This window comes from Oncorhynchus gorbuscha, linkage group LG09 (genome assembly GCF_021184085.1).
Source record: "Oncorhynchus gorbuscha isolate QuinsamMale2020 ecotype Even-year linkage group LG09, OgorEven_v1.0, whole genome shotgun sequence".
Taxonomy (NCBI): Eukaryota; Metazoa; Chordata; class Actinopteri; order Salmoniformes; family Salmonidae; genus Oncorhynchus; species Oncorhynchus gorbuscha.
In genome coordinates, this window is record NC_060181.1 from 49,556,948 (window position 1) to 49,617,895 (window position 60,948).

The 60,948-nt window shown below is 43.0% G+C and overlaps 1 protein-coding gene across 2 annotated transcripts; it reads left to right on the top strand.

Annotated features, from left to right (window-relative positions):
- Window positions 1-31,606: 31,606 nt before the first annotated feature.
- On the top strand, window positions 31,607-53,028 carry tent5ba (terminal nucleotidyltransferase 5ba). Of its 2 annotated transcripts, none has more exons than XM_046360984.1 (2): window positions 31,607-31,654; window positions 50,906-53,028. In XM_046360984.1, the coding sequence occupies exons 1-2, from the start codon at window positions 31,637-31,639 to the stop codon at window positions 51,935-51,937; spliced, it is 1,050 nt and encodes a 349-aa protein (XP_046216940.1). In that variant the 5' UTR covers window positions 31,607-31,636; the 3' UTR covers window positions 51,938-53,028. The 2 variants fall into 2 exon arrangements, with proteins under 2 accessions (XP_046216940.1, XP_046216939.1); XM_046360983.1 differs by lacking the exon at window positions 31,607-31,654 and adding an exon at window positions 31,691-32,312.
- Window positions 53,029-60,948: the final 7,920 nt, after the last annotated feature.

Below are 60,948 nucleotides of genomic sequence, written 5' to 3' on the forward strand. Positions count from 1 at the left end.
TCCCTGAAGTGTTGTAACTATAAACAACATAATAAACAAGTAGCCTACAAACATTGATTGCAACTATAACATTGACATGTTGTACAAAGTTGTATATGACATTTAGGAGTACACCACATCAGTCACTGGCTTCATCAATAAGTCGTCCCCACAGTGACTGTATGTACATATCCCAACCAGAATCCATGGATTACAGGCAACATCCGCACTGAGCGAAAGGGTAGAGCTGCCACTTTCAAGGAGCGGGACTCTAACCTGGAAGCTTATAAGAAATCCCGCTATGCACTCCGACAAACCATCAAACAGTCAAAGCAGGACTAAGATCGAATCGTACTACACCGGCTCCAACGCTCGTCGGATGTGGCAGGGCTTGCAAACTATTACAGACTACAAAGGGAAGCACAGCCGAGAGCTGCACAATGACACCAGCCTACCAGATGAGCCAAATTACTTCTCTGCTTGTGTTGTGCATGGCAGATATCTTCGTGGGCTATACTTGGTCTTGTCTCAGGATGGTAAGTTGGTGGTTGAAGATATCCCTCTAGTGGTGTGGGGGCTATGCTTTGGCCAAGTGGGTGGGGTTATACCCTGCCTGTTTGGCCCTGTCCGGGGGTATCGTCAGATGGGGCTACAGTGTCTCCTGACCCCTCCTGTCTTAGCCTACAGGAGTTTATGTGTCGGGGGGCTGGGGTCAGTCTGTTATATCTGGAGTATTTCTCCGGTCTTATCCGGTGTCCTGTGTGAATTTAAGTATGCTCTCCCTGAATCTTTCTTTCTCTCTTTCTTTCTTTCTTTCTTTCTTTCTTTCTTTCTTTCTTTCTTTCTCTCTCTCTCTCTCTCTCTCTCTCTCTCTCTCTCTCTCTCTCTCTCTCTCTCTCTCTCTCTCTCTCTCTCTCTCTCTCAGCCCTAGGACCATGCCTCAGGACTACCTGGCCTGATGACTCCTTGCTGTCCACCTGGTCGTGCTGCTGCTCCAGTTTCAACTCTTCTGCCTGCAGCTATGGAACCCTGATGTTTTCAACTCTCTAGAGACAGCAGAAGCAGTAGAGATACTCTGAATGATCGGCTATGAAAAGCCAACTGACATTTACTCCTGAGGTGCTGACCTGTTGCACCTTCGACAACCACTGTGATTATTATTATTTGACCCTGCTGGTCATCTATGAACATTTGAACATCTTTGCCATGAGACCTGACCGTGTGGTGCAAGGACAGCAACCTCCCTCAACGTGATCAAGACAAAAGAGATGATTTTGTGGACTACAGGAAAAGAAGGACCGAGCACACCCCCATTCTCATCGACGGGGCTGTAGTGGAGTAGTTTGAGAGCTTCAAGTTCCTTGGCGTCTACATCACCAACAAACTAACATGGTCCAAGCACTTCAAGACAGTCGTGAAGAAGGCACAACCAAACCTATTCCCCCTCAAGATTTGGCATGGGTTCTCAGATCCTCAAAAGGTTCTACAGCTGCACCATTGAGAGCATCCTGAGGGGTTGCATCACTGCCTGGTATGGCAACTGCTCGGCCTCCGACTGCAAGGCACTACAGAGGGTAGTGCACACAGCCCAGGGGCCAAGCTTCCTGCCATCCAGGACCTCTATAACAGGTGGTGTCAGAGGAAGGCCCTAAAAAGCGGAATGTTGAGGACAGGTTATCTTTAAGAGCGGGTGAGGTGGTGATGATGGGACTGGCTTCCTCTCTCAAATCAAAACATACCTGCAGACGAGAGACAGATGGATAGAGAGAGAGCATGATTAAGCCTTGATTTTTTAAAATCCTAACACAGTCAGTCATCATAATCATCAGAAGGTGAAATGCAAAACTAACCTTGGATCATTAACTCTGGGACTACTACATCTCTGTCTGTATTTCAATGTAAAGCATCTCTTTAATAATACTTCCTGTTGACCCGACCAAGTGACCTCTCACCTATGATCATGCTGTGCCCTCTGTGTCAGCCAGATCAGGTGCGGCAGGGGTTCACCAAAACAGCTGATATAACCTAGAGTATTTAGGGAGAAGGGGGAGAGGGATGAAGTGAAGGAGAGAGACTGTTATTGTGTGTGTGTGGTCTCACCTGGTGTCCACACTAAGTGGCTACAGAGTACTTTATGCTGAAAAACAGACACATGAGGACAAACTATAGAAGATAATGTCAATAGAAGATAGTGTAGGTGACGGAGACACCTATCGGAGTGTACCTGAAACATTTTAATATAGAGGGCTATGTGTCTCTCCACTTGGTTGTTGCAAGGCTAACCCCCAGGGAAATCAGGACTTGGCAGCAACAGATAGTCCAGTGAAAATGGATGTGTTTATGTGGTGTAAATCTGGAAATTAGCAGCTGACATCTTAAGGTTTTTTAAATGAATGCATGTGAGACAGGTTCCATGTACAACAAGACAATTGGAAGAGAGAAAAATAACACAGAACAGTTTAATTACCTCTGGTTATGGACACTTTTGCAAGCAATACAGCTTCCACGGCCTATTCCTCAGACAGTGAACATCTGGCAATATATACATTTTCGACCTCTTGATCAGCTCGCTCTCTGAAAGTAAAGAAAATAGCTTATTTTTTGTAGATATGAAAACAATAACTGAAATATGACAGTTCAATCTAAAGCAACAGATATCAATTTCAGGATACATCAATACAGCACAGAAAGTTAAACACCAGACTGGTGTTGTTCATTAGGTGATGGGAAATAATGATACCTGCACCATCTACACGCTGCAAAGACAACCCTAACTCTTTGTAACAGACATATTGTGTTCTATCATCCTTCTGTAAAAAAAAGCTAACTGTTACACTGTCATGAAATATGATTATATATTGACTATGAAAGAAATATGACATGGCTTGCTTATGAGATGGCATGAAAGAAAGTTAGACTGGAAATAACAAGAACAGGCGTTCATAGCTAAATGCTTTTGGTTAGCTTAAGAAAAATCATTATTATTCATTATACGGTATGTATGTATGTAATATAGTAGAGTGTTATGAAATGACACTGAATTGTAGGTGTCATGTTTTGTCATTTATTATCTTGTCTTGTCCCTGTGCTTCCCATTCTATTCGTTTCCCTCTGCTGGTCTTATTAGGTTCTTTCCCTCTTTCTATCCCTCTCTCTCCCCCTCCCTCTCTCACTCTCTCGCTCTCTCTTCTCTCTATCGTTCCGTTCCTGCTCCCAGCTGTTCCTATTCCCCTAATCAATCATTTAGTCTTCCCACACCTGTTCCCGATCCTTTCCCCTGATTAGAGTCCCTATTTCTTCCTTTGTGTTCCGTTCCTGTCCTGTCGGTTCCTTGTCTAGAATTCACCGTGCTGTGTTTGTGTATCGCCCTGTCGTGTCGTGTTTTCCTCAGATGCTGCGTGGTGAGCAGGTGTCTGAGTCTGTCTGGTTCAAGTGCCTTCCCGAGGCAACCTGCTGTTCACCTGCTGTTCAAGATCGAGTCTCCAGTTTGTCCTCGTCATTTCGAGTGAAAGTTGTGTTTTTTGTTTGTATTTACTTTACTGGATTAAAGACTCTGTTTTCGCCAAGTCGCTTTTGGGTCCTCTTTCACCTGCATGACAGAAGGAACCGACCAAGGAATGGACCCAGCGACTTCAGACGCTCGTTACACTGCCGTCAAGATCCAAGGAGCCATGCTCGGCAGACACGAGCAGGAATTGTCTGCTGCTCGCCATGCCGTGGAGAACCTGGCCGCTCAGGTTTCCGACCTCTCTGGACAGTTCCAGAGTCTACGTCTCGTGCCACCTGTTACTTCCTGGCCTGCCGAGCCTCCAGAACCTAGGGTTAATAACCCACCTTGCTACTCCGGGCAGCCCACTGAGTGCCGCTCCTTTCTCACGCAGTGTGAGATTGTGTTCTCTCTCCAACCCAACACATACTCTAGAGAGAGAGCTCGGGTTGCTTACGTCATTTCACTCCTTACTGGCCGGGCTCGAGAATGGGGCACAGCTATCTGGGAGGCAAGGGCTGATTGCTCTAACAAATTCCAGAACTTTAAAGAGGAGATGATTCGGGTTTTTGACCGTTCAGTTTTTGGTAGGGAGGCTTCTAGGGCCCTGGCTTCCTTATGCCAAGGTGAACGGTCCATAACGGATTATTCTATTGAGTTTCGCACTCTTGCTGCCTCTAGTGAGTGGAACGAGCCGGCGCTGCTCGCTCGTTTTCTGGAGGGACTCCACGCAGTGGTTAAGGATGAGATTCTCTCCCGGGAGGTTCCTTCAGATGTGGACTCTTTGATTGCTCTCGCCATCCGCATAGAACGACGGGTAGATCTTCGTCACCGGGCTCGTGGAAGAGAGCTCGCATCAACGGTGTTTCCCTGCTCCGCATCGCAACCATCTCCCTCCTCTGGCTCAGAGTCTGAGCCCATGCAGCTGGGAGGGATTCGCATCTCGACTAAGGAGAGGGAACGGAGGATCACCAACCGCCTGTGCCTCTATTGCGGAGTTGCTGGACATTTTGTTAATTCATGTCCAGTAAAGCCAGAGCTCATCTGTAAGCGGAGGGCTACAGGTGAGCGCAACTACTCAAGTCTCTCCATCAAAATCCTGTACTACTTTGTCGGTCCATCTACGCTGGACCGGTTCGGTGCTACATGTAGTGCCTTGATAGACTCTGGGGCTGAGGGTTGTTTCATGGACGAAGCATGGGTTCGGAAACATGACATTCCTTTCAGAGAGTTAGAGAAGCCTACGCCCATGTTCGCCTTAGATGGTAGTCATCTTCCCAGTATCAGATTTGAGACACTACCTTTAACCCTCACAGTATCTGGTAACCACAGTGAGACTATTTCTTTTTTGATTTTTCGTTCACCGTTTACACCTGTTGTTTTGGGTCATCCCTGGCTAGTATGTCATAATCCTTCTATTAATTGGTCTAGTAATTCTATCCTATCCTGGAACGTTTCTTGTCATGTGAAGTGTTTAATGTCTGCCATCCCTCCCGTTTCTTCTGTCCCTACTTCTCAGGAGGAACCTGGCGATTTGACAGGAGTGCCGGAGGAATATCATGATCTGCGCACGGTCTTCAGTCGGTCCCGAGCCAACTCCCTTCCTCCTCACCGGTCGTATGATTGTAGTATTGATCTCCTTCCGGGGACCACTCCTCCTCGGGGTAGACTATACTCTCTGTCGGCTCCCGAACGTAAGGCTCTCGAGGATTATTTGTCTGTGTCTCTTGACGCCGGTACCATAGTGCCTTCTTCCTCTCCGGCCGGGGCGGGGTTCTTTTTTGTTAAGAAGAAGGACGGTACTCTGCGCCCCTGCGTGGATTATCGAGGGCTGAATGACATAACGGTTAAGAATCGTTATCCGCTTCCCCTTATGTCATCAGCCTTCGAGATTCTGCAGGGAGCCAGGTGCTTTACTAAGTTGGACCTTCGTAACGCTTACCATCTCGTGCGCATCAGAGAGGGGGACGAGTGGAAAACGGCGCGTTAACACTCCGTTAGGGCATTTTGAGTACCGGGTTCTGCCGTTTGGTCTCGCCAATGCGCCAGCTGTTTTTCAGGCATTAGTTAATGATGTTCTGAGAGACATGCTGAACATCTTTGTTTTTGTCTATCTTGACGATATCCTGATTTTTCTCCGTCACTCGAGATTCATGTTCAGCACGTTCGACGTGTTCTACAGCGCCTTTTAGAGAATTGTCTCTACGTAAAGTCTGAGAAGTGCTCTTTTCATGTCTCCTCCGTTACTTTTCTCGGTTCCGTTATTTCCGCTGAAGGCATTCAGATGGATTCCGCTAAGGTCCAAGCTGTCAGTGATTGGCCCGTTCCAAGGTCACGTGTCGAGTTGCAGCGCTTTTTAGGTTTCGCTAATTTCTATCGGCGTTTCATTCGTAATTTCGGTCAAGTTGCTGCCCCTCTCACAGCTCTTACTTCTGTCAAGACGTGTTTTAAGTGGTCCGGTTCCGCCCAGGGAGCTTTTGATCTTCTAAAAGAACGTTTTACGTCCGCTCCTATCCTCGTTACTCCTGACGTCACTAGACAATTCATTGTCGAGGTTGACGCTTCAGAGGTAGGCGTGGGAGCCATTCTATCCCAGCGCTTCCAGTCTGACGATAAGGTTCATCCTTGCGCTTATTTTTCTCATCGCCTGTCGCCATCTGAGCGCAACTATGATGTGGGTAACCGTGAACTGCTCGCCATCCGCTTAGCCCTAGGCGAATGGCGACAGTGGTTGGAGGGGGCGACCGTTCCTTTTGTCGTTTGGACAGACCATAAGAACCTTGAGTACATCCGTTCTGCCAAACGACTTAATGCCCGTCAAGCTCGTTGGGCGTTGTTTTTCGCTCGTTTCGAGTTTGTGATTTCTTACCGTCCGGGTAGCAAGAACACCAAGCCTGATGCCTTATCCCGTCTGTTTAGTTCTTCTGTGGCTTCTACTGATCCCGAGGGGATTCTTCCTTATGGGCGTGTTGTCGGGTTAACAGTCTGGGGAATTGAAAGACAGGTTAAGCAAGCACTCACGCACACTGCGTCGCCGCGCGCTTGTCCTAGTAACCTCCTTTTCGTTCCTGTTTCCACTCGTCTGGCTGTTCTTCAGTGGGCTCACTCTGCCAAGTTAGCTGGTCATCCCGGTGTTCGAGGCACTCTTGCGTCTATTCGCCAGCGCTTTTGGTGGCCGACTCAGGAGCGTGACACGCGCCGTTTCGTGGCTGCTTGTTCGGACTGCGCGCAGACTAAGTCGGGTAACTCTCCTCCTGCCGGTCGTCTCAGACCGCTCCCCATTCCTTCTCGACCATGGTCTCACATCGCCCTAGACTTCATTACCGGTCTGCCTTTGTCTGCGGGGAAGACTGTGATTCTTACGGTTGTCGATAGGTTCTCTAAGGCGGCACATTTCATTCCCCTCGCTAAACTTCCTTCCGCTAAGGAGACGGCACAAATCATTATCGAGAATGTATTCAGAATTCATGGCCTCCCATTAGACGCCGTTTCAGACAGAGGCCCGCAATTCACGTCACAGTTTTGGAGGGAGTTCTGTCGTTTGATTGGTGCGTCCGTCAGTCTCTCTTCCGGGTTTCATCCCCAGTCTAACGGTCAAGCAGAGAGGGCCAATCAGACGATTGGTCGCATACTACGCAGCCTTTCTTTCAGAGACCCTGCGTCTTGGGCAGAACAGCTCCCCTGGGCAGAATACGCTCACAATTCGCTTCCTTCGTCTGCTACCGGGTTATCTCCGTTTCAGAGTAGTCTGGGTTACCAGCCTCCTCTGTTCTCATCCCAGCTTGCCGAGTCCAGCGTTCCCTCCGCTCAAGCGTTTGTCCAACGTTGTGAGCGCACCTGGAGGAGGGTGAGGTCTGCACTTTGCCGTTACAGGGCACAGACTGTGAGAGCCGCCAATAAACGCAGGATAAAGAGTCCAAGGTATTGTTGCGGCCAGAGAGTGTGGCTTTCCACTCGCAACCTTCCTCTTACGACAGCTTCTCGTAAGTTGACTCCGCGGTTCATTGGTCCGTTCCGTGTCTCCCAGGTCGTCAATCCTGTCGCTGTGCGACTGCTTCTTCCGCGACATCTTCGTCGCGTCCATCCTGTCTTCCATGTCTCCTGTGTCAAGCCCTTTCTTCGCACCCCCGTTCGTCTTCCCTCCCCCTCCCGTCCTTGTCGAGAGCGCACCTATTTACAAGGTACATAAGATCATGGACATGCGTTCTCGGGACGGGGTCACCAATACTTAGTGGATTGGGAGGGTTACGGTCCTGAGGAGAGGAGTTGGGTTCCGTCTCGGGACGTGCTGGACCGTTCACTCATTGATGATTTCCTCCGTTGCCGCCAGGATTCCTCCTCGAGTGCGCCAGGAGGCGCTCGGTGAGTGGGGGGTACTGTCATGTTTTGTCATTTATTATCTTGTCTTGTCCCTGTGCTTCCCATTCTATTCGTTTCCCTCTGCTGGTCTTATTAGGTTCTTTCCCTCTTTCTATCCCTCTCTCTCCCCCTCCCTCTCTCACTCTCTCGCTCTCTCTTCTCTCTATCGTTCCGTTCCTGCTCCCAGCTGTTCCTATTCCCCTAATCAATCATTTAGTCTTCCCACACCTGTTCCCGATCCTTTCCCCTGATTAGAGTCCCTATTTCTTCCTTTGTGTTCCGTTCCTGTCCTGTCGGTTCCTTGTCTAGAATTCACCGTGCTGTGTTTGTGTATCGCCCTGTCGTGTCGTGTTTTCCTCAGATGCTGCGTGGTGAGCAGGTGTCTGAGTCTGTCTGGTTCAAGTGCCTTCCCGAGGCAACCTGCTGTTCACCTGCTGTTCAAGATCGAGTCTCCAGTTTGTCCTCGTCATTTCGAGTGAAAGTTGTGTTTTTTGTTTGTATTTACTTTACTGGATTAAAGACTCTGTTTTCGCCAAGTCGCTTTTGGGTCCTCTTTCACCTGCATGACAGTAGGAGCTAACTACTAACTATGTAAAAGTTGGACGGAAGAACGCACAGTGCTGTTTACTTGAGATGCCATCATCACAGTCCTTCTTCATAGATGTCCGCTATGACTTCCTTTTGTGTCTGAAAAAAAGTTGCTTTCATAACAATTATTTTTGATTGAAAATAAAAAAAAGTTTTTCTCTCAACAAACAGACACAAATGTTCTTCCATAGCATATAACAATTTGCCTGTGAATAGCCACACGTTCATACAAACGTGCTACTGTATGCAGAATTCTTGACGCACAACCCAAGATGCTGCCATATCCTGCCAGCACTCCCAGAAGTGAGCCACTCAGGTGCAGAATGATGACGGGTGGAAGAGGGAAAAGAACAACAACAATTTGTTGCAAGTTGGGGAGGGGGCTAATAGCTGAACAACCTTTACTAAAGAACATTCAACCTTTACTAAAGAATAGTTTAATAGGGGGTGGCAGGTACCCTAGTGGTTAGAGCATTGGACTAGTAACCGAAAGGTTGCAAGATCGAAAAATCTGGCATTCTGCCCCTGAACAGGGCAGTTAATCCACTATGCCTAGGCTGTCATTGAAAATAAGAATTTGTTCATTAACTGACTTGCCTAGTTAAATAAAGGTAAAATAATAGCAGAGCTAGGTGTGAAAACCCCCCTGATATCACAGGCCAGACTTGCCCTAACAACCAAGGGGTAGCTTGCTACTCAATATAGGAAAGTAATGACTTTTCAAATAAATTACCTTACATGTTATGTTGGTTGATAATTTGTTATTTACTCTGTCCTTACGAACCACATATCATATCATTACAGCAGTATGTACCAGTATGTTAGCTAGCTACCTAACATTAGTAGTTGTACATCAAACTTGCCAGTATATTAACTATAGGCTATCTAACTACCCAACATTTATTGACTTGATTATTCCCGTCATTCCCGTCAACTTTGGCTAAGCTGGAAACCTAGCGCAAACCCATAGCAAATGAATGGAATCAAACATTCGCAGAGCCTGTTTTTACTGGAGTGATGCTTAGAATTCCAGTTCGCCTAAATGGCACAAAAAATGTATCCCTTTTTATTTTACCATGACAATCTATTCGTTGGACGAAACTAGAAAAAAACGACTTGTGTAGAAAGTGAACATCCACACCTCGATGATGTCAACTGTGCTTATGTCTGCGTAATGAGAAAGTAGGGAAAAAACGTCGGACTATTTTTGGTTTAGCAATCGATGACAAACAAGCTCACTGCCCAGACATAATTACAAAGAGGAGATTCTCCTGATTAAAATGGTGCCCGACTTGAAAAAATCTAAATATACACAGTGAGATATTTGGCGAAATAGACAGACATGCCTATATTTCCCCCATAGGACACAATGGGAAGACCACAGAGTTCCAATATTATTTTGTTGTCGTTTACATTTTAACTATAAAACAACGTGAGCAGGTCTCATTGCCAACAATTAGCGAAAGAGGCATTTTGACGTTGAACAATAAACTGGGAATAGAAAGTTCGGAAGGCGAGTTGGAGCCACAATGCTTAATAGAACTAGAAGCTGGCAGGTTGAAAATGCACTCAAATAAGGCCTGTTTTTCGTCATTACTTCAAAACAAAATACGGAAATATGTTATGAAACTGGGTTCCACGGCGGAGGCAATGAACTAGTTTTTATCAGAAAATAACATTGTTGAACGTGTAATGTGTCCAGTCTACTATCTACATGGATTTCAGAGCACTCTCGTCTGAGTGTACCAGAGCGCAGAATAATTAATTTACTTCATTTATGAGCGCTCAACACCTGTTGAATATGGCCAGTGTCAGTAAACGTCGGCAAAAAAGTGTGATTAAATTGTTTCCAGCAGCACAGATAGAGTCCCCAACGCTCTGGTTAACACAAAAACTATCTTACGAGCTCTGCTAGGGTGAGTAAAATGGTCAGAGTGGTCTCATTTGTGTCTGGAAGTAGTTAGCAAGCTAGCCAACGTTAGCTTGGGTGCTTGACTGCCGTTGTACGGCCTAAACGCTCAAATCAACCCTACTCCTCAGCCCAAATGTCCAGTGTGCGCTCCGAGAGCGAAATGGTCTGAATTTACAAACTGACAACGTTCTGAATTTATGAGCATCTGCATCACGCTATATAAACACAGAGGGTTTTTCATTTTTCATGGAATAGAAACACCATAATATTAATCTAATTAATTAAGCACCAGTCAAAAGTTTGGACACACCTACTCATTCCAGAATGTTTCTTTATTTTTACTATTCTCTACATTGTAGAATAATAGTGAAGACATCACAACTATAAAATAACACCGGTCTCCCCTGAGCCCCGCATTCAGTAGTACAGACATGGCCTGCTCTCCCTTATGTAAGGATTTAAGCACTTTCCCATGTTTACTACAGTATTTATTGTTGACTGCACAGTAGTCTAATTAACAAAAAAACACATTTCGTTAATAAAATAATGATAAAAAATGATAATAATGATTTAAAAAATACTCTTTCAAAATGCTGATTTAGTTACTAAGAATTACTATGGGAATAAATATCACTGATGTACAGAAACATTGGAACAAAGTTGTCCAATGAAGGCAAACAATTTAGAATCCTCCAATCCTGTAGCCTACTCCCGACCATCACGTTGTAATGCGCTATATTTTCCATTCCATCTTAACGGAAAACCAGAGGGTTTCGTTTTTTTCATTTTTCACTGAATAGAAACGCCATAATATTCATAAATAAATTAAGCCAAATTTCTTAAAATCAATCCCTTATACTATGTTTTACAAAAAAAAGCTTTAAATTATCTGGTAATGCCAATATGGAAATATTATCAAATGCTTCTCAAAGATGCCTTCTGGTGGTCAAACTAGCAGTAACTTGCAGTAACAGAAAAATGGCTGACAATTTAATGACGTGCCACAGAATTCTGTGGCAGCACGCAAGGTGTGTCACAGGAGGAACCACTGTAGTTTCTAGGCCTTGTCGAGTGCAACGAGGTGCCCCACTTGACCATAGCTCGCTCGGTCTGACCACAGCGACCGTGCAAAAAAGTAGGCCCAAAATGAAGCCAGACCTAAATTTGAGGTGCTTTTGGGTAACAGTGGCAGAACCGTTAAGGCTGGAAGCACAATTCAACCACAGAAAAGTTCCTAAGGTCCTCCTGATCTGTGCAAACCGAACCGTGACCGTGTGGAATTAACCCGTAACAGTGAAAATTGATGTATTTCTTATAACACTTGATCTCGACCTCTTTCCCCAGGAATACATTGCCTGTTGCCCTAACTATGCCTATGGGTTATGATTGCCATATCAATCTATCTTTAATGACAATCCATCAGGCCACTATAAGGATTACCTGTGTTGATTTTAAGCTTCCTGGATCAACCGGAAGTGGTTAAATTGTTAGAGAAAAACACTACATTCAAACCCTCTGTAAATCAGTCAGTTCTTAGCGTAAAGAATTGAAAAGACTGGATTCTGTATAAGCGTGCCCCTAGGAATATATGTGTTTACTTTCAGCTTCCCGTGACAACTGGAATTGCCTTAAAATGGGGTCATAGGGGCTGTTTCGAAGGGTTAAAAAGGTCACATCTTTCCAAAATGTCATATGTGTGACTAGCTGTAGAACAGTCATTTCTCCCATCAGATGTCCAAGACAAAACTCTCACACACACAGCTAGGATGGAGTGACACAATGTGGGGCTTACAGACACACAGAGCCTGCAATCATAACCGGCATTCGCACCATCATAGAACCGTCAGACCTAGAGCTCTGAAACTTTATAAACCTGTTCTAGAGCTCAAGTCGGTAGTGCACCGTGAGTTATGTGGCTCTAGAAGGTTTTAAGGCAGCCTCGTCTATTTGCAATATATTAAATAATTTTTTTAACATTGTGAAAATGATGACATTTAGAAAAGTCCCAGAATCACAAGACTAGGTGCATTGAAACATCCGTGGCCCGTAGAGACTGACCGATAGCTCATTCAGAGACCCCGTAGCAACCGCCTAAATAGGTGAATTTACAGCATTAATTAAGATCTCTGCTCTGGCTCCAAATGACCTATCAAGCCGAAACTTGGGATTCGGGGTGGCCTCTGAGGCCTTCACATAATGTCAGAACTGGACCCGCAGCTCAAACGTAACTATGTTTTAGATTTTTCTTTAAATGGTTTTAACAGAAGGCGCTATGAATTGTGGGCCAGCTCTGAAATATGTGATAGTTGGCTTCTAAAAGAGTTGGACATAGTGAGTTTGGTGTCAGTAAGTTTGGTTTCAGTATAATATCTTATTGACTGACTTGATGGCAGTATAATGTATTGGCAATGTACATTTTATATTGCAACTGGACAGTGTACATGAGGAATTTACCATCACCAAATGGACAGGCTGAAATCAACACCAATGAGAGATTGGACAGTGTCCATTACAGTCAGTGTGAACATGCTCATCTGAAAGTTGACAGTGTCCATTGCCAATGTATATCCATAAGCACTTCAAATTACAAAATGGACATGCTGAATCAAAACCAATGAGAAATTCTGACTTCCTATGATCATATATGGCAAATGGTCATAACATACTGATTTAGTACGTTCAATACTAATATATGCCACACTGATCCTTAACACTGGGGCCACTCACAGGTGTGTACTTAGTCCCCTCCTGTACTCCTTGTTCACCCATGACTGCGTGGCCAAACACGACTCTAACACCATCATTAAGTTTGCTGACGACACCGACAACGATGAGATGGCCTATAGGGAGGAGGTCAGAGAACTGGCAGTGTGGTGTCAGGACAACAACCTCTCTCTCAATGTAAGCAAGACAAAGATGCTGATCGTGGACTAAAGGAAAAGGCGGGCCGGAACAGGCCCCCATTAATAATGATGGGGCTGTAGTGGAGTGGGTCGAGAGTTTCAAGTTCCTTGGTGTCCACATCACCAACGAACTATCATGGTCCAAACATACCAAGGCAGTTGTAAAGAGGGCACAACAAAACCATTTCCTCTCAGAAGACTGAAAATATTTGGCAATGGGTCCCCAGATCCTCAAAATGTTCTATAGCTGCAACATCTAGAGCATCCAGACCGGTTGCATCACCGCCTGGTATGGCAACTGTTCAGCATCTCACCGTAAAGGCACTACAGAGGGTAGTGCAAACGGCCCAGTTCATCACTGGTGCCAAGCTTCCTGCCATCCAGGACCTATATAATAGGCGGTGTCAGAGGAAAGCCCATAAAATTGTCAGAGACTCCAGTCACTCCAGTTATAGACTGTTTTCTCTGCTACCGCACGGCAAGCGGTGCCGGAGCGCCAACTCTAGGTCCAAACGGCTCCTCAACAGTTTCTACCCCAAGCCATAAGACTGCTGAACAATTAACAAAATCGCCACTGGACAATTTACATTGACCCCTCCCTTTTGTACACTGCTGCTACTCACTGTTTATTACCAATGCATAGTCACTTCACCCCTACCTAAATGTATAAATGATCTCAACTAACCTGTACCCCCGCTCACTGACTGGGTACCGTTGTCCCCTCTGTATATCCTCGTTATTGTTATTCTTATTGTGTTACTTTTTATTATTATTTTTTACTTTAGTCTACATGGTAAATATTTTCTTAACACTTATTGAACTGCACTGCTGGTTAAGGATTGTAAGTAAGCATTTCACAGTAAGGTCTAAACATAAAGTTTGTTTTGATATGCCATTTGGACATGGTTCACTGACTTTTGGGTTCGGAAGCCTACTTCCTATGATCATATATGGCAAATGGACATAACATAGGCCTTATTGACAAACTCAATAAAATAAGACAAATGTATGTCCATACGGTTACTGGCAATTGGACATAACATCCTAATTTAGAACTTTCAATACTTATATATGCCATTTAGACATTTCTTATGCCATTTGGACATGGTTCACTGACTTTTGGGCTGTGGCCAACCTTCTGTGATCATATGTGGCAAATGGACAAAACATAGGCCTTATTGACAAACTCAATAAAATAAGACAAATGTATGTCCATACGGTTACTACATATGTATTATTGACAAAGAAATTGACAAATTTCGAAAAACGGTCCAAAAAATGTCACCCTTGACTTTGTGACCATCTCCCATATGAAATCCTACGTTGGAGCGCGCTCGCCCCCTTTGGGATTTTTGGATTATGACACCCATAATTGCCATGTTCCGCTTGTGTTTTTGATGACCTGATGTCAATTTGAGTGGTATTTGCAATTATGTATATGGTTCGCCCAATGCCAATAAGTAGCCATTCATTTTTGTCCATTTCATGGGGGTCTTCCCTTACATACCTCCTACAGTGCATTCTGGAAGTATTCAGACCCCTTGACTTTTCCACTTTTTTTTTTACGTTACAGCCTTATTCTAAAATTGAATAAATCGTTTTTTCCCCTCATCAATCTACATATAATGACCCATAATGATGGAAAAAACAGGTTTTTATAAATGTAAGAATAATAAAAAGCTGAAATATCACATTTACAGAACTATTCCGACCCTTTACTCAGTATTTTGTTGAATCACCTTTGGCAGCTATTACAGCCTTGAGTCTTCTTGGGTATGATGCTACAAGCATGGCACGCCTGTATTTGGGGAGTGTCTCCCATTCTTCTCTGCAGATCCTCTCAAACTCTGTCAGCTTGGATGGGGTGGATTGCTGCACAGCTATTTTCTGGTCTCTCCAAAGATGTTCGATCGGGTTCAAGTCCAGGCTCTGGCAGGCCACTCAAGGACATTCAGAGACTTGTACCGAAGCCACTCCTGTGTTGTCTTGGCTGTGTGCTTAGGGTCGTTGTCCTGTTAGAAGGTGAACCTTCGCCCCCAGTCTGAGGTGCTGAGTACTCTGGGGCAGGTTTTCATCAAGGATCTCTCTGTACGTTCATCTTTCACTCGATGCTGACTAGTCTCCCAGTCTCTGCCGTTGATAAACATCCTCACAGCATGACGCTGCCACCACCATGCTTCATCGTAGGGATGGTGCCAGGTTTCCTCCAGATGTGACGCTTGGCATTCAGGCCAAAGAGTTCAATCTTGGTTTTTATCAGATCAGAGAATCTTGTTTCTCATGGTCTGAGAGTCTTTAGGTGCCCTTTGGCAAACTCCAAGTGTGTCCTGTGTCTTTTACTAAGTAGTGGCTTCAGTCTGGCCACTCTACCATAAAGACCTGATTGGTGGAGTGCTGCAGAGATGGTTGTCCTTCTGGAAGGTTCCACACATCTTCACAGAGGAACTCTAGAGCTCTGTCAGAGTGACCATTTGGGTTCTTGGTCACCTCCCTGACCAAGGCCCTTCTCCCCCGATTGTTTGGCCAGCTCTAGGAAGAGTCTTGTTCGTTCAAAACGTCTTCCATGTAAGAATGTTGGTGGCCCCTGTGTTCTTGGGGACCTTCAATGCTGCAGACATTTTTTGGTACACTTCCCCATATCTGTGCCTTGACACAATCCTGCCTCGAAGCTCTACGGACAATTCCATCAACCTCATGACTTGGTTTTTGCTCTGACATGCACTGTCAACTGTGGGACTTTACATTGATGAGTGTGTGCCTTTCCAAATCATGACCAGTCAATTTAATTTACCATAGATGGACTTCAATGAAGTTGTAATAACATCTCAAGAATGATCAATGGAAACAGGATGCACCTGAGCTCAATTTCGAGTCTTATAACAAAGGGTCTGAATACTTATGTAAATAAGGTATTTCTGTTTTTTATATTTAATACATTTGCAAAACATTCTAAAAACCTGTTTTCACTTTGTCATGGGGTGTGGATTGCGAAGGAATATTTGTTATTTAATCCATTTTAGAATAAGGCTGTAACATAACAAAATGTGGAAAAATTCTAAGGTTCTGAATACTTTCCAAAGGCACTGTAGGCAGGACACAGACAGGCAGTCTAAGGCCGTATCTAGCTACAACATACAACATTCCAAAATAATGGAAACAGTAAATGAAGGATACAAAGAATATTGAAAGCAGGTGCTTCCACACAGGTGTTGCTCATGAGTTAATTAAGCAATCAACATCCCATCATGCTTAGGGTCATGTATACAAATGCTGGGCAGTCCATTATTTTGGCTACCTTGACAATGCCCCCATCCACAGGGAACGAGTGGTCACTGAATGGTTTGATGAATATCAAAGACATAGTTTTCCACCTGTCACGACTTCCGCCGAAGTTGGTGCCTCTCCTTCGACATCACCGGCTTTCTAGCCTCCACCGATCTACATTTCTTTTTCCATTTGTTTTGTCTGTATTGTTGTGGCAATATTACTTTTGAATTATTTCCCTATTTAACCCTCTGGAGCCATCATGGTTTTGTACGTGTTTATTGTTGTCAGTTGTCTCGTTCATGAGATTCTGGATTTTCATTCTCCTTGTTGAAAGATTATTTTGTCCTGCGCCTGACTCCGCCTTACCCACATCACCTAGACTCTGATAAAAACACCTTAAATGGAGTCAGCAGGTGCACACAGCCCTCCTCTACCTATGGAGGAGCGTGTCCAGCAGCACGTGACTATGTTGCAAAGTCTCTGCACAGTTATGGATTGCGTGCTGCAAACCACCATGGAACGATGGGAGAGAGGGGTTTTTCCAGCAACCCCATCATCATCACCCCAGCTCCCACAACAACCCACACCGCTGTCCATCCCTCTTTCACCTGGATCTAGTGGGATTCGGCAAGCGCTCCCGAGGGTATACGATGGAACGGCTGCCGGGTGCCAGGGGTTCTTACTCCAGCTGGGGCTCTACCTGGCAACTGTTCACCCAGCTCCTTCTGGACGCGAGAGTGTAAACGCCCTCATCTCCTGTCTGACTGGTAGAGCAATAAGAGGGGCCAACGCAGTCTGGGGAAGGGAAGGACCGACGTTGGACAATTATGAGGATTTTACCTGCTTCCGGGCGATTTTCGATCATCCACCTGAAGGGAGAACGGCGGGGGAACGCTTGTATCATCTTTGACAGGGGATGAAGAGTGCACAAGACTTCGCTATGACCTTTCGAACTCTGGCCGCCGGCGCGGGATGGAATGAGCGGGCCCTGATCGACCACTACAGGTGTGGTCTACGCGAGGACGTTCGTAGGGAGCTAGCCTGCAGGGACACCACCCTTATCTTTGACCAGCTGGTGGACCTATCCATCAGGCTGGATAACCTGTTGGCCTCCCGCGGACGTCCGGATTGAAGTCCATCAGTTCCATCCCCCAGCACCTCAGATCCGACGCCGATGGAGCTAGGAGATGCTGCTATGAGGGGGACCGGAGGGGGGGCCATTCCCTGCACCACCTATGGCCGCAGAGGGCACACTGCTGGTCAGTGCTGGGAAGGTTCTCCAGGGAGTCGAGGCAGCAGGCAGGATAATGGTGGATAATCCCAGGTGAGTAGGCACCCGACTCACCCAGAGCTTCCTGTTTCGCTCGTGTGTATGTATTGAATTTCATGAGTTTTCCTCGCATTCCCAACATAAGGCGCTAGTAGATTCAGGTACAGCTGGGAACTTTATTGATCGTTCATTTGCAATTAGATTAGGGATCCCTATTGTTCCTGTTGATCTGCCCTTCCCTGTACATGCCTTAGATACTCGTCCATTAGGTTCGGGACTGATCATGGAGGTCACAGCTCCACTATGTATGATAACGCAGGGTGATCATAAGGAGAGAATTAGTTTCTTTCTGATCGATTCACCTGTGTTTCCTGTGGTGTTGGGGTGTCCCTGGTTGGCCGATCATGACCCCACTATTTTGTGGAAACAGGGGCTCTCAAGGTTTGGTCATGTCAGTGCTCAGGGATGTGTGTAGGTGTTTCCATAGGTGCAACTATGGTGGAGAGTCCAAAACAGGTCTCCACCATGCACATCCCCCATGAATATGTCGATTTGGCTCTCACCTTCTGTAAAAAGAAGGCGACTCAATTACCAACCCATCGACGGGGGGATTGTGAGATAAATCTCATGGTAGACGCAGCACTTCCCAGGAGTCACGTGTATCCTTTGTCACAGGAGGAGACGGCGGCAATGGAAACATATGTCTCCGAATCTCTGGGGACAGGGATACATTCGGCAAGGTGACCTGAAGGCTCTGTTTAACTCGGCTCCCGTGCTGGCTCATCCTGATCCCTCTTTGGAATTTATAGTAGAGGTGGACGCGTCCGAGGCTGGGATAGGAGCTGTGCTGTCTCAGCGCTTGGGTACGCCACCAAAGCTCCGCCCCTGTGCTTTTTTTTCAAAGAAGCTCAGCCTGGCGGAGCGAAACTATGATGTGGGTAATCGGGAGTTGTTGACTGTTGTCAAGGCTCTGAAGGCGTAGAGCCATTGGCTTGAAAGGGCTAAACACCCTTTCCTCATTAGGACTGACCACCGCAATCTGGAGTACATCCGGGCGGCAAGGAGACTGAACCCTCGTCAGGCAAGGTGAACAGACCAGGTTCCCAGAACGCTAAGGCAGACGCACTGTCCCGGATGTAAGACACATACTTCCGGCTTCTTGCCTGGTGGCACCGGTGGTATGGGAGGTGGTTGCGGACATCAAGCGGGCATTACGTACAGAGCCCACTCCCAACCAGTGTCCATTTGGGCGTCTGTACGTTCCCTCTGATGTCTGCGATCAATTGATCTGTCGGGCTCACACGTCACCCTCCTCTGGTCATCCTGGCATCGGTCGGAGAGTGCGCTGTCTTAGTGGGAAGTACTGGTGGCCCACTTTAGCAAAGGACGTGAGGGTTTATGTTTCCTCCTGCTCGGTGTGCCGCCCAGTGCAAGGCACCTAGACACCTGCCCAGAGGGAAATTACAACCCTTACCCGTTCCACAACGGCCGTGGTCACACCTGTCGGTGGATTTCGTGACGGATCTTCCTCCGTCACAGGGAAACACCACGATCCTGGTTGTTATGGATCGGTTTTCTAAGTCCTGCCGCCTCCTTCCTTTGCCCGGTCTCCCTACGGCTCTACAGACTGCGGAGGCCCTGTTCAACCATGTCTCCTGGCACTACGGGGTGCCTGAGGATATAGTTTCTGATCGGGGTCCCCAGTTCACGTCTAGGGTCTGGAGGGCGTTTATGGAACGCCTGGGGTTCTCGGTCAGCCTCACCTCAGGTTTTCACCCCGAGAGTGACGGGCAGGTGGAGAGAGTTAACCAGGATGTGGGTAGGTTTCTGCTGTCATATTGCCAGGACCTGCCGGGGGAGTGGGCGGCTTTCATCCCCTGGGCAGAGATGGCCCAAAACTCCCTCCGCAACTAACCTTATCTCCTTTTCAATGTGTACTAGGTTATCAGCCGATCCTGGCACCGTTCCATCAGAGCCAGATTGAAGCACCTGCGGTGGGCCTCCGCAGAATGTTCCTGTAATGTTTTCTCAGAACCATTTCTATTGCTCTCACATTTTGTTGTGGCAGTATGTTCTAAAAACATTACTGGTACATTGTGTTATTACATTACCTGGAAACATAATGAGAACATTTGGGGAATGTTCTGTGGTGGTTGTTACAGATGTTGTGCACCACGTTCCAAGGATATATCACTGAAAATAATTCAGGAAAAAAATAATAATAATTTGAATGTTTTGGGTATGTTATCATCCTCATAAGTAGAACTTAAAGGGAATCTTAGATAATGTTCTGGGAATATTTCCAATTTGCTGCGTACTTTCCTCCACTTGAAACAACAACTTGAAGTAATCTGAAATGGTTTAAGACTGATCAGAAAGTGCCTTTGAAGCAGAATTGCATTACCTTCAGATGTTAGAAACATGTGATGTAACTCTATATTAAAGGTTGACTTCAAAATGACAGAAAATACCTTTGCTCTACCTACAGGGCTGTACCTAACTTCTTCTGTCTGCAATTCAACACTATCTACTAATTACAGCTCTATGGCATATGCATGAAATGTCCACTCTTACATAATGATGCATTCTGAAAAGGTTTTATAGCCTTTTGAGGGTGATGGTTTTATCCTTCCCCCGCCTGCCAGTATGACTGTTTGTGTCCAGTTAGTCATTGTCAACCATATTGTCTGTGTCCCGAATGGAACCTTTTCCCTATAGTGCACTCATTTTGAGCAGGGACCATAGGGCTCTGATCAAATGATTTAGCGCACTAGGCCTATATAGGGAATATGGTGCCATTTGGGACCCAAACATTGTTTGGTAACATCTATTTACAGCTCTGCCTTACAACATGCTGACGTCTTGCGTCATTCAGTCGTTTGAGTGACATTTATTTAACTGGATTCTCTGTTGTCTTTCTGTTGCTCCAGGGCCAAAGGTAGTCTATTAATCATCAATGTAGTCAATGCTGCAACGTACAGCCATTGATTAGCCTCCATTATAATCAGACTACACTTCTCTCATTGATGTCTAAGATTGTGCCCTTAAATCAATTTCTCCATGGAGACAACTCAAGTGTCAAATATATCTTCCGTTTAGGATTAGATTGATGAAATTCGTAGTGGCTCCTTTAAAAAAAAACTTGTTTGAGCATGATTAGTGCAGGATTAGTGGTTTGTTTTACGCACCATTTATTCAAGGTGTGATCAAATACTGCAAATCTCACCCCACCTACAAGACTCACACTTCCAGTGTGCAGGACTCCACCAGGATGTGGCCTATGGCTCTGGGTCTGACATAGAGTTGGGTGGCAATAGAGAGTTTATTGGCTCTTGACCATTAGATACAGTAGGGATAGTAACTGATTATAATACAGAAAATTATTATCATTCAGCTCACAGTGCACACTATTTCATTCACTGCTTCCTCTGTCCTGTTTTTTCCTTTTTTTCCCACAAATAGTGAACCCTTTACCTTGTTTGTATTGCATTTTGTTTTGTCACCTCTCGTGATGTCAAACACTGACACATCTGATCCGTCTTACCCATCATCACTAGGGAGCTGGAATGGCAAGTGCTTTGACATTCTACACGGTCCAGGATTGCCTCCCACAATGCCTGGCAGGTTATTTATAGTTTGATGACGCAGGTGTCTCACATCACCACCTGTTGGACCCTTCGCTGGAGCTGCCTCTGCACAGCTGCCAAATGACCGATGATGTTGTTGCCACGGAAACTGGATTATGTTGACATCAAGGCCTTTGAAATTGTTGTCCATGGAGACAAAATCCATGGTCCCTCAACATGCAGGACGTGGTTATCAGCCTCCCGTAGCTTCAATGAGTCACTACACAGCAGCCAGCCCAGGTGAGGGCCATTTTGTAGCTGGAAAAAAGTCTAGCCGCCTGTTATGTGTGTGGATGAACGCGCGTACACACACACACACACACACACAGCACGAGCACATACAAGCCCACATAGTTATTCAAAGGGGAAATTAAGTGTGTGTGTTTCTTCAATGCATGACTTAACGAACACATGACAATAAACAAATCTCAATCAGCAAACAAACTTTACAATGTCATTAAAATTGCTTGGATGCTATAATTACCATTAAACCTGGCAGAGTCGAAGGAGATTGGGTGTTGGTATGTGGCTTGTGTAAAACTACTGAGAACACGAGAGATATAATCGGTTTTAACATTGGGTAAGAGACCATGCTGACAACCTCCTATGTTATTCATTAGTCATCAACACAAGACATTGCAAATAGTCAGCTGCAATGCAAAAAGTTATGTGCATTAACCAAACATGAGTTTCAGTTTCATATGTAGTATATTGCCGTGTAAGGCATAATACGAGGAAAATTGCAGTCTAATTCAGTTATGAGTTCATGATTCATTACCACACTCCATTCTAAAACCGAAATGTAATACAGACAGTACATACAGTATGTGAAAGACACAAAGTCTACACAGCATTTATACTGAGTATACAAAACATTGGGAACATCTGATCTTTCTATGACATAGACTGACCAGGTGAATGCTCTGATCCCTTATTGATAATCCACTTCAATCACTGTTTGGGTTTTTCACGCTCAACAGTTTCCCGTGAGTGTCTAGAATGGTCCACCACCCAAAGGACATCCAGTCAACTTGACACAATTGTGGGAAGCATCGGAGTCAAGATGGGTCATTATCCTTGTAGAGTCCATGCCCCAATGAATTGAGGCTGTTTTGACGACAAAAAGAGGTGCAACTAAATATTAGGAAGGTGTTCCTAATGTTTTGTACACTCAGTGTATATTTAAGATATTGCCGTCATTTTGTTTCTCACATTTTGAAATACAGATGTGCCTATACATTACATATTGAGATGAGGAGTTTTCAACAGCATTATTTCTGCCAGGAACCCTTTGTTTTGCATAATGTGACATAATTTCTGGTTTTGTCTGCAAGATTTGCATGCTATTTTAATCCTGAAGAGTCTACTGACACACACGTGCGTCAATCTAAGTAACATAATAAAAAAATCCTTATCAAAATCCGGCAGTTTAAGCTAGAGATATCATGGGCTGCGTCTCAATTCACAGCATTCACCTATGTCAGCCTTCCACATCTGCGGTGGAAGGTGGTGTCATGACGTGTCCCTTTTTGGGTATAGATAGTTGCTTCTCCCTCTCTCCTACACCTAGGTTCCGTTATCTCAGATTGTAAATTCCTGGAGGAGACTTTCTCCCCCTGGCCATACAGAAAGAGACACATAGAGAGAATAAATTATTTCACATGGCGAACTCCTAAATCCCCAAAAGGAGGATTTGACACAAAATGTCCACTTGTGAGAAGGTGGGAATGGTCCGCGGACACTTAAGGGATGGGTATGATGAGTGTATTTCATTTGGTGACAGAAAACACACATAACTATATCTCTGAATATGTACATTTCCCAATTATGGGGTTTGCATCTAATTCTTGTATAAAAAAAGACTCTCCAACAGAAGGACTGACGATTCCAACAGAGATAACGACGACACACTGGGCGTAAATATATATTGATTGAAATTATTCCCAAATGAGTGAGCGTTGATGTGCAATCATGTCATAATAATTACAGAGAACTGATTTGATAAAATGTGGCCAAGTGGCCAAGCTAAAGCGGTGTTCGTCAGACCACGAAAACGTCTGTAGCGTCCAAACCGTTTGGCCTACATACTATGATGGTGTCCTCCGTTTTGCTCGACGACCCCCACAAGTGTCATGGGACTTGTCTGAAGGTAACCCATACAAATTAATGGAAATATATGGAGGTAGTTTCAAAACCTTATTCCTTATGATTTTTTATGCAGTCTTTTTTTGCCATTCATAAATGTGTTATTGAATGCATTTCTATGGGCTATGGGCAATAGCAGTAAAGGCCAAATTCAATATTTTATTTTAATCTTTTAATATTTGTTTTTGTTATACATAAAGGATTAATGACATTCCAAAGGATAAATGTGTACTTTGTATTCTATGTAATTATACGAATTAAGGGAACAACATGTTCTTTAGATGAAGAGGGGGAGTGGAAACAGGTGGTGATACTGTATCAGAAAGTATATAGAAAAGTGCAGCAGAAAGCTGTATGTGAATGATGGCTTTCCACATAACGGTTATCATTGACTTCCAACATTAATGAAATCAAAACACGACTGTACAAAACACACTCACAAGTGCCACGTACAGCAAATAGACTTCTTCTGATACGCTTGTGGATATTTTCCATTAGTTGACTCAGACTACAGCAAAATGATTACATTTCTTCCCATATCACATAATGCCACTCATTATTGATAATGGAAATTTGAAAGCTGTGTGCGCTTGGAAAACAGAACATTTGTTTCATATTCAAGAGTTTCCTGTTATGTAATGCTTATGTAGTTTAAGCATCAGTAGGCTTAGCCCATGCTTTTTGCTTTGCAAGTCTTAGCTTTTGCACCTCAAGGTAAACAACATAATCAAAAGGCAATACATTCTCATAAAATGTTGCACAGTATGTTATGCAGGTGAATGAGGACCCAAAAGCGACTTGGCGAAAACAGAGTCTTTAATCCAGTAAAGTAAATCTTCAATACTCCTAGACAAATCGGAGCGATAAATAAAGCATAAAGAACAATTCCACTCGTAATGACGAGAACAGACTGGAGACTCGATCATAAACTGCAGGTTGCCTCGGGAAGGCACTTGACCGTAGCAGACTCAGACACCTGCTCACCACGCAGCATCTGAGGGAAACACGACACGACAGGGCGATACAAAGACACAGCACGGTGAACAATATACAAGGATCCGACAGGACAGAAACGGAAAACAAGGGGAGAAATAGGGACTCTAATCAGGGGAAAAGATAGGGAACAGGTGTGGGAAGACTAAATGATTGATTAGGGGAATAGGAACAGCTGGGAGCAGGAACGGAACGATAGAGAGAAGAGAGAGAGAGAGGGAGAGAGAAAAAAAGGAGAACGAACCTAAAAAGACCAGCAGGGGGAAAACGAACAGAAGGAAAAGCAAAATGACAAGACAATATAAGACAAAACATGACAGTACCCCCCCACTCACCGAGCGCCTCCTGGCGCACTCGAGGAGGAATCCTGGCGGCAACGGAGGAAATCATCAATCAGTGAACGGTCCAGCACGTCCCGAGACGGAACCCAACTCCTCTCCTCAGGACCGTAACCCTCCCAATCCACTAAGTATTGGTGACCCCGTCCCCGAGAACGCATGTCCATGATCCTACGTACCTTGTAAATAGGTGCGCTCTCGACAAGGACGGGAGGGGGGGGAGGGAAGACGAACGGGGGTGCGAAGAAAGGGCTTGACACAGGAGACATGGAAGACAGGATGGACGCGACGAAGATGTCGCGGAAGAAGCAGTCGCACAGCGACAGGATTGACGACCTGGGAGACACGGAACGGACCAATGAACCGCGGAGTCAACTTACGAGAAGCTGTCGTAAGAGGAAGGTTGCGAGTGGAAAGCCACACTCTCTGGCCGCAACAATACCTTGGACTCTTAATCCTACGTTTATTGGCGGCTCTCACAGTCTGTGCCCTGTAACGGCAAAGTGCAGACCTCACCCTCCTCCAGGTGCGCTCACAACGTTGGACAAACGCTTGAGCGGAGGGAACGCTGGACTTGGCAAGCTGGGATGAGAACAGAGGAGGCTGGTAACCCAGACTACTCTGAAACGGAGATAACCCGGTAGCAGACGAAGGAAGCGAGTTGTGAGCGTATTCTGCCCAGGGGAGCTGTTCTGCCCAAGACGCAGGGTTTCTGAAAGAAAGGCTGCGTAGTATGCGACCAATCGTCTGATTGGCCCTCTCTGCTTGACCGTTAGACTGGGGATGAAACCCGGAAGAGAGACTGACGGACGCACCAATCAAACGACAGAACTCCCTCCAAAACTGTGACGTGAATTGCGGACCTCTGTCTGAAACGGCGTCTAACGGGAGGCCATGAATTCTGAACACATTCTCGATGATGATTTGTGCCGTCTCCTTAGCGGAAGGAAGTTTAGCGAGGGGAATGAAATGTGCCGCCTTAGAGAACCTATCGACAACCGTAAGAATCACAGTCTTCCCCGCAGACAAAGGCAGACCGGTAATGAAGTCTAGGGCGATGTGAGACCATGGTCGAGAAGGAATGGGGAGCGGTCTGAGACGACCGGCAGGAGGAGAGTTACCTGACTTAGTCTGCGCGCAGTCCGAACAAGCAGCCACGAAACGGCGCGTGTCACGCTCCTGAGTCGGCCACCAAAAGCGCTGGCGAATAGAAGCAAGAGTGCCTCGAACACCGGGATGACCAGCTAACTTGGCAGAGTGAGCCCACTGAAGAACAGCCAGACGAGTGGAAACAGGAACGAAAAGAAGGTTACTAGGACAAGCGCGCGGCGACGCAGTGTGCGTGAGTGCTTGCTTAACCTGTCTTTCAATTCCCCAGACTGTCAACCCGACAACACGCCCATAAGGAAGAATCCCCTCGGGATCAGTAGAAGCCACAGAAGAACTAAAAAGACGGGATAAGGCATCAGGCTTGGTGTTCTTGCTACCCGGACGGTAAGAAATCACAAACTCGAAACGAGCGAAAAACAACGCCCAACGAGCTTGACGAGCATTAAGTCATTTGGCAGAACGGATGTACTCAAGGTTCTTATGGTCTGTCCAAACGACAAAGGAACGGTCGCCCCCTCCAACCACTGTCGCCATTCGCCTAGGGCTAAGCAGATGGCGAGCAGTTCGCGGTTACCCACATCATAGTTGCGTTCAGATGGCGACAGGCGATGAGAAAAATAAGCGCAAGGATGAACCTTATCGTCAGACTGGAAGCGCTGGGATAGAATGGCTCCCACGCCTACCTCTGAAGCGTCAACCTCGACAATGAATTGTCTAGTGACGTCAGGAGTAACGAGGATAGGAGCGGACGTAAAACGTTCTTTTAGAAGATCAAAAGCTCCCTGGGCGGAACCGGACCACTTAAAACACGTCTTGACAGAAGTAAGAGCTGTGAGAGGGGCAGCAACTTGACCGAAATTACGAATGAAACGCCGATAGAAATTAGCGAAACCTAGAAAGCGCTGCAACTCGACACGTGACCTTGGAACGGGCCACTCACTGACAGCTTGGACCTTAGCGGAATCCATCTGAATGCCTTCAGCGGAAATAACGGAACCGAGAAAAGTAATGGAGGAGACATGAAAAGAGCACTTCTCAGCCTTCACGTAGAGACAATTCTCTAAAAGGCGCTGGAGAACACGTCGAACGTGCTGAACATGAATCTCGAGTGACGGTGAAAAAATCAGGATATCGTCAAGGTAGACAAAAACAAAGATGTTCAGCATGTCTCTCAGAACATCATTAACTAATGCCTGAAAAACAGCTGGCGCATTGGCGAGACCAAACGGCAGAACCCGGTACTCGAAATGCCCTAACGGAGTGTTAAACGCCGTTTTCCACTCGTCCCCCTCTCTGATGCGCACGAGATGGTAAGCGTTACGAAGGTCCAACTTAGTAAAGCACCTGGCTCCCTGCAGAATCTCGAAGGCTGATGACATAAGGGGAAGCGGATAACGATTCTTAACCGTTATGTCATTCAGCCCTCGATAATCCACGCAGGGGCGCAGAGTACCGTCCTTTTTCTTAACAAAAAGAACCCCGCCCCGGCCGGAGAGGAAGAAGGCACTATGGTACCGGCGTCAAGAGACACAGACAAATAATCCTCGAGAGCCTTACGTTCGGGAGCCGACAGAGAGTATAGTCTACCCCGAGGAGGAGTGGTCCCCGGAAGGAGATCAATACTACAATCATACGACCGGTGAGGAGGAAGGGAGTTGGCTCGGGACCGACTGAAGACCGTGCGCAGATCATGATATTCCTCCGGCACTCCTGTCAAATCGCCAGGTTCCTCCTGAGAAGTGGGGACAGAAGAAACGGGAGGGATGGCAGACATTAAACACTTCACATGACAAGAAACGTTCCAGGATAGGATAGAATTACTAGACCAATTAATAGAAGGATTATGACATACTAGCCAGGGATGACCCAAAACAACAGGTGTAAAAGGTGAACGAAAAATCAAAAAAGAAATAGTCTCACTGTGGTTACCAGATACTGTGAGGGTTAAAGGTAGTGTCTCAAATCTGATACTGGGAAGATGACTACCATCTAAGGCGAACATGGGCGTAGGCTTGTCTAACTGTCTGAAAGGAATGTCATGTTTCCGAGCCCATGCTTCGTCCATGAAACAACCCTCAGCCCCAGAGTCTATCAAGGCACTGCATGTAGCACCCGAACCGGTCCAGCGTAGATGGACCGACATAGTGGTACAGGATCTAGATGGAGAGACCTGAGTAGTAGCGCTCACCAGTAGCCCTCCGCTTACTGATGAGCTCTGGCTTTACTGGACATGAATTGACAAAATGTCCAGCAAGTCCGCAATAGAGGCACAGGCGGTTGGTGATCCTCCGTTCCCTCTCCTTAGTCGAGATGCGAATACCTCCCAGCTGCATGGGCTCAGTCTCTGAGCCAGAGGAGGGAGATGGTTGCGATGCGGAGCAGGGAAACACCGTTGACGCGAGCTCTCTTCCACGAGCTTGGTGACGAAGATCTACCCGTCGTTCTATGCGGATGGCGAGAGCAATCAAAGAGTCCACACTGGAAGGAACCTCCCGGGAGAGAATCTCATCTTTAACCGCTGCGTGGAGTCCCTCCAGAAAACGAGCGAGCAGCGCCGGCTCGTTCCAGTCACTAGAGGAAGCAAGAGTGCGAAACTCTATAGAGTAATCCGTTATGGATCGATCACCTTGGCATAGGGAAGCCAGGGCCCTAGAAGCCTCCCTACCAAAAACTGAACGGTCAAAAACCCGAATCATCTCCTCTTTAAAGTTCTGGTAATTGTTAGAACAATCAGCCCTTGCCTCCCAGATGGCTGTGCCCCACTCACGAGCCCGGCCAGTAAGGAGTGAAATGACGTAAGCAACCCGAGCTCTCTCTCTAGAGTATGTGTTGGGTTGGAGAGAGAACACAATATCACACTGGGTGAGAAAGGAGCGGCACTCCGTGGGCTGCCCGGAGTAGCAAGGTGGGTTATTAACCCTAGGTTCCGGAGGCTCGGCAGACCAGGAAGTAACAGGTGGCACGAGACGAAGACTCTGGAACTGTCCAGAGAGGTCGGAAACCTGAGCGGCCAGGTTCTCCACGGCATGACGAGCAGCAGACAATTCCTGCTCGTGTCTGCCGAGCATGGCTCCTTGGATCTCGACGGCAGTGTTACGAGCGTCTGTAGTCGCTGGGTCCATTCTTTGGTCGGATCCTTCTGTTATGCAGGTGAATGAGGACCCAAAAGCGACTTGGCGAAAACAGAGTCTTTAACCCAGTAAAGTAAATCTTCAATACTCCTAGACAAATCGGAGCGATAAATAAAGCATAAAGAACAATTCCACTCGTAATGACGAGAACAGACTGGAGACTCGATCATAAACTGCAGGTTGCCTCGGGAAGGCACTTGACCGTAGCAGACTCAGACACCTGCTCACCACGCAGCATCTGAGGGAAACACGACACGACAGGGCGATACAAAGACACAGCACGGTGAACAATATACAAGGATCCGACAGGACAGAAACGGAAAACAAGGGGAGAAATAGGGACTCTAATCAGGGGAAAAGATAGGGAACAGGTGTGGGAAGACTAAATGATTGATTAGGGGAATAGGAACAGCTGGGAGCAGGAACGGAACGATAGAGAGAAGAGAGAGAGAGAGGGAGAGAGAAAAAAGGAGAACGAACCTAAAAAGACCAGCAGGGGGAAAACGAACAGAAGGAAAAGCAAAATGACAAGACAATATAAGACAAAACATGACACAGTAACTATATGCTTGTGATATTATTGTTATGGTATGCTTTTTGACAAATAGTCAGCATTCGGAAAGTATTCAAAAACCCCTTGACTTTTGCCACATTTTGTCACATTTTATAGCCTTATTCTCAAATGTATTAAATACATGTTTTTCCTCACAATACCTAATACTTTATTTTGCAAATAAAAAAAGATATACAGTACCAGTCAACAGTTTGGACACACCTACTCATTATAGGGTTTTTCTTTGTTTGTACTATTTTCTAAATTGTAGAATAATAGTGAAGACATCACAACTATGAAAAAACACATATGGAATCATGTAGTAACCAAAAAAGTGTTAAACAAATCTAAAATATATGTTGATTTGTTTAAGTAGCCACCCTTTGCCTTGATGACAGCTTTTCACCTTCTTGGCATTCTCTCAACCAGCTTCACCTAGAATGCTTTTCCAACCGTCTTGAATGAGTTCTCACATATGCTGAGCACTTGTTGGCTGATTTTCCTTTACTCTGCAGTCCAACTCATCCCAAACCATCTCAATTGCGCTTAGTGGGACTGCTTTTGACTGGTGCTGTATATATAAGGTCCCACAGTTGACAGTGCATGTCAGAGCAAAAACCAAGCCATGAGATCAAAGGAATCGTTTGTAGAACTCCGAGACAGGATTGTGTTGAGGCACAGATCTGGGGAAGAGTACCAAAACATTTCCGCACCATTGAAGGTCCCCAAGAACACAGTTCACACTTCATTATTCGTAAATGGAAGAAGTTTAGAGACCACCGGAGTAAATTACAGAGAAAAACCTGCTCCAGAGCGAGCAGGACCTCAGACTGGGGTGAAGGTTCACTTTCCAATAGGACAATGACCTTAAGCACACAGCCAAGACAACACAGGAGTGGCTTTGGGACAAGTTTTTGAATGTCCTTGAGTGGCCCAGCCAGAGCCTGGACATGAACCCGATCGAACATCTCTGGAGAGATCTGAAAATAGCAGTGCAGTGACGCTATATAATGGGAGAAACTCCCAAATACAGGTGTGCCAAGCTTGTAGCATGATGCCTTTTAGAAGACTTGAGGCTATAATCACTGTCAAAGGTGCTTCAACAAAGTACTGAGTAAAGTGTGAATACTTTATGTAAATGTGATATTTCTGCTTTTTGTTTTTAATACATTTTTTTTTAAACCTGTTTTTGCTTTGTCATTGTGGGATATTGTGTGTAGATTGAATAAATAAATAATAATAATTTTCATAACTTTTATAGAATAAGGCTGTAATGAAATGTGGAAAAAGTCAAGGGGTCTCAATACTTTCCAAATGCACTGTATGATGACCATAATCTATGTAGAACTCTAAGTCATTGCCAACTAAACAATTTGACATATGTTTAGAAGGATGGTAGCTTATTAATGATTGTAAGTGAACAAAAACTTATTTTATTGTAAATGGTATCTGATCTACTGACTCGTTATTTATGATGCAAGTTGATTTGTAGATTAGTCGGTCTTGACTCGAGTTTAATGTCAGCTGCAATAGAGTTTGCCAGCTTTTAGTCCTTAAAAAACGGAAATTAGTTACCTCTGGTTTGTTCAGCGATTCATATGGTGGAAATGAATGGGGAAAGAATAGGGTTTTGTGTTAATTAAATGCCAAACATAAGATCTGAGGTTAACACAGGTTTAGGAGCACTTATACGTTTTGTTCTATGAGATAATATCAGTCCGTTAACATGACCTTTGTGAATTATGAAGCCTTTTATGTGCTTTATGTGCTTTTTTATTACATTAATACTTACAAAATTAAGAAACAGTGACATTAGCTGATGAAGATTATCGCATATCTCCTCAGCCTGTGTTTACAACAAACCTTGTTTTCTGCGTTTATCCAAAAACCTTACATAAATGCATTTGTCCAACTAACCATGGCGGAGTTAGTGCCTTCAAAAATACTCTATTGCTCTCAATGTCGAACTCGCCCAATGTCTTGGAGGATATCAGTGAGTATGGAAAGGGGTGGAGGCTCTGGAAATGCGTCACTAGTACACAGGTTGTGCCAAACCAAACATTTTCTCTGCACTGACTGGTGGCACTCGCAACAAGGCAAGGTCTTGATAATTAATGAGTGAACAAAAAAAATCAGAGCCTCTATGCAAATGAGGAGCCTTTATAGACCTTGGGTGATCTTTTTGGATAACGATTCGCTGCAAACTTGTGACTGATCAGTTTAACATCTGTGGATAAAGAGTTAAGTGTGTCTTGCATTTCAAACTTCAAGTATCTGACAGCAATCACATCTTCATTACTTTGCTGAATGAGGAAACGGATACTGAACATTTGTAGGCTATTGGAATTTACCACTTTGACCAAACTCATCCATTCATTATTCCCCGCTGCATTTTTAAAACGCACACCTCAACCGATTGATCCGGGAGTGATACAGCAAGATTAGACTACCGCATTCATTCCAATATATTTTTAAACTCTGTTCAGTGCCACATCGCCATGTCAAGCGATACGTCGGATCAGAGTAGGCGGTTCTGTGTACTGTCTTGGGATCAGGTGCGTCGTTTGAACTCAATTCTTAGAGAAGCAATCCCGATTCACGGCCGCGGAAATTTCCCTACACTCTCTCTACAACCCCGGCAGATCGTTCAGGTAAAGCGCGTGCGCCACAACTTCCATACTGAGTATATGCTGTCTACTCTGAATCGCTTCATGTTTTGTGATGTACTGTTAGTATGCATGTGCTTTGTTGCAAAAAAAATGCCCTATGGCATATTAAAGTAGTCTATTCGCCTATATTCTATTGAGTGATGGAGCCATGTCTCTGACCGACCTGGTCACAGAGGATGTTGTATTCTGTATATGTCAATCCGAGATACTCATTTAGTATGGTGTGTTACCTTTCGTATGGTATGCATTAATTTGTGGATGTCCATCACTCATTTTGTATGATACAATTTTTTTTTAAAGTACAATATGTTACGAATTTGCGAAGCTTATGATATTACGAATTCTAGCTAGATGGCTAACATCAGTTAGGCTAGGGGTTAGGGTTAAATTTAGGGTTAGCCAAAATGGTAAGGGAAGGGTTAGTTAACATGCAAAGTAGCTAAAAAGTAGTAAGTAGCTCAAGTTGCTAAAATGCTGAAGTTGTCCGTGATAAGATTTGCACTCGCAACCTTAGGGTTGCTCGACGTTTGCATTTATATGCCCACTATCCACCCCGACCAACCACCCAACATTAGTTTTTGCCATATGTTACGTTTGGTTACTTATCATACCAGGTTGAGTACCTCGGATTTAAATGTACTATGCATGTTACGTCTAGTCTGCGACCAAACTGATGCCTATCATACATATCATACTTCACTGTAGCAATAGTCATTCTCTAGTTCAGGTCAAAGAGTGAGCTGAACTCCAACCCTGCCCCATATAGGACCTTTACTGTTGACTTCCACTCTGTCAGTAGTGAGCTTCAGTAGGTGTTAACCCATTAACAATAGCCATTCCGGTAACTCTTTGCAACAATTTATTTCTGTAACTGTATTTAAAGAAAAGTAGCCTGATTCATACAGTTAGTTAGCAAAACAGGTCGCTTAATTTACCTTGCTGCTACAGTTTATGTTGTCATCAAATCCCTTTGTCATCAGTCACCATAGTATATTAATTACCACCGATGAGTCACATTTGACTGGAAGTGTCTTGCACCATTATGGGTCTGTTTCTAATATCCGTCCAGATGGGAGTTTTGATATACTCCACTTTTCTGATATGCATATTGACAATACCTTTCCAATTGACGGTGGCAGAAGGCTCGGTCATTTTGTATCATTAGAGAACAGTGGCGGTCAATGCCAATTAAGATAAGGGAGGACGATTTTTGTTTTCATGAGCATATTACAGCATATTGGATGACTCTCATTCGTATTCCATTCACCCAGTTCAATGTAACAGCGATAGGTTTAGGCTACTACTTGATACTCAAATTTTCTCTATACCCATCACAAGGTTGCTACAACCTAGCCTATAAATAAAAGTTTACAACGTAGGTGCACACAGGTCAAGAGAGAAATTTGAGGTCACAGACAGTGACACATGGACAGACAATGAAATGAAATACCGTCGTGCACACTCTTGCCTGCATCTAGCTTATATAGTGTGTAATCATTAGTCCAACAGTTGCAAACAAGAGTTTCTATTGGACAAATTCAGGTATGTTATCCCCGTTTTGTTCCGTTTGCTTCCGTTTAAGAAACTTTTTCAACAGAATCAGCGGAATGAATACACCCTGAAACACAGTTCACTTTCATAGCAGCCACTTTGTCTTCCTCGTCGCATCTATGCGCTCTACTCCTCTCACCTCTTCCCTTCGCTTGTGGCCTTCAATGCACAACACACAGCTGTATGGGATCAGGTGAAAAAACCTTTCCAAGCTGAACTGCTACACACAGCCTACATTGTTGTCACCATATTAGCTAAAGTGACATCATAGTCAGCATATTCATAGTCAGCATAGCTAATAGAACTAACATGATATTAAACCCGGTACAGTGTACAGTCAGAAAGCAGTTACACCGGCAGGCCCTGGTGGCAATAAGTTAGTAATACCAAAAGCTTACCTTGACTTGGAAGAGTTCCACTGTTATGTTGGAAAGTCATAGCCAGCTAACTAACATAGTATCATTCTGTATGAGCAGGGTGTTTCAGTAGCCTTAACTAGCTAGCTGCATTTGCTAAGTAAGTGAAACTGAAAGTGGAAAAAAATAATCTTTCTCTATTTCTCTCTTGCTTCTCCTTAATTTTGGAAGAAATTAATTTGTTCAATTATTATCTTTCTCTCTATTTGAGTCAACTACTCACCACATTCTATACACTACAGTGCTAGCTAGCTGTAGTTTATGCTTTCAGTACTAGATTCAATCTCTGATACTTGATTGGACAACATATCAGTTCATGCTGGAGGACGTCATCCGAAAGTTGTCATAATTACAGTGTAAGTCTATGGAAGGGGTTGAGAACCATGAGCCTCCTTGGCTTAGTATTGAAGTCAATGTACCCAGAGGAGGACAGAAGATGGCTGTACTCCGGCTATATCATGGTGCTACCCTACAGAGTGCTGTTGAGGCTACTGTAGACCTTCTTTGCAAAATAGTGTTTTAATTATTTGGTGACGTGATTATATTTAGTATAATCTTATCTAAAAAGGATCACTTTTTAAATGATTTACCATTTACATTTTTATGAAATTGACTGAGGAGGATGGTCCTCCCCTTCCTCCTCTGAGGAGCCTCCAATGTTAGAGATCTTGTGCTTTTGATAGTTTTAGGACCCCTGAGTGGTAGTTGGGCTTCTGATTTCAAAGGTTCCCTTATTGGCCAGAGTCCCTGAAATATCCCCTAGGTCATACACCTATCTCAAACCACAAAATGTTAAACTAATTTACTTAAATTAACGTTATATCCACAGAACTATATTGAGATTCTTTTTCTATGGGTATACCATCCAGATTCCAAGCAACTACAGACAGTTGATGCTCCCTGATATCTGGGGGAACCAGACAGTGCCTTGTGTTGTGTCTACCAAGGTGGTGCTGCTATCTGTCCAGGTCTCTCTTGAAAAATTGATTTTATCTCAATGAGACTAACCATGTTAAATAATCTGGACTGGCCAGTACCAGTATCTCCCTGCTGTAACTCGATCTCCAGCCCCCATCTGCTGGTTTTCATTAATGTCCCCCTCTACATCAGACATGTTCTTATGCATGGGATGGATGGTGGTTATGTAATTGAAAGATCATGCCAGCTGGTTTAACAATTAACATATTGATTTGACTGACAGTTATGTAGTTAGTCATGATTAAATAATCCAGGATTTCTGGATGTGGTAGTGGATATTTTCAACCTTTATGATAAATGCTTGATTGACTATGCAGGTGCTGTTCCATACAGGGTGTTCCCCAGGATTAGTGGGAACCATATGTCATCTTCCCAGCCTGACTTTCATAACAACCCCATTTGCTTGCTGAAATTAGTTACCAATAAACTAGACACACTTCAATTCTGTTCAAACAAAAACTTCACATTTGACTCTATAAGCCTCTTCTGAAGAAAAGTGTAATAACAAACATGAATGAGTCTCTGAAGATCAGCTTGATTTTATGTTTTTTAAAATAGTTTGTGTTTTTTGGACTTTATTATGGCACCCCCCCAGGCTTGTCTGGGATAAAAACATTTTAGTTGATACACCTGTGTCTTAAATACATGACTAAAAATGTTTTCACCCTGGACATGAGACTTTCATTGAGTTTAGACCTTTTAGAGTCCTAAGCACCAAGTCTTGATGGAGAAAGTATGCATGTTGTTTGATGTTTAAGTTACCATAGTAATTATTAAGAATGTGAATAACTTATATTAGAACCGGCTATGAAAAATTTATTGTTTTGTAAAAACTTGAAAATGAACATGAGTAGTTTATACAAAACTTTGTTTGGTGATCATCCCCAAATTTAGCTGTTAAAAAGCTTAATAGTTGCATCCTTTCTCCGGGAACTGTCTGCTGACAACAGGATGGCAGGTCTTTTTGATGTGCTGCTCTAGAGTTCCAGACACACCTGGATATAAGGGGATGGACACACATTAGTATGAGTTTTGGAGTGAGTACAGTAAATCCAATCCAACCAGTCACACCTAAGATAATAATCTATATGTCATCACACAGACGGACATAGCGAAGGAGGTTTACAGAGTGCATACTTCTCTGATCTGGAGAGATCGCAGGTAGTTGGTCAGAATGTTCTGGAGGTCCTAGTAATATAGAGAATATAGAATATAGATAGAGGTACTGAATGCAATTGAAAGAGCGAGTTAACATTTACATTGATTATTGAGGACTACAAGGGTGCCTTCCAATCAGACACATGGATGCGTAAAAGACACGGCATCCCAATGGCGTTCAAAGTAGAGGTCGGCCGATTAATCGGAATGGCCGATTAATTAATGCCGATTTCAAGTATTCATGACAATCGGAAATCGGTGTTTTTGGACACCGATTTGGCATATAAAAAAAATATATTTGTATATATATATTTTTATATATATATATATATATATATATTTATATATATATATATATTTTTTTTTATATATATATATATATGTTTTAATTTTTTTAATATATATTTATATATATATATATATATATATGTTTTTTTTTATATATATATATATATATATATATATATATATGGTGTAAAAAAATATATCTAACTAGGCAAGTCAGTTAATAACACATTCTTATTTTCAATGACCGCCTAGGAACGGTGGGTTAACTGCCTTGTTCAGGGGCAGAACGACAGATTCTTACCTTGTCAGCTCAGTGATTCAATCTTGCAACCTTAGATTAACTAGTCCAATGCTCTAACCACCTGACTCTCATTGTACTCCATGAGGAGCCTGCCTGTTACGCGAATGCAGTAAGCCAAGGTAAATTGCTAGCTAGCATTAAACTTATCTTATAAAAGACAATAAATCTATCATAATCACTAGTTAACTACACATGGTTGACGATATTACTAGTTTATCTAGTTTGTTCTGCGTTGCATATAATCGAGGGGGTGCGCATTCGCGAAAAAGGTCTGTCGTTGCTCCAACGTGTACCTAAGCATAAACATCAATGCCTTTCTTAAAATCAATACACAAGTATATATTTTTAAACCTGCATATTTAGTTAATATTGCCTGCTAACATGAATGTATTTTAACTAGGTAAATTGTGTCACTTCTCTTGCAACAGAGTCAGGGTATATGCAGCAGTTTAGGCCGCCTGGCTCGTTGCGAACTGTGTGAAGACAATTTCTTCCTAACAAAGACAGCCGACTTCGCCATATGGGGGATGATTTAACAAAAGCGCATTTGTGAAAAAAGCACAATCGTTGCATGACTGTACCTAAGCATAAACACCAACGCCTTTCTTAAAATCAATACACAGAAGTATGTATTTTTAAACCTGCATATCTAGCTAAAAGAAATACAGGTTAGCAGACACACTTCAATTAACCAGTTGAAATTGTGTCACTTCTCTTGCGTTCATTGCACGCAGAGTCAGAGTATATCATAATTACAACAGTTTGGAACAGTTGCAACAGTTTGGGCCGCCTGGCTCGTTGCGAACTAATTTGCCAGAATTTAACGTAATTATGACAAAACATTGAAGGTTGTGCAATATTTAGACTTATGGATGCCACCCGTTAGATAAAATATGGAACGGTTCCCTATTTCAATGAAATAATAAAAGTTTTGTTTTCGAAATGATAGTTTCCGGATTCGACCATATTAATGATCAAAGGCTCGTATTTCTGTGTTATTATGTTATAATTAAGTCTATGATTTGATAGAACAGTCTGACTGAGCGATGGTAGGCAGCAGCAGGCTCGTAAGCATTCATTCAAACAGCACTTTTGTGTGTTTTGCCAGCAGCTCTTCGCTGTGCTTCAAGCATTGAACTACTTATGACTTCAAGCCTATCAACTCCCGAGATTACGCTGGTGTAACCGATGTGAAGTGGCTAGCTAGTTTGCGGGGTGCTCGCTAATAGCGTTTCAAACGTCACTCGCTCTGAGACTTGGAGTAGTTGTTTCCCTTGCTCTGCTTTTGTGGAGTGATGGTTAACAATGCTTCGAGGGTGGCTGTTGTCGATGTGTTCCTGGTTCGAGCCCAGGTAGGGGCGAGGAGAGGGACGGAAGCTATACTGTTACACTGGCAATACTAAAGTGCCTATGAAATACAAATACTATATTAACCTCAACCTGAAACCTCTTACCTTGGTATATTGAAGTCTCATGTTAAAAGGAACCACCAGCTTTCTTATGTTCTGAGCAAGGAACTTAAACGTTAGCTTTTTTACATGGCACATATTGCACTTTTACTTTCTTCTCCAACACTTTGTTTTTGCATTATTTAAACCAAATTGAACATGTTTCATTATTTATTGATTTGAGGCTAAATTTTTATTGATGTATTATGTTAAGTTAAAATAAGTGTTCATTCAGTATTGTTATATCATTATTACAAATAAATTAACAAAATCGTCCGATTAATCGGTATCGTTTTTTTTGGGGTCCTCCAATAATCGGCATCGGCGTTGAAAAATCATAATCGGTCGACCTCTAGTTCAAAGGGAGGGGTCAGTTGGGGAGAGGTTTGTTGTGCTGTCCATCAGAAAAGTTGGAAAGACTCTCGTTCAGCCAATTAAAAACGTAGAACAGTGTTTTTCCCGACCAGACAGCTGCATTGGACATGCATTTTGGTTTGAAGGCAGCCTTACTCTGTGGTTCAAGTTGTATCTCACTTCCCCCTGAGTCTTCAGTCTCTCACCCTTGACCTCCCATTGACCCAGGGCCTCCTGCCAAACCCTCGGAGTCTCTTTGATAGGGAGTTCCTCCATGAGTAGACATGTTTATGGTGCATACTCCTCATATGGCATATCTTGTAAACTGAAGGAAAATGTAAATGCAACAATTTAAGATTTTACTGAGTTACAGTTCGTATAAGGAAATCAGTCAATTTAAATGCATTCATTAGGGCCTAATCTATGGATTTCACATGACTCTGGGAATACAGCTATGTATATTTTGGTCATATATAGAATACCTTTAAAAAAAGCTAGGGGCGTGGATCAGAAAACCAGTCAGTATCTTGTGTGACCCCCATTTGCCTCATGCAGTGTGCTCCATCTCCTGTAAGAACTGGGACATTTTCAACTTCCAGGAATTGTGCACAGATCCTTGTGTATTATCATGCTGAAACATTAGGTGTTGGAGGCGGGTGAATGGCACGACAATGGGCCTCAGGATCTCATAATATATAATAATAATATATGCCATTTAGCAGACGCTTTTATCCAAAGCGACTTACAGTCATGTGTGCATACATTCTACGTATGGGTGGTCCCGGGGATCGAACCCACTACCCTGGCGTTACAAGCGCCATGCTCTACCAACTGAGCTACAGAAGGACCACAATCACGGTATCTCTGTGAATTAAAATGGCCATCGATAAATTGCGTTCATTGTCCGTAGCTTATACCTCCCCATACCATAACCCCTCCATGGGGAACTCTGTTCACAACGTTGACATCAGCAAACCGCTCGCCCACACAATGCCATCCACGCGGTCTGCCATCTTCCCGATACTGTTGAAACCGGGATTCATCGATGAAGAGCACACTTATCCAGTGACGTTCAAAGGTTAACATTTTTCTACTGAAGTCAGTTACGACGCCGAACTGCAATCAGGTCATGACTCAAGGTTTGATTTTTCAAGAGGCTTTATTACTGCCACTTTAAATGAGTTTGGTACACATCCGGTGGATAGAGAGCCATTTATTATATTCAACATAGGCGGGCCAAGCACAGGAAGCAGCTCTTTCAGTAGTTTAGTTGGAATAGGGTCCAGTATGCAGCTTGAAGGTGTAGAGGCCAAGAGTATTTTCATGAATGTGTTGAGATATAGTATTAAAAAACTTGAGTGTCTCCCTTGATCCTAGGCCCTGGCAGTGTTGTGCAGACTCAGGACAACCGAGTTTTGGAGAAATACGCAGATTTAAAGAGGAGTCCGTAATTCTAATGATCATGATATTTTCGTCAAAGAATTTCATTAATTTATCACTGCTGAAGTGGAAGTTTGGGGATTGCTGCTTTTTAGTTAGCTTTGCGATAGTATCAAAAATACATTTAGGATTGTTCTCATTCTCCTCAATTAAGGATTAGGGTTAGAGCTCTTAGTACCATGCAGTATCGGTCTTTCCAAGCTAGTCGGAAGACTTCTAGTTTGGTGTAGCGCCATTTCTGTTACATTTTTCTGGAAGCTTGCTTCAGAGCTTGGGTATTCTCTGTATACCAGTTTCTTATGACAAATGTTGTTTTAAGGGGTTGTGACTGCATCTAGGGTATTACGCAAGGTTAAATTGAGTTCCTCAGTAAGGTGGTTAACAGATTGTTGTAGTCCAATGTCCTTGGGTAGGCAGAGGGAGTCTGGAAGAGCATCAAGGAATCTTTGGGTTGTCTGGGAATTTATAGCATGACTTTTGATGATCCTTGGTTGGGGTCTGAGCAGATTATTTGTTGTGATTGCAGAAGTAATAAAATGGTGGTCCGATAGTCTAGGATTATGAGTAAAAACATTAAGATACACAATATTTATTCTACGGGACAAAACTAGGTCCAGAGTATGACTGTGGCAGTGAGTAGGTCCGGAGACATGTTGGACAAAGCCCACTGAGTCGATGATCGCTCCAAAAGCCTTTTGGAGTGTGTCTGTGGACTTTTCCATGTGAATATTAAAGTCACCAAAATATGTATTTTTTTATATTTGAATATGCCATGACTACAAGTTCCGATAGGAATTAAGGCAAGTCAGTGAGGAACGCTGTATACGGCCCAGTAGGCCTGTAAACAGTAGCTATAAAAAGTGATTGAGTAGGCTGCATAGATTTCATGACTAGAAGCTCAAAAGATGAAAACACACTTTTTTTTCTTTGTTAATTGAAATTTGCTATCGTAAATGTTAGCAACACCTCCGCATTTTGCGGGATGCGCAGGGGATATGGTCACTAGTGTAACCAGGAGGAGAGGCCTAATTTAACACTAAATTCATCAGGCTTAAGCCATGTTTCAGTCAGGCCAATCACATCAATATTATGATCAGTGATGAGTTAATTGACTGTAACTGCCTTGGAAGTGAGGGATCTAACATTAAGTAGCCCTATTTTGAGATGTGAGATTTCACAATCTTTTTCAATAATGACAGAAATGGAGGTCGTCTTTATTCCAGTGAGATTGCTAAGGCGAACACTGCCATGTTTAGTTTTGCCCATCCTAGATCGAGGCATAGACACAGTCTCAATGGGGATAGCTGAGCTGACTATGCTAGTGGCAGACTCTACTAAGATGGCAGGGTGGCTAACAGCCTGCTGCCTGGCCTGTACCATATCTTATTGTGGAGCTAGTTGAGTTAGACAGGGCACTACATTCATAGATCAGATGAGAGCACCCCTCCAGCTAGGATGGAGTCTCACTCCTCATCAAGCCAGGCTTGTTCCTGTTTGTGGGTGAGTCCCGGGAAGAGTGCCAATTATCTACAAATTCTATCTTGTGGGAGGGGCAGAAAAGTTTTCAACCAGCGATTGAGTTGAGACTGCTGTAGAGCTCATCACTCCCCCTAACTGGGAGGGGGCCAGAGACAATTACTCGATGCTGATCTTTCTATCTGATTTACATGCTGAAGCTATATTGCGCTTGGTGACCTCTGACTCTTTCATCCTAACGTCGTTGGTGCCTACGTGGATAACAATATCCCTATACTCTCTACACTCACCAGTTTTAGCCTTAGCCAGCACAATCTTCAGATTAGCCTTAACGTCGGTAGCCCTAACCCCTGGTAAAGAGTATGAGCGCTTGATTATTATTTTTTAAGTCTAATACTATGGGTAATGAACTAGGGTGTTCTCGGGTAATGACTAGGGTGTTCAATTTGTCAGAGCTAATGGTGGGAGGCTTCGGCGTCTCAGACCCGGTAATGGGTGGAGGAGAGACCAGAGAAGACTCGGACTCTGACTCCGACTCGTTGCTTAATGGGTTGAATGTTTCTGTCGGCTGAATGAGTGACACCGGTTAAGCATTCCTACAGTATTTCCTTCCAGAAGCCATGAGAAAATTGTCCAGCAGCGGGGACCGTGCAAGAGGATTTATGCTACCATCTGTACTTATTGGTGGCACAGACGCTGTTTCATTACTTCCTACACTTAAATGACCCTTTCCTACACTTAAATTACCCTTGCCTAAACGATTGCGTCTGAAGCTGGGTTTCCTCGCCATAAGGTGATCGTTCTCCTGTATATTATGAGTACAGCGACTGCATTTAGAAAGCATAATGTTAATGTTACTCGTTAGCTTCGGGTGGTGGAGGTCATGTAGAACCATGTCCAGACAAAGTGTCCGGGGTGAAAAAGTTGAATGATAAAAGTTGAGCGAGGGAGAAAAATAAAATAATATTAAACGGTAATTTAAAAAAAATTAAAGTTGGCAGGTAGCAAAGAAACGTTAGCAACAAACCGCACAGCAGCACGTAAACAAGTTTACAAGTTGTGACCGGAAATGACGATAAGGAAAATTATGTTTAAGATTGTTAACTAGCAAATATTATATTTGTTTTCTCCTCTCATTTAAAGCTTCCTGATTTTAAGCTAGCCAGTTGATAGTAATGCTAGGATGAATGTCATTACACTTCTTTGGACACTGTGTTACCAAACCTCCAAACGAGCTTCAATGCCATACAACACTCCTTCCGTGGCCTCCAAATGCTAGTAAAACATGCTCTGCAACCCTCCCGCCCGACTAGCATCATTACTCTGGATGGTTCTGACTTAGAATATGTGGACAACTATAAATACCTACAGTTGAAGTCGGAAGTTTACATACACCTTAGCCAAATACATTTAAACTCAGTTTTTCGCAACTCCTGACATTTAATCCTTGTAAAAATTCCCTGTCTTAGGTCAGTTAGGATCACCACTTTATTTAAAAAATGTGAAATGTCAGAATAATAGTAGTTATTTATTTCAGGTTTTATTTCTTTCATCACATTCCCAGTTGGTCAGAAGTTCCCATACACTCAATTAGAATTTGGTAGCATTGCCTTAAAATTTTTAACTTGGGTCAAACGTTTCGGGTAGCCTTCCACAAACTTCCCACAATAAGTTGGGTGAATTTTGGCCCGTTCCTCCTGACAGAGCTGGTGTAACTGAGTCTCGTTTGTAGGCCTCCTTGAGAGGCACACGCTTTTTGATGGCCACTCCAATACCTTGACTTGGTTATCCATAAGCCATTTTGCCACAACTTTGTATGCTTATCACTGTCCATTTGCGATCAAGCTTTAACCTGACTGATGTCTTGAGATGTTGCTTCAATATATCCACATAATTGTCCTTCCTCATGATGCACCAGTCCCTCCTGCAGCAAAACACCCCCACAACATGATGCTGCCACCCCTGTGCTTCATGGTTGGGATGGTGTTCTTCAGCTTGCAAGCATCCCCCTGTTCCCTCCAAACATAACAATGGTCATTATGGCCAAACAGTTCTATTTTTGTTTCATCAAACCAGAGGAAATTTCTCCAAAAAGTATGATCTTTGTCCCCATGTGCAGTTGCAAACTGTAGTCTGGCTTTTTTATGGCTGTTTTGGAGCACTCGCTTCTTCGTTGCTGAGCGGCCTTTCAGGTTATGTCGATATAGGACTCGTTTGACTGTGGATTTAGATACTTTAGTACCTGTTTACTCTAGCATCTTCACACTGTCCTTTGCTGTTGTTCTGGGGTTCATTTGCACATTTGGTACCAAAGTATGTTCATCTCTAGGAAATAGAATGTGTCTCCTTCCTGATAGGTATAACGGCTGCGTGGTCCCACGGTGTTAATACTTGCGTACTATTGTTTGTACAGATGAATGTGGTACCTTCGGGCATTTGAAAACTGCTCCCAAGGATGAACCAGACTTGTGGAGGTCTACAATATTTTTTCTGAGTTTTTGGCTGATTTTCTTTTGATTTTCCCATGATGTGAAGCAAAGAGGCACTGAGTTTGAAGGTAGGCCTTGAAATGCATTCACAGGTACACCTCCAATTGACTCAAACGATGTCAATCAGAACCTTCTAAAGCCGTGACACAATTTTCTGGAACCTTCCAAAGCTGTTGAAAAGGCACAATCATCTTAGTGTATGTAAACTTCTGACCCACTGGAATTGTGATACAGTGAATTATAAATGAAATAATCTGTCTATAAACAATTGTTGGAAAAATGACTTGTGTCACGCACTAAGTAGATGGCCAAACCGACTTGCCAGAACTATAGTTTGTTAACAAGAAATTTGTGGAGTGGTTGAAAAACGAGTTTTAATGACTCCGACCTAAGTGTATGTAAACTTCCGACTAACTATAGGTGTCCCGCTAGACTGTAAACTCTCCTTCCAGACTCATATTAAGCATCTCCAATCCAAAATAAAATCTGGAATTGGCTTTCTATTTCTCAACAAAACCTCCTTCACTCATGCTGCCAAACATACCCTCGTAAAACTGACTATCCTACTGATCCTTGACTTTGGCGATGTTATTTACAAAATTGTCTCCAACACTCTACTCAGCCATTTGGATTCATTCTATCACAGTGCCATCCATTTTGTCACCAAAGCCCCATATACTACCCACCACTACGACCTGTATGCTCTCGTTGGCTGGTGCTCGCTTCATATTCGTCGCCAAACCCACTGGCTCAAGGTCATCTTTAAGTCTTTGCTAGATAAAGCTCCGCCTTATCTCAGCTCACTGGTCACCATAGCAACACCCACCTGTAACACGCACTCCAGCAGGTATATTTCACTGGTCATCCCCAAAGCCAACACCTCATTTGGCAGCCTTTCCTTACAGTTCTCTGCTGCCATTGACTGGATTGAATTGCAAAAATCACTGAAGTTGGAGACTTATATCTCCCTCACTAACTTTAAGCATCAGCTGTCAGAGCAGCTTACCGATCACTGCAGCTGTACACAGCCCATCTGTAAATAGCCCATCCAACCAACTACTTATCTCATCCCATATTTGTTTTTGTGCTTTTTTTACACACCAACATTTCTACTTGCACATCTATCACTTCAGTGTTAATTGTAATTACTTCGCCACTATGGCCTTACCTTCTTACTTCATTTGCACACACGGTATACAGATTATTTTCTATTGTGTTCTTTACTATACGTTTGTTTATCCCATGTTTAACTCTGTTGTTGTTGCACTGCTTTGCTTTATCTTGGCCAGGTCACAGTTGTAAACTGTCTAACTGGTTAATCGGGATAGCCCCCCTTTTTAAAAAATTTAGCCTAAAATGACATATTAATTCTAACTGCCTGTCTTGGTACCATTTGAAAGGAAACACTTTGAAGTTTGTGGATGTGTAAATTGAATGTGGGAGAATATAACACAATAGATCTGGTAGAAGAATATACAATGAAAAAAAAAACTTTTTTTCCCCCTACAACCATCTTTGAAATGCAACAGAAAGGTCCCAAATCTAGCCATCACTCTGGTTGTAATTCTGATGGTGTCCACAAGAGGGCAGCAGTGTATGTGCAAAGTTTCAGACTGATAACTTGAAGTAGGAACAAGCTACTTGACATTTAGAGTGAAGTCACCCAGGTACATTTGGGCTAATCGTGAAGGCCACATTTACATTACATTTGTCTGCAAGAATGTTGTCAAATCTGTATACTTAGACTTTGATTTAGCTTTTGTAGTATTAATAGCCATATTGTAAGTTCAACATTAGCAAAACACCCAGTTTTCAAAACTTCAACTCTCCATATTCTTGCAATTTTTGTCTAAAAGGAAAAGGCTTGCTGTCAAAGGTCAGCAGCAACATTTTGCGACAGATACGGGGTTTCCGCATAATACCGCAAAGCCCAGCTCATTGGCTATCTAACTAGCTTTGTTTGACCCTGAATGGTGCTTATTTGACAAAGTTAGTCAATCAAGTGAAGACCGCCTGTGTCATTAGGCGTCGCTCTCTGACCAAATTTGGTGTCCTATAGGATTACTACTCTCCTAATGATATAGTGAAGTCTGGTTACGTTCTAGGAAAAATATGTAATTTGACTGGTTGAAACAACGTTTAGGGTTAAATTTTCAGATTCCTTTCTTTGCAAATTGAATGAGTGGAAATACAAAATCGATCGTGCATGCCTTATTGATCTGAAAATTGATTTTATCTAACAAAACGAAACTTCATGTTATTTCTGGGACCCTTGGGATGATAAATCAGAGAAAGATTTTAGAATGTAAGTACACATTTCAACTTCAGAGGTGAATTTATCAAACCTGTCGCTGTGAAAAAAGTGTTTTGTTGTTAGGAGCTCTCCTCAAACAATAGCATGGAATTTGTTCGCAGTAATAGCTACCCTGAATTGGATAGTGCAGTTATATTAACAAGAATTTAAGTTTTCAGCCGATATAAGACACGGTCATGACTCACGTCGCTACATGATTTACATTTGACAGAACTCTTATCTCTAATAAAGGTGAAATAAAATAAAATATATATAAAAATTAGCTGCTATCAATTTAATCTGAAATGTACCATTGTTAAACAAATTGCCGTTACTTTGTAGACATGACTTCTCCTCTTCAAGCTACTTCCTTAGATTTGATTGATGGAACAATCCAGGCCAATGGTTGCAGCAATACTGCAAATCTTTTTATACAAACGTACAAAACTTTCTATAAGCTTATGAATCTCTTGGTAACGTGATAAGTGTGTGCAGATAAATCTGCAAGTGTGTTTTTGATTCACAGCAGAATATTAATAGTTGTAAATGGACTTGTAATAATTCTGCAAATCTTATTGAATGTATGCAAATGTCATGTTTCAAGTTTGTGACTAGGGATGCACCGATATGACATTTTTGGCTGATACCGATATCCTCCTTGCCAAAAAAGGATAGGGATATTTTAACATTTTAGCGGCCTTTTAAGCATTCTAGTAGTCTTAAATAGTTGAAACACACACGCACTCTGACCAAAAAAGTTATACTTAAACGCCAAAATGTTTGGGTTACTACAAGTTTTAGTTATTACATGATTCCATATGTGTTATTTCATAGATTTGATGACTTCACTATTATTCTTCAATGTAGAAAATAGTAAAAAATAAAGAAAAACCCTGGAATGAGTAGGTGCCTGTTACGGTTTTCTAATGGTGAAGGAGAGTCGGACCAAACTGCAGCGTGTCGATTTCGATCCATGTTTATTTAACCAAACGTAAAACACGACTAAACACGAACACTACAAAACAATAAACGAAACGAAAACCAAAACAGCCTATACATGTGTCATCTAACAAGGACATCAAGACACTCAGGACAATCACCCACAATACAACCAAAGAATATGGCTGCCTAAAAATGGTTCCCAATCAGAGACAACTATAACCACCTGCCTCTGATTGAGAACCACTTCAGACAGCCATAGACTTTCCTAGAACACCCCACTAAGCTACAACCCCACTAAGCTACACACCACATACAAAAACCCATGTCACACCCTGGCCTGACCAAATACATGAAGAAAAACACAAAATACTTCAACCAGGGCGTGACAGTGCCCAAATTTTTTACTGGTACTGTTGTTGGGAAAGGTATGATTAAATGACTGAACAAATCATTTTAAATGGAACTGTAAATAAGTAAAACTTATACTCTGTTTTATTATATCTGATTAACAATATGAGTTCATAAGAAGGGATTGTGAGACACGGACAAGGAATAATTAAAGTTAATGAACACCATTCCAACTAGGAAGAAACGAATGGGTTGTGGACTGTGTAAACACAAGGTCGTTAGCCTGTGGTTGAACCTACGGAACTGAGCTCTGGGGTTTTTAGACAGAGTGCATTCCTAAGTTTGCTGTTAATTAGAACTGTCAGCTCAGTGTTGTTCGATAATGTTGAGGGGTCAAAAGTTACCTGGGAGTGTGTTAGTAAGTTAGAATGAACCTTTCACCTCACTTTGTCCCAGTCGAGAGGAGGGGATTCTGTTAAAGCAATGAAATGACGTCATGATTTGTATATAAACTGTTGCTCATGGTAAAGTGACAGCGCGCTCAGAGAATAAATTCTGTTACCTATTATTGAAAAGACTGGTCTCCATCTATTTTATGCAAACAAGAATCTTACAAATTCTCATAAAATAGATTAAGGGTTTTCAATTATTGAATGCACATTGGCATAATTAAATTACACTAACAACTGTATGTACATTTGCTTTCTGTATTACATTTTCAATAAATGGGTGAGAAAAAGATGATATTAATTCATTTTAATTCAAGCTGTAACCCGACAAGATCTAGGGTATGAAGTCAATGTGTATGAAACATTTCTGAATGCATTATTAAGTGTTGAGTCTAGCTTTGTCTCGTTTCACAGCATCTGTAGTCCCTGTCCAATTGATAACTGTAATCTGACTGGACACTGCTACATTGTTGCAGAAAGCAATATAAGGCTACTGATCAAAAAGTTACTAAGAATTTAGTATCATTTGGCATTACGGTGACCCACACCATTCAATTACCTTTAATTATATACATACCAATCATGTCTGTCTTTGCTGTAGGGCCCATGATGTATGTCTATGCGCTTAGGGGTGCACTGTTGAATGAAACTGAAGGCCTTTGTCTGTCTGCAGCCTAACCCTTTATGTATAATTAGAGGCAGCTTATGATCTGATGGACATGATGAGAGTGTTAATTACTGTCAGACTGACACTAATCTGTCTGGACGAGGAGATTTGAAGGCTGCAATGGGAGGAGGTAGGGAGGTAAGAGTTGGAGAGGTGTTTTGCTAAAGTGTGATGCAAGTACTTGAGATATAATATGTGTAGGATCTGTACAATAGGTTAGTCCAGTTTCCAGTTGTATTTAAGATCGTTTGCTCTTTGATATTTAAGTTGTTTTTTTCTCTCATTTACAACTGTGACCTGGCCAAGATAAAGCAAAGCAGTGTGACACAAACATCAACACAGCGTTACGCATGGAATAAACAAGCATTACAGTCAAAAACACAATAGAAAAAAAGTCTATATACAGTGTGTTCAAACGGCGTGATGAGGTAAGGCAATAAATAGGCCATAGTGGTGAAGTAATTGCAATTTAGTAAACTAACACTGGAGTGATAGATGTGCAGATGATGATGTGTAATTAGAAATAATGTTGTGCAAAAGAGCAAAAAAGTAAATTAGAAAAACATTGGGGATGAGGTAGGTAGATTGGATGGGCTATTTACAGATGGGCCGTGTACCTATCAGTGTGTGGGCTTTTTATAAACATTAGCTAAAATGATTAATTCTTAAATGAAAAGTTTCTCTGTATTCCATTGCATTTTACTGCATATTGTTACATGCAAAATAAGTTTAAAAAATGTATGGTTGAACATGGTAGTACAGCCTACCATGTTCTACCATCAATTTTTTTAATTGGTGAAATGTAGGCTACACATTTCCTAGCGTCTAGCTTGCATATCTGCCTGTGCTAAAGCCTTTTTGAGAGTGTTGAGGATTCTGACTGAAAGCTGTGATCACTTTCAAATGCAAGTTAAACTGACTCTTAACCGAAAGAGCTCTTTGGATTTTAAGAGTAAATTACATGTTTCCTTTACATGCACGAACTGTGCATTTTAATGGTGCCAACCCACCAAGTGGATTGAGTTTAGCTTTAGTGTGCTGTTAGTGCCACATCTTTGTATTTCCTGAGGTCTTCTAGACACACTTTCTCAGTGTGACTGCCAGTGTCTGTTAGCGTGCCATTCCTACCACTATCTAACTATGGAGCACAGACCCAGGGATGTCAGACTTGGGACATCCTCTTCACAGATGATTGTGGCAGCCTCTTTGCTGAACTGGTCCTGCAGATCACCGTGCCTCTGAAAGTGAAACCTTTGACCCAACGGTTGTGGAGATTGGAGCAAGATTTTCTCATTGTCTGCTCCACTAGGGCCTATGCTAAGGCAAGCACTTACTACCGGTGTGAATCGCAGTGCAGGGGTATAAATCATATAGCACTAACTGCTGCCGTCTGGGTTGTGTTCATTAAAGCATGCAACAGAAAGCGTTTGAAAGTTTTGCAATGGAAACTGAAAATTTGTTTTTCTTATTTAATTTTGTTCCTACTGAACATGGCCCTTGTGAAACAGGCATGACCCAGACAGTGAGTCAGATCCTCAGTGAGTAGTCCTTCTGCTATCCTTCTGGGCCTGTTAGTTTCCATTCAAACTGATGGCGGTGATGATTAAATGTACTTTCGTGAGCAGTGTATTGATCTCTGCCTAGTGCTTACACAGCCTATTGACTTTTCCAGAGGCCCATGTTGGAACTTATTGAGAAATGTCTCAAGATGTTTACTTGAGTCTTTGCAGGTTTGTGTGTGTGTGTGTGTGTGTTCTTTGGTTGAATAATGTTGGCAAGGAGGAGGCAGGTGGTCTGGCACCAAAGTCAGCAAATGTTCCACAAGGGAAAGGCATGTCTGTCCTGTATGGGCAAGGAGTGCCTTTGGACATAACCAATTACATTTATATTACTTCAGAAATGTATTTTTTTAATTAAACATAAAAATGAAAAGCGTTTGAGCGTATGTCTAATACATACTCTGTCTCCCTTACCCAGGTGGTGCGGGCGCGGCTGGAGGAGAGGGGTGTGTCAGTACGAGACGTGCGGCTGAACGGCTCTGCAGCCAGCCACGTGCTCTACCAGGACACTGGCATGGGCTACAAGGACCTGGACCTGATCTTCGGTGTGTCTCTGAAGGACGACCAGGCTTTCCGGCTAGTCAAGGACGTGGTAATGGACTGCCTATTGGACTTCCTACCAGCGGGGGTCAGAAAGGAGCGCATCTCGCCGCTGACCCTTAAAGAGGCCTACGTGCAGAAACTGGTGAAAGTATGCAACGACACAGACCGCTGGAGCCTCATCTCACTGTCCAACAACACGGGCAAGAATGTGGAGCTCAAGTTTGTGGACTCTCTCAGGCGGCAGTTTGAATTCAGCGTGGACTCCTTCCAGATTGGCTTGGATGCGCTGCTGCTGTTTGACCACTGCTCACAGACGGCCATGTCCGAGAGCTTCCACCCCACCGTGATTGGGGAGAGTGTGTATGGGGACTTTGAGGGTGCCATGGGTCATCTGTGTCAGCGGATCATTGCCACGCGCAGCCCCGAGGAGATCCGAGGCGGGGGGCTACTTAAGTACTGCCACTTGCTGGCACAGGGGTTCAGGCCCATCTGTGAAACCGAGATGAAGGCTCTGCAGCGCTACATGTGCTCGCGCTTCTTCATCGACTTCTCTGACATCTGCGAGCAGCAGCGTAAGTTGGAGGCCTACCTGCAGAACCACTTTGCCGGCATGGAGCACAAGCGCTATGAGTGCCTGATGACTCTGCACCAGGTGGTGAATGAAAGCACTGTGTGTCTGATGGGCCATGAGCGGCGCCAGACGCTCAGCCTCATCTCTATGTTGGCGCTACAGGTGCTGGCTGAGCAGAATGCCATCCCCACGGTGACCAACGTCACCTGCTTCTACCAGCCCGCACCCTACGTGCATGACATCAACTTCAGCAATTACTACATAGCACATGTGCAGCCACAGCCACCGCTAGTTCACTACAGTAACTCTCACCATACTTGGCTGCACTGTAACTGAGCTAACAAGCATGTGCAGGGCAGAGGTGGATGTGGCATCCAATGTTTCTCTCCATTGGGTTGGAGCTGCAGAATGGCAGCATTGCTCTGTCTTTAAAAATAAATAAATAAACTAAGCAAATGGAAATGTGACTTGACTGAAACGATCCTTTACTGCTGTATGATTTTAGCCAATCTTCTCTCAACAATTGTATTTTTCCTCACACGTTTGTTAATGCTGACGGTCCTTTTCACATGTAGCAAGAATGTTGAAGTAGTTCCTTAAGTGAGAACGAAATCATAGATTTTTTAAAATAAGAAAATAAAAACATTTATTTTGGAAGAAACAAACTATGAAGCTTTATTTTCAGACTGCTGCTTCAGTTGACTTATTTTTTAAACAACAGTTACAGGACCAAATATGTATTTTGTTCAGAACAGAAGGGATTATTGTGATTCCAAGTGCCTAAAATGATCTGAGCAATTTACAAAAACGCCTCTGTAAAGTGAGAGCTGTGTTTCTTTTTTTAGGGGTTTGTGTTGCCTAGATTACTCCAAATCTCTTTTCAGGGACAGAGACATTCATCTTCACGCGATTTAAATAAATACAATTTTAAAAATCCCTATCCTCGTGTTTTGAAAATTCTGAAATATGTGTATTATAAGCATAGCCTGTGTAAATGGGAAAGAAAGGCCTTGATACCGTTGGGTTCTAAGAATATGAAATATACTTATTCATGTCACTGAGGGAGTGCTGAGGTTCAGAGAGTGTACACCAGAAGGGAATGGATATAGGAGGAATGTATATAGTGTGTGCAATTAAGCTTGGAATGTGTTGAGTTCAGGGAAGCGATTTACATGTGGCAGGCATTGATAAGGGGAGAGAGCCATGGATTAGTGATGGAGGGGGGTTGAGGTCAGGTCAGGTCAGGTCACATTAAGTGAGAAATAAAAGTTTATGGCCCGTATCACTAGTGTCCTGCCTAGCAGTAAAGAACGATGTTTGTACAGATGTGTAGGAGTGCTTGTGTAAATATCAGTGCTTGTGTGAAAATGTTTTTGTCTAATGCAGCTGTATTGATCCTCTGGGAAGAATAAACTTGGTTAAGCTTTCTTAGTGTCTGAGAGTTTTAGTCTGAGAATAGTTGAGCTATTTTGGTATTGTTAGGTAGTTAAAGATGCATGTACAACAGATGACAGGATCCATAAACTAGGAGATTGAGCTATTTTATTGTTTGAGCTATTTTGGTATTTAAAATTTAACCTAACAATAAAATAGCTCAATCTCCTAGTTTATGGATCCTGTCATCTGTTTAACTACCCATAAAGGGATAGGATTTCTACACCATAGAAACTGTGGGGACTGTAAGTTGCTCTAGATAACAACAAAAATGCAGCTGTCCAGCTATGATTATCTTGATGACATACTGACAACAAAGACAACCCAGACCAGTTCCAGGAATTAGCCTGTGGAAAAACATAGTGTCTGTTGAGTGAGTGCCACTTCTTAAACTGGGTTTGTAAGATCCATTACAATCTGAGGACATGAACCATAAGAAGGCCTTTCTGAAGCACAATGGCCTCTGGTGTGATACTAAAGCTTTGACAAAGGCTGGTTTGTTCTCCCACCCATGTTGCCAGTGGAAACTGAATCCTATTTGTTTGAATAACGCCATATCCATGTTATTTTGCTGGTGTATATATCAGAATATGGTTGCGTGGGTTGAGTGGCCAGCGTGGATTAATACATGGTAAAATGTGGCGGAGGGAGTGGATGCCCATCTGGAATTGCCATTTCCTTTCACTTGCTTGATTGATACTTGGGAGCATACATTAATGGTAACATTAAAAACTTACCGAACATTACAAAGTGCAATCATTTAGCTTAAATTATCCAAATCCAGACATTCCCGAGAAGATGTATTCAGTTTAGCATGCATACACACATAATGGTACTCAAAATGTCAGTGCATGGAACGTGATGTAGCTTCTCTCTTGCTATGTTGCTGCCATTTTATTTTCTCTCCAACAAATCCAAAAACAACACATTGAGCTACAGTATACATGAGTAGTTTATATTGGTCTTAATGTGTACCAGTCTGCTTATACAGTGGCAAGAAAAAGTATGTGAACCCTTTGGAATTATATGGATTTCTGCATAAATTGGTCATACAATTAGATCTGATCTTCATCTAAGTCACAACAACAGTCTGCTTAAACTAAAAACACCCAAATTATTGCATTTTTCTTGTCTTTATTTAATACATAATTTAAACATTCACTGTGTAGGTTGGAAAATGTATGTGAACCCTTAGGCTAATGACTTCTCCAAAAGCTCATTGGAGTCAGGAGTCCGCTAACCTGGAGTACAATCATTGAGACGAGATTGGAGATGTTGGTTAGAGCTGCCCTGCCCTATAAAAAACGCTCACAAATTTTTTGTTTACTATTCACAAGAAGCATTGCCTGATGTGAGCCATGCCTTGAACAAAAGAGATCTCAGAAGACCCAAGATGAAGAATTGTTGACTTGCATAAAGCTGGAAAGGGTTACAGAAGTATCTCTAAAAACCCACGGTAAGACAAATTGTCTATAAATGGAGAAAGTTCAGCACTGTTGCTACTCTCCTGAGGAGATGCGCAATGAGGTCAAGAAGAATCCTAAATTGTCAGTTGAAGACTTACAGAAATCTCTGTAACATGCTAGCATCTCTGACGGGTCTACGATACATAAAACACTAAACAAGAATGGTGTTCATGGGAGGATCTGGATGTTCCACAGCGCTACTGGCAAAATATTCTGTGGACAGATTAAACTAAAGTTGACTTTTTTGGAAGGAACACACAACACTACAGTAGCTTGCAAAAGTATTCACCCCCTTGGCATTTTTCCTATTTTGTTGCCTTACAACCTGGAATTATAATAGATTTTTGGGGGGTTTGTATCATTTGATTTACAATACATGCCAACCACTTTGAATATTCAAAAAATATTTTTTATTGTGAAACAAACAAGAAATAAGACAAAAAAACAGAACTTGAGCAATTCACGTCTGATTCTAAAATCCTTCCCTCACTCCCCCTCACATTCTCTCTCTCTCTGTCAGTCTGCAAGCTGTCCTCTCTCTGTCAGGGATGTTGGCTTCCAGAACATTGTCTAGATTAATGAGATAAATATAAATAAATATAAATAAATATCTATTTGCAATGATTCCATTTCTTTGGTTGACATTAATCTCTGATATGCAAAGATATGACCTGATTCTGAATGCTGTGCCATGGTAAAGTACTCTTGAATTTATGATAGTTATTTTCCCGAAATGACATGTTCTTCAAACTGCTCCTCAGGAGTCTCAATAATCCAGACTGCAGTGTTCAATAATCCAGACACTGGTTCACAATGCATATGCTTTGGCCAGAGTTCTAGTTTCATCCGCAGTCTCTGGTTTTACCCAGAGCAGGTGCAGGCCTGTGTGGGATCAACAACCTGTCTGTTTCATCCAGTCATGTCAACTGGCATCACATTTACGAGCCTCCACTTGTCCAGTTTTCCCTCTGAGGCAAACTCATAGTGAGTGGTGAGGGTGGACCCACCCTACCCACCACTTTCTCCAGATGTGTAGTCCAAATGTATTGATATTTCTCCCCTGTCTTTGGACAATGGCTCATCCTGTTCACATTGCTTTCCTCTCACTGAAGTAAGGGGGGTTCCAGTCAGGGATGTGATTTGTAGCAGCTATCTCACTCTTGGCTCACAGGGAGGGGAAGGGGATTAAATCAAATGTTATTTGTTACATGCTTCGTAAACAACAGGTGTAGACTAACAGTGAAATGCTTACTTTTGGACCCTTCCCAACATTGCAGAGAGAAAAAAAGTATTTATACAAAAACAAAATAATAAAAATAACAGAAATAAATACACAATGAGTAATGATAACTTGGCTACATTCACGGGGTACCAGTGCCGACTCGATGTTCAGGGTACGAGGTAATTTAGGTAGATATCTACTGTAGGTAGGGTTAAAGTGACTAGGCAACAGGATAGATAGTAAACCGTAACAGCAGCGTATGTGATGAGTCAAAAAAGGGGAAATTCTGTTAGTCCAGGTAGCCATTGGTTAACTATTTAACTAACTATTTAGCAGTGTTATGGCTTGGGGGTAGAAGCTGTTTAGGGTCCTGTTGCTGCAGTGCAGTAGCAGACAGAGAAGTCTATGACTTGAGTGGCTAGAGTCTTTGACTATTTTTAGGGCCTTCCTCTGACACCGCCCGGTGTAGAGGTCCTAGATAGCAGGGAGCTTGGCCCAAGTGATGTACTGATCCGTACATATTACCATCTGTAGCCCCTTGTGGTCGGATGCCAAGTAGTTGCCATACTAAGTGGTGATGCAGCCAGTCAAGATACTCTCAATGGTGCAGCTGTATAACTTTTTGAGGATATGAGGGCCCATGCTGAATCGTTTCAGCCTCCTGAGGGGGAAGAGGCATTGTTGTGCCCTCTTAACGAATGTGTTGATGTATGTGGCCAAGGATAATTCTTTAGTGATGTGGACACCGAGGAACCTCTCGACCTGCTCCACTACAGCCCTGTCCATATGGATGGGGGCTTGCTCAGCCCTCCGTTTCCTGTAGTCCACTATCAGCTCCTTTGTCTTGCTGATGTTGAGGGAGAGATTGTTTTCCTGGCACCACACTGTCAGGTCTCTGACCATCTCCCTGTAGGATGTCTCGTCATTGTTGGTGATCAGCCCTATCACCGTCATGTTGTCCGAAAACGTAATGATCAGAGTCATGCGTGGCCACGCAGTCATGGCTGAACAGGGAGTACAGGAGGGGACTAAGCACACACCCCTGTGGGGCTCCAGTGTTGAGGGTCAGCGTGGTGGATGTGAGACATTAAAACTAGTTTTTCAACCACTCCACAAATTTCTTGTTACCAAACTGTAGTTTTGGCAAGTCGGTTAGGACATCTACTTTGTGCATGACAAGTCAATTAGCCTATCAGAAGCTTATAAAGCCATGACATAATTTTCTGGAAATGTACAAGCTCTTTAAAGGCACAGTCAACTTAGTGTATGTAAACGTCTGACCCAGTGGAATTGTGATACAGTGAATTATACGTTAAATAAACTGTAAACAATTGTTGGAAAAATGACTTGTGTCATGCACAAAGTAGATGTCCTAACTGACTTGCCAAAACTATAGTTTGTTAATAAGAAATTTGTGGAGTGGTTGAAAAACGAGTTTTCATGACTCCAACCTAGGTGTATGTAAACGTCCGACATCAACTGTTTATATTACCTCGACTAACTGGTGCCCCCCACATTGACTCTGTACAGGTACCCCCTGTGTATAGCCTTACTATTGTTATTTTACTGCTGCTCTTTAATTATTTGTTACTCTTATTTCTTTTTTTGCATTTTTTTTTAGCATTTTTTAAACTGCATTGGTGGTTTAGGGGCTTGTAAGCACTTCACTGTGGCAAATATAATTTGATTGAACCTTTTTGGGTTAGTGGGCAGCATTTTCACTTTTAGATGAATAGCGTGCCTCCTACTCTGTCCCAGATGCTAATATATGCATAATATATGTATTATTAGTAGTATTGGATATAAATCACTCTGCAGTTTCTAAAACTGCTTGAATGATGCCTGTGAGTATAACAGAACTCATATGGCAGGCAAAAACCTGAGAAAAATCCAACAAGGAAGTGGGACATCTGAGGTTTGTAGTTTTTCAAAGCTTGGCCTACCGAATAAACATTGAGATATGGATGAGGTTGCACTTCCTAGGGCTTCCACTAGATGTCAACCGTTTTTTGAAACTCGAATGAGGATTCTACTATACCTTTGAGTCAGTGGTTTAGCTGAGAGCCTTGGTCTCATGACGCGTGCTCCTGACAGAGTTACCTCGGGTTCCAGTGCTTTTTCTGAAGAGAAAGGAATTCTCCGATTGGAACATTATTGATGTTTTATATTTAAAACATCCTAACGATTGATTCCATACATCGTTTGACATGTTTCTAAAGGACTGTAACGGAACTTTTCGAGTTTTTGTCTGGATGAAATGCTCGCGCCTCATGAAAATGGATTACTGGGCTGAACACACTAACAACAAGTGGCTATTTGGACATAAATGATGGAACTTTATGGAACACATCAGTCATTTATTGTCAAACTGTGATTCCTGGGAGTGCCTTCTGATGAAGATCATCAAAGGTAAGTGACTAACTTTGTTGATTCCAAAATGGCTCTGAGTGCCGTTCCAAGATTATGCTTTTTCCTTAAAGTTTTTTTTAAATCTGACACAGTGGTTGCATTAAGGAGAAGTCTATCTTTAATTATGTGAATAACACTAGTATCTTTTATGAATGTTTATTATGAGTATTTCTGCAAAATCACCGGATGTTTTGGAATCAAAACATTACTGCAAGTATAACGCACCAATGTAAACTGAGATTTTTGGATATAAATATGCACATTATCGAACAAAACATACATGTATTGTGTGTAACATGATGTCCTATGAGTGTCATCTGATGAAGATCATCAAAGGTTAGTGATTCATTTTATTTATATTTCTACTTTTTGTGACTCTGATGTTTGACTGGAAAAATGACTGTGTGTTTTCAACTTGGTGGTGATCTAACATAGTCATATGTTGTGCTTTAGCTGTAAAGCATTTTTTTAAATCGGACATGATGGGTAGATTAACAAGATGTTTATCTTTCATTTGCTGTATTGGACTTGTTAATGTGTGAAAGTGACATATTTCTGAAAAATATTTTTGAATTTTGCGCGCTGCCTTTTCAGGGGCGTGCTGCCTTTTCCGCTAGCGGAAACTATGCGCTAGAAAGGTTAAAGGGAATTCATTTAAGGGAAATTATCCTTGTAAGGGGTGCGTAATAGCGGCAGAGAAGTCAGGTGAGGGAGAGCAAAAACTATGTACAACGGAGCAGTTTAATAATAAAAAACACCGGAAACAGAACAAACAATCAATGGGTACAAAACCCGTCGCACACCAAATAAACGTGCACATGCAATTACAATAAACAATTCTGGACAAGGACATGTGGGGGAACAGAGGGTTAAATACACAACATGTAATGATGGGATTGAAACCAGGTGTGTGGGAAGACAATACAAAAGAAATGGAAAATGAAAAGTGGATCGATGATGGCTAGAAGACCGGCGACGCCGAACGCCGCCCGAACAAGGAGCGGAACCAACTTCGGCGGAAGTTGTGACAATCCTAAATGTTTATTGCATGACTACCTAGTAAAGTTCGGAATACTGCAGCCACTGATGTGCCATCAGCAAAAAAAAGTTGTGTGGTGAAAGTTTTCAAAAACATTACAACCAACCAGAATCAATTGGACACATTAATACATAATGCAGCTTTAATATTTAAATAAACGTATAATTTCTTAGAGTGGGTAAACTGAGCATTATGCAATATGGTTAAGTAATGTATGTCAAGGGACTATACAATGTTACAATATGTGCAATGTTACCATAAATACACCTTAAAGTAAATATGGACAACATTTCATTTACATGTGCTATGGCAATAAAAACAGACACTGTAGTTGCAGCAAGTTGATGAGGGTTAAGGGAGAAGCGCCGGTGGGACTTGTTGAGTTAAGTGTCTAAGGGCAGTAAAGGATATCAGGGTGCCTAGGAACTTGAAACTGCTGATCATCTCCATGTCAATGTACAGTAGATGGGAGAATGGTCATTAAGTCTAACCATCTACTTTGTTTTGCTTACGCTGAGGCTGTTGTCCTATCACCATTATGCCAGGTCCCACAGCTCCTTCATGTACTCATGATCACTGGTGATCAGGTGTACAATGGTAGTGTCATCAGCATGTTAAGGTGTTGGGTCTATTCTGGGGATCCACATTTTTGTGATAATGTAAAATTTAATTTGTTATTACAGGGTTTTCACCCAGAGGCCTGAGTCTGCTAACCAGTTTGTGGGTCAGGATGGTGTTGAAAGCAGAGCTATAAAAAAATGCACTCTGACGTAGGTAAAATACATAATTTACACATTTGTTGGGACAATTGTCATGTTTTGTCTTATTTTGTCTTGTCATTTTGCTTTTCCCTCTGTTCGTTTTCCCCCTGCTGGTCTTTTTAGGTTCGTTCCCCTCTTTCTCTCTTCCTCCCTCTCTCTCTTCTCTCTATCGCTCCGTTCCTGCTCCCAGCTGTTCCTATTCCCCTAATCAATCATTTAGTCTTCCCACACCTGTTCCTTATCTTTTCCCCTGATTAGAGTCCCTATTTCTTCCCTTGTTTTCCGTTCCTGTCCTGTCGGATCCTTGTCTATTGTTCACCGTGCTGTGTCTGTGTATCGCCCTGTCGTGTCGTGTTTCCCTCAGATGCTGCGTGGTGAGCAGGTGTCTGAGTCTGCTACGTTCAAGTGCCTTCCCGAGGCAACCTGCAGTTCTTGATCGAGTCTCCAGTCTGTTCTCGTCATTACGAGTGGAAATTGTGTTTTTTGATTGTATTTTACTTTACTGGATTAAAGACTCTGTTTTCGCCAAGTCGCTTTTGGGTCCTCATTCACCTGCATAACAGAAGGATCCGACCAAGAATGGACCCAGCGACTATGGATTCTCTCTACTCTACTCTCGAGATCCAAGGAGCCATGCTCGGCAGACACGAGCAGGAATTGTCTGCTGCTCGCCATGCCGTGGAGAACCTGGCCGCTCAGGTTTCCGACCTCTGGACAGTTCCAGAGTCTTCGTCTCGTGCCACCTGCTACTTCCGGGTCTTCCGAGCCTCCGGAACCTAGGGTTAATAACCCACCATGTTATTCTGGGCAGCCCACTGAGTGCCGCTCCTTTCTCACCCAGTGTGATATAGTGTTCTCTCTCCAACCCAACACATACTCAAGAGAGAGAGCTCGGATTGCCTACGTCATATCACTCCTTACTGGTCGGGCTCGGCAGTGGGGCACAGCTATCTGGGAGGCAAGCGCTGAGTGTACTAACAATTATCTGAACTTTAAAGAGGAGATGATAAGAGTTT

Coding starts and splice junctions, on each gene's coding strand:
- tent5ba (XM_046360983.1), top strand. CDS start 32,160: ATGTCAAGCGATACGTCGGATCAGAGTAGGCGGTTCTGTGTACTGTCT. Junction 32,313..50,905: donor AACCCCGGCAGATCGTTCAG/GTAAAGCGCGTG, acceptor TCCCTTACCCAG/GTGGTGCGGGCGCGGCTGGA.